Source organism: Typopeltis vanoorti, chromosome 4 (assembly GCF_054136105.1).
Source record: "Typopeltis vanoorti isolate ZY-2024b chromosome 4, IOZ_Tvanoo_1.0, whole genome shotgun sequence".
Classification (NCBI taxonomy): Eukaryota; Metazoa; Arthropoda; class Arachnida; order Uropygi; family Thelyphonidae; genus Typopeltis; species Typopeltis vanoorti.
Genome location: NC_143552.1, coordinates 67,153,954 through 67,226,042, shown reverse-complemented (window position 1 = coordinate 67,226,042; position 72,089 = coordinate 67,153,954). Strand labels below are relative to the sequence as shown.

Genomic DNA, 72,089 nt, shown 5'->3' with positions numbered 1-72,089 from the left:
ATTCAGGGATAACTGTTTAATATGTACAGAGAGAGAGAAAACATCACCTGGTTTTAAATAGAGTTTTCATCTTACTTGCTTTGTTAATCTGTGCATATCTGCTGTAAAATTAGTTTCGGATGTCTACGTAAAGAATTTGTATTCCTCTTTTGCTATAGCAGACAAGATCAAGTTAATAGAGCCTTCCCACTATTCATTTTTTTCTCTTTATGTACACTAGGCTACCAAAATTAAAGAAAAGTTAAAAATGTCATAAAATGTATATTTATCGTTGTGTATACACCATGAGTCAACAGATAATATTACGTGTTTTTATTATTTCATATAAAAGAGCTTTGTTTTAGTAATGGTTTTATAAATTGTAAATTTGCCATACCTCATTACTCCAGAGTACCCCTCCCCTCTCCGTTTATAAGTAAATATATTACTTTTATGTAGGTTTATTTCTTTATTGGATTGTGTGTGTGTGTGTGTGTGTGTGTGTGCGCGTGCGTGCGTGTTTTAATTCATCGTTCGGTGAGTTTGTAAATGAAGAATTGTTAGATCAAGTGAGGCTGATAAGTTCAATATAACTAAGTTCACAGAGTTGGTAACATTTACAATGGAAGGCGACTGATTAGCATACCACATACAAAGTTTCATTACTTCTATATTTGCATAAAACCTACTTATTATTAATACTTATATAAAATCTGTTTTATTATCTCGAAATAAGTTACGTGAAATTAAGTTCTACTTAAATCCAGATCGAATTTCAATGAATACTTCTACAAGAAATATCACCCCCTTTTAGAATCCAACCTTGGCCTACCATACAAATTGACTGATTCAGTTTGAATGGATCAGACAGTTGCGATTCATAATAATATCAGAGCTGAAGCCGGCATTAAATCCATAAGTATTTCTCAATTAGAACGCAATTAGCTTTTCATTTACATCTCAAACAAAAGTTATTTTTGTGACCTATCGCGCATCATGTGAATAGAAATGTTCACTGCCTCGATAATGAATTCAAAATGTGAAATTCTTGGAAATAGACACAATAAAACAACATAAAAAAGTAATAAGTTATTTGAATCTGTTTTGTGCCCTCTTAAAAACAAGTTTTTGAACAACTTTAAACATTTTTGTGACTACTTTTCCTTGTTTAAAAACAAACTTATGCACGTGAGCTATTCTTCAGTTTGCCATTTTTTATGAAGTGAAAATCCCAACGAATACAAAACAAGAAACACATTTCAAATATATTACTTCTTAACAACAAGAGCTACAACCTCAAAGTGCATGAAAAGACAGTGCATATTCTGCTTTTCCTACATATAACGGAGAAGCTAAGTAGAGCATCATCATCTGGCAGTCAGTCCGCAAATATTTTGATCGAGCATCCATTTTAAAACTATATTAAACGTTAAATAGTCTTCCAACTCAACAATAACATCTTCCTTTGTAATTTTAAGCCCTCAGTCTCAAATCTCAACCATGCTTCGTGTCATATTGCATGTTATGTTCTTTTTTTCCCGAAGTCGATATTTAAATTATTTTCCAGCCGATATAATGAGGGTCATGGTAATAAAAATGTAATTCGAAAACATTCAAACACGTGCATGTATTGTCACAGATTATTCCTTACGTTGAGATAGCCACATGAAGTGAAACAAATGCTCCGAGTTTTGCAGTTATCATCGCAATTATCCGAAATTGCTTTTGTTTTGGAAACTACAGGACGAGATCAAACTGGTTGTTAACCACACCCTATACGATACTTTATGGAAACTCGTACATTACATCAAATCACATTAATATCCCGTAGCGAAGCCACTAATGCGAAAAAAAGAGACCGCCTGCACTTTCATGTCACTATAAGTTCAAACTTTTATGGATTTGAGCGATAACTATTGACACATGTCAATTGTCAAACGATCGATAAAGTCTGGTTCTAAGACCACCCTTGGTGGGAAAGTCATTCATATATGGTCATAGGAATAGACGTTAAGAAAATAAAAATATTTCAATAAGAACAACATATTCCTATTGAATAAAGTGGGAAGAATATTTTAGCAGCAGAATTTGTAATATTTTATATATCAAATGAATCTAATTTTTACAATATACGCATGGATAACGGAAATATTATCCTTTGTTATAAATAAGTCTTTGTGTAATATCACTTAGTATAATACTGTTTTTTAATGTACTTGTAAATGATGCATTCACTAATGCTTGCTTTTTGAAGCGAATACATCTAGTTTTCCAAGAAAAGCAATTTGCCAATATCATTCAACACAGTGCTACATTGAATGGCTATTCCTAGCAGAATTCAACGAAAAACATAGAATCCTCTAAATCGTCACCATCAAGAATTGATTCTAATATAAACCATAGGCCAGTTATTGAAATGCATCATCTCTATTCTAATATGAATTCTGACTGCGAAACACACAGACACACATGGCGGCGTTATCACCTTCGTGGACAGTTAATGGATACGAACACCTTCTATAGCTGTCATTCATCAAACAGCTTCTGTCTTTTCAAACCGGGGCAATTAGTGTCCTGTAATTATTTCTTGCTTACTCGAGCATTAAGATGGAACAGTAATTAATGCTCGGCGATACTTCTATTCCCCTTTTATCTCTCCCTTCCCTTGTCTTATGTGCCGTCGGCATGAATTTTCTGACTCTAAAAGCGCAGATTACTCTATCCGTTGTACGCACAGAACATATCTGCACTGACACTTGTGGATAGATTTAATTGTAATAAATCGTTGCTTTGTTCCCCTTTTTCACTGTAAATTGCTGGCCGCTGACAACTGCCTTGTAGTCGTCATTTGTCTCGTTCTGCAAATGAGAGAACCGACTGCGTGTGAGCAGCTAGCCGTTACGGTCTAGCTTCAGAGATTTTACTAAGAGTAATAGATTCGGACGAAAAAAACCAGACTACAGTATTTTTTGGAAGATACGGTGATGGCTTGGTGCGCGCGTTCACTATTAACCTCTGTCGTAAAACTAATACGAGAAGATACCTTTGTTCCGAATGTACTGATAGCACTGCATCAGCAGAGAAAACTCATATGGACGAACTTCGCTAGCATCTGCACGGGCATTAGCTTCAGTCTAGTCCGAATTCATAATGACATATTGAAAATGAAGTCTACAGACCAGCTGTGCGGATGTAAGAAGTAATTACGCTGCATCTCTTCCTACGCCATTAAGATCATCATCATCATCATCATAAAACAAATGACACCAAAATGTTCGATTAGTCATAAATTAATATTTTTTTTTCTCATTTCTCTTGTTAACCAAATACCTTGTTAGTTGTCTTTGGAAAAAGCGTGAAATCTTATGAGAGAGAGAGAGAGAGAGAGAGAGAGAGTAAAACATAATGCAATCGTGGAGCATCAAGTAGGAAGTATACTGACTTATGTTTTATTTGTTATCATAGACATCCATAAGCTGGCCTGATGCGACCATGTTATGCTGACTCATAATACGATATACAGTATACTGCGTTATACTAGACTATTATTATATAGACAAATATTATATTATACTATTATAGTACTATAAAGATTTTATGGTATAGACTGTACTGTAATATAAGTTTTTCTATTGCGATGCCAATAACTGAATAAGACCTCCCATAATTTAACATTATGTCTTAAATTCACTAGGTCTGATAGATGTGTGTTAAATATTAGAAACGGAAGTAACCATAAGTGGAAATCCCTATGTAATCCCCTTTATAAAACGCTGCCCTGTATAGCATATCACTTATGCAGTGATGCTCAACTGCATCACAATAATGCTTTTCAAGAGCACTTCGTTTCGCCAAATATAACTATCTTAATCAAGAAGAATGCACATAGAGAAAGATGAAGAATAAAAAGTTTGAACCGAAAAAGAGCCAACGTTTCCATTTATAACTTAATGCATTTCAGGGCGAAATAATTATTTTGATCTGCAGCTGATAGCAAACACATAAAACTTTTTAATTTGCAATACAAATTATCGCAAGATGTTTTGAGTTTCCATCCTGTTTCGACAGTCAGTTTAATGAAACTTGAAACATCTGTACAGTCGTTTAATAGGCAGTGGAAGATGCTGAAACTATGACTGAATCAATAAAGCAATGAGGCTAGTGCGATATTATGTGTTTAAATTGGGCGGGTTGCTCTGCTGGGTTTACTTGTTTTGTAGGATGAAAATACTAATTCCAAGGGGAAAATACAGGCTGAGTTACGGAGGCGTCAAAGCTGAAGAAGTATGTTATGTCTGTCAACTGCATTTGGTGTTTTCGCCATACGCAACTGGGGGAGGAAAATACCCTAATTTCTGGGAGGAAAATTTTCCACCGTCGTACCAGACTGGATGGTTTACTTTTAGCTGAAAAACCGTTATGAAGATTTTTCAAATCTTCAATGAGATTCAAACCCATGTGGTCATTCCAACCGGTAGATGTCATGTCAAAATGATGGATAAATGTCACATAGCGTTCGAAAGCAAGCTGTGCAGATGCTAAATGAACGACAGTTATACTGTTTAACAAAGAGACAATGTATTTCAAGTGCATGCAATGCTGAGGCAACTTGCGCTAAAGAAACTTTATTTTTCTGTTTGCGAATAAAAGGGTTTCTTTATGACGATTTAGTTTGTCTTTCTCCGATAAGAAATATTGATTTTTGACTTCATAATGTCATTAAGAAGTCAGCGCACAGAAGTTATTGTTTTCGTATTAATTACATTAAATGGGATGTTACGGATCATCTGATGAGTTGTTCATCGAAAGGTTTGCCATCTGTAACTTCAGATATTATATTTCATTCATAATGATCAAATGAACGCATTCAGTTCATAGCATATAATATATGCGATATATGTTTTTTCTTTATGCTCTGCATGTTGGATAACTTCGTTTCCAAGTACAATAATGAAACCGCTCTTATTAAGGACACGTTTAGGCAAGCTATTGATAACATATAAAGGTTTTTGTTGATTTGTCTTACTGAGGACGACTCGCTTCGCCTATTTAATCCTCGTCTAAATATTTAATACCGGATTACAGGCTCTTGATGTTTGCCGACAGAAGTAGGAAAGATAAATTAATCGACTGTGTACTGCATATAAGTTAGTTGTTAGGGACAGAATAGATAAGCAACTCGATGGACGAGGGAGGGCGAGAGGAAGCCGAACAAAAGCTGTTCACTGTACCATAACAATGGAATTCATTATGTACTTAGGGAACGGCAGCAGGATGTCAGAGGTGACATGTGGTCTTTCATATCACACTGGCAGGTGGCGTTCCTAGAGGACTATTAGAGTATACCCTGGAGGTAAAGTTACTAAACTCCATAAGAGGATTTTAAACATATCGAAAGTATAAAGATGAAACCTATCGCCAAATCTGGGACATAAAAAGTTGCCCCGCTTACCCCAATCTCTCTCTCTCTTTTCCCCTTGTTGTTCGCTTATTTCTATTAAAATGTTTATTTGTTTGTAAAATATATCGGGACCATTTGTACTTTAATATACATTTCAATAATACAATTTAGTTAATGTTTTTTTTCTCATTTTCAAAATGATAATTGGCATTTATAATCAATTATCATTACAATTATAGTTCAGAGAAATATTTATTATATCGTATGTTCGTTAAAATGGTAAATAATAAAGTAGAACTGTAGAAGATTAGAGTAGGAAGTACATAAACAAAATAACAAAAGAAATCGATTGTCAGAGGAAACCTAAAAGTCAAAGTTGAATAGAAACACGAAGATTGCAATGAAAAATAATACAGAGAAGAAGAAATATGATTCCTATGGTAGACTCTGGAATACAATTTTAAAGGAAGCAGAATGAAATAACACCACACACACACACACACTGAGTTGACTCTCTCTCATGCTACCATTTTCTACTTGTCTTTGTGCAATGCATTGAATGATCTCCAAAGGAAGGATAAAGTTCATTATTATTAAACGTAAAGTAGAATTAACTGTGTGCTTGAACTAAACAGAAAATACCACAAACAGATCAAAATCAACCAACGTGCTATGAACGAAGTTAAGAATTTTACATTCTTGGGAGCCAATGTATATAATGACTGTGGAACTGACAGGAATGTAATGCAAAGGCTGACTAAAGCTAATGCGGCTTTCAGAAAATTAAAAAGAATAAATTAAATGGCAGAAAAGGAAAGAAGAGCTGAAGAGAAGCCGAACTGTTAGCTCAGGACTGAGGTATCTGGAAGAAACGGACTTCGGCCTTATGGTGCCATGAGGCCCGAAGGGGATAAATAAGTAAGTAAATTAGCTGTGATTAAAAAATGGTTTAACCCATAAAAACTCGTTTCTTTATTGTAAAGATTTTTGAATAAGTTTTAAAGTGTTGGGCAATTGTTGTTAGAAGAACGATCAGTTTGGTAGTTTTAAATCATCACCTAAGTGGTATGTTATGTCTATTTTTGGTATGTGTACATAAGCAATGTTTTTTTTTGTTGTTGTTATTTTGTGAGAGAAAAAGCCAAGATTTTCAAGATCTAATGACTTTGCTACTATGAAAACTCCTTATTTTTGATGAGATTCAAATCTTGTTTGGCGATAATGGCATCACTAATTTCTGAAGTCTGACATGAGCCCTTTACAGGTTCATGTCAGACTTCTATATTGTATTTCCAAGGAAATTCGCGATAAGGCATCCTAAAATACAGGAAGAGAGCTAACCAACAACTAGCTGGTTGCACGTAACGTATTAAGTGCATTTAATAACTATTGAATGCGCCTAACGTATTTCTCTAAAGAACATCTGAAAAACAAAAGAGGAAAATCTATTTGTTTTTTCCGAAAGAAAGATCTATTAGACGATGTGGGCTAGATGGATATTTCTTAAGCAGCAAAAGTATTTTATCTGCAGTAAAACATTAATGAATATTGATCTCGTAAATAAGAACGGAGATTTTAGAAGTAAAATATAAAAGTATTTTTTTTTTCTTGATTTGAAACAAAAGAGTGAAGGCCACTGTTAAAAAAAAAGAGTTTAACAGTGAAGTAAAAAGTGCATGTAAAATAGTTTTATATTCTTGAAAGATCCTTATTTGAATAATACTTCCCGTTGTTATTTTCAACAGTGGGTGTTATTAATTAAACTCTTTTCTTCTAAGTCGCATAACGTTTTTAGCAAATTAAAGTTACGTAGCACAATTGATCGTACTACGTAATACATTCAAGGTGATACTGTCTGAAAAATCAAACTTGACTGTATACATTGGCTATATCATTTCATAGACCACATGCAATCTTTTTACCCCCCCCCAAGCTTCATAGTGATATAAACTGAAATTAAGAATTAAAATTAATTAAGAAATCAATGCTACAATTTGGCACATTTTAAAAGTTTCAGCTACCAATTATGATTTTTGTCTCAGATGAAAGTTGGGATTGTCCGTACTTGTCAAATACAATAAGTTTTTGTACTGTCAAGAGTATTTTGTGTGTTCTTGGTGCCAGTATTATGTGTTTTCTCTAACGAAGGTGTACAGAGTAGTCTAGTTAGTTCATAAAACATCCCCCTCGCACTCACTCTCTCTCTCTCTCTCTCTCTCACACACACACACCAGCGTTCTGGACCACCTTCAGAAAAAGCTTCCATATACCAGGACATCGATTCCACAAGTATCCTTTCCAAGATGAGCATTCCATTCCACTACATATCAAAGCTGTTCAATGCGTCCGAGATCCAGTGCTTGAGAGGGAACTAATCCATTTCTGGATGATACGTGTCCTGTGGTATGGTGTGCTATCTAGTTAGAATTAGCGGGTCTCTAATAAGCTAACCTCTAACAAGATAACGCGCTATATCACAGGACAAGTATCGCCCAGAAATGAATTAGCAAACTGGTCAAAGAACAGTCGCACATATAGTGGCCGTGAAGCTTTAGTTGCTTCGGTCGTAATTCAAGACACTGAGTACAATGCACTATTAGTGTAGATCGTAAATGATCAACATGAATGGATGCATTTGGTCGGCAAGGATGTTCAACTAGACGGTAGCAATTAGCCTTGTTTTACTGATATAAAAGGGCGAATGAGTACCAAAAATATGTCCCTAACCATCAGGTCATTCTATCGTTTGCATTCGCGTGTCCTGATGCATTCATGGATTCGTGTTGCTGTTAATACTCTCGCATCATTCCTTTTCCAGGTCTTTCGTCCTTCTTATTAGTAGCTTCTAGGTTTTGCTGGAAATTCGTGTCTATCTCATAGTCATTGCTAGTTCTATCCCATCCAGACCAGCTGCGATATCCAACTGTAACTTTTTTTTTAACTTTTGCGATCCGGTCAATCTTCCATCTAGCTACGTGCCGACATTTCCCTGATGCTTTCTATTTTTCACACCATTCTTGATACACCTGGGACTGAACATGTTGATAATGTCATTCGATCATAACAACGGTTTTTGAGATGTCAAAAACCGTTGCTTCGACTTTTGCCGTTTGTCGCACATACTTGCACGCAGATGCGGTCTACAGAGACATTCAGCAGCCTATTTATGTCAGCGGTTGAGAGGAGTAGTTAGTCGCGTTTCATTAGTCGGATTTCATTTCTCATGGGGATGTCGTACATATTCTGTTCAACAAATATCGGCACAGAAAAATAAGCAAACTAAAATTAGAATATGAAATGGGGAAAAAAAAGGTGGAGTTCAATTCGGATCATGGCCATTATCGTACCATACGGGACCCCAAATGATTTACAAATCTAAAATTCTTCACTTCAATAATCAAAGTATTTGTACATAAAACTTTTAAAATGTAGCGAATTATACAATGGTACAACTTTTTTCGGGGGCGAGGAGGTAATTATCTTCTCTAAAAAAAGTATTCTTCTCCTCACTAACCCCAACTCATTGTCGAAAGCTATCCTGCACCACCAAGCAACCTTCTTTTATCTCACACATTATTACGTGCTTTTATACTTTGTGATTTTTATGTTTTAGGTTCTATGTTTTAAAACAAAAAACAGTTGCTATTTTCATACTCTTGCTCAATGCTTTTACTATGACAAAATCAGTTCTTTTGAAGCCCGTATTAAATGATATATAATACGGGCTTCAAAAGAACTAATTTTGTCATTTGTGTTTTCTCTAACGAATGAACACAGTAGTCTTGTTAGTTCATGAGACAAAATTAGTTCTTTTGAAGTGCAAGATTAAGAGTCTACAGAATAGAGCAGTGCATATTATATTAGTAGCTGTGGAATAAAGGTTAGATAATAAGAAACTTTTCTCTAGAGACCACACATGGAACTTTTTTAAACCACTTTAGGCTTCCAATAAGCAAAACTTGATAATCTCACATCGGGTAATAAATTCATCTATCACCTAATGACATTGATAAAACATCCACGTCGATACTGTGACCGTACGCTGTTGTTGGAGATAAAATACACTAACCATCTATTTATTACTTTCTGAAAACTCAACATTCAGTTCACTGCCAGTTAATCTTAAGATCTAATAAACCATTTGTAATGAATCTTATTTTTTTTTTGTTTTTCTTTCATCTTTTCATGTGAAGACCTGCTAAATTACGTTTACAAAATGCTTTTTGAAAGCATATGTGTCGGCAGTCAAATTTTAACAAACTATAAACCGAACACAGTAAGTACTCGTGCGTGGAAGTAAAGCAAATGCTTCTGCCTGAGACTCTTTAATATTCTTAAACAAACTTCTAGCATTTAACATTTCAAGATTTTTCTTTTAAACTTTACTTTCATAAGTTTCTGTTATACCAACTAACGTTATTAAATTAACATTACCAAACTCGAAACTGAAATCACTTCAGTTTAATTTTCGAAATTGTGTAATTATGTTAGTCTGCCTTCTTAATTCGTTTTAGTAGGCAATCTTTTAATACAAAGTTCCAGAAGTTTCTAAAAATTTAATGCCGGAACATTACTGCAATGCTGAATTAATATTACAAACTTATCTTCACGAAAATTTTAAAATCTTTTCATCCTACGTTACGCGATCATTATTTTTCTATTATTTTACTGCTTTGAATATTAGTTGCAGGCGAGTCTTACCGAGCAAAGGCGCACGACTTCATTTTAGTTAACGCCATAAATAAAATTCACTCTTTAAAACGAATGACTTCACCATCGTGGATTGGAAAAGAACTCTAAATAATCACTCTTCCATCTTCTTTGACAGTCGGGTTTTAGAATAATTTGTTTGATTAAGAGATCGTACAAAATATATCATTAAAGTCTATCGATTTAACTGCTGCGATAGCTGAATACGTAAGAAATGCAATGTCGTCTCCACGTTTACAGTTTACATAAAGGATTTATTTAAACATCGGGCTTTCTATCCGCCTGTCTGTTTACCTTCATCACGATGCAAGGAAGTGTAAGGAATCATGGCGAGAAAGTAATTAGATAACTCCAAAGTTTGTAATGGACTTTTAGTTGAAGGCTAATAGGTGAGGTAAAGGCTCGAACGTAGAAAGATTATCTGTCAAAATAACAAAAGAAGGGTCATCTTAAGCGAAGTAATAGAAATAAATCTCATTAGTGAACTTTGAATATTGTTTAGAAAAGTTGAAACAGATTTAGAATAGAATCTTTAATATGGAAACAATTTATCTTTATGTTAGAAGCCCGACCGATTCATTTGACGTGATGGATCAGTGAGTATTTTAAAGAAAAGATGTATTGGAAGATGGAGATTGTAAATGGGACTGCAGACAAAAGAGGTAATTTATGTAATTTTCAACAAGGAAATGACGATATTATGGATGGTGTTAACTAAAGTGGAATATTATCATTGATCTTGGAAGCTGACTTTTTATAGCACTAGCACTCAGTAGAGAGTCGTACTTACAAATCGCTTAGGAACAGCTTACGCGAACACAATAAAAATGTCCAAAAAGTTACAGAACGAATAATTAAGAAAGATAACTTGGAGAGTAATTAGCACTTTTAGAGGGTTATAGTCGGTTAGTTGATTTAGCGCTGAGAAACTAATTCCAAGATTTCTATGTTATAACTGTTAACTCAGTGGCTGAGTGTCTGGCTGGTTTTATTGGAGTAGAAACCGGTAGTCTTCGTTGGAACTTAGTAGAAAGCTCAGTGAGTTTCGTATGTTCCCGATAGGATTCGGGCTAATGTGACATCAGCCGAAGAAAAAATAATAATATGCATTTTTGAGATTGTATATTAACCACACTAATGTAACTTATGTTTTATTTATATCACAGTATTATTCACAAACACACGAGATAAGAATAAAAAAAAATTCCCGGGTTGTGGCGACAATTAAAATGAACAGGGTAATCCTTTCGCCTGACGTTCATAATACTATGACTTCTAAGCGGCATGTATACACTGAATGCGATAGAATACACACTTTTCACCTCCTGAAGAAAGATACAAATCTAGTCATAGATTCCAAAGGGCGTAGATTATCTGCCAAAACTGGAAAAAAGTTCCCAAAATTGTGTTCAAATCGATTTTGTTTGTGATGTTCTTTTAAGAATTCTCAAAATAAATTCTGATTAGATCTTCCTTGACATCAGGATCTGTTAATGTCGAAAGGTTTTCAAAAAAGTTTAGAAAAATCAACGTCTCTAATTTGAGACGTCGGTTTTTCTCGAAGTTAATCTTAAAATTTAACCGCTGTGTCTTCCGTATGCGATGATGATAGTTATTCGTATCTTGTAATTCTGGGATACTCTGAAACTTTGAATCACATAAAAATACAGTTTTTCGGCATAAACATTCTTCGGAAACTCTGTTTTAGTATTTCATAAAGTATTCGCATCTGTTAACACGTCAAAAAGTGTGCATGAAGGAACGAACACAAGTAGATAAAAGCAGTACCAAAACATAATCCCATCACTTGCTCATAAGAATCCTCACGCATCATTCTAATACAGGTGTATGTATGATTCTCTCTTAAAATATTTCTAAATATCTATCACCAAACTGAAAATGTTTATATCAGACTTTGTGTTCTGTAAGATTATCGTTATACTAGCATTTTTGGAAGCTGCACAAATGTAAGGGATTACTTCCAATGAATAGTTCTGAATTAAAATACAACTACAAGGGGGAGAACTGCATTCTGAATTAAGTGAACATTCTCGCGTACAATGCAAATGTCGGTATGGTACTAAGAGTCAGTATTGTCTGATTCTGACCCTTAGATACTTTTTATAACAATATTTCCTCCCCCCTTCCCATGAACGAGTACCACATAACTTTAGGATAATATACTAAATATTAGATTATCTTGGAACCCTGCTCTAAACATTACGAAATATGATGATGGAACATTTTTTCCGAGTCACTAATAAATGTAGTAAAAAAAATACTGAATATGCGAATAATTCGAATGATTATTGTTATTCGCACAAATACTAGTCTTAGGGATTTGCTTGTTATGAAGTTTCATTCCAGACCAACAATGCTTCCCCCGAAGCACAATCATGAGAACGACCCAACCAAATGATATCATTCGGTTGTTGGAGAAAGAAAAAAAAAAGTTCGGATCTCGTCTTGGAAGCGAAAAATTTTTCTAAATACATTTCAACTAAAGGTGGTGAATTAAATCGATCTCATATGGGTGTGTGTGGGTGTGTGGGTGTGTGTGAGGGGGATAAACCAGGAAAGTGCAGTTTAATGTGTGTGTTTTCTTCTGGTCGATTTTGCCTGTTTTTATCGGATTAAAAAAATCCGACGAAATTTCAAGAAGAAAACCATCCCACTTTATGTGACCGACTAATTCGGCTTATAAAGTTTCCTCGCGTCCTGTACAGGATTCGGACCGTCAAGGTAGGAAGACGACTCGTGTCGTCTTTCTGACTGTCAAGCAAATACTGCCTCGTTACTCTGCTTACGGAGACGCTCGAAGTTAACAGACATGACAACACACACACAGGTCACGAAACATTCCATGTTCTAGCGTTATTCCTGAACCAACAATAATGAATGATTTGGTACAAGACGAAGAAGTGTTTTCTTGTGAATGCATTTAAGATTACCTCAGTAGTTCCTAATCTGAAATTTGTGATTTATCGTTGAATTTAGTGATTTCTGTTTCATAGTCTGTTTTATTTGATAAGAATAATCTACTTTTGTTTCACTTTCGTGAATCAAAAGATCAGAAACAAAACAAATTAGACACGTACGAAATAAATATTAAAAGTCATTTCCAAAGACTTCAAATATGCTAGGATAGCTCAAATAAGCAAATATTTTAACTCACTCCTGGCATTTTCTATAGGACAGAAATGCTGGGTTCGGTTGGTTGATTGGACAGCAAAGGTCTTACTGCGCCAAACCAAAGGTTAAGTCAGCAGTCTCATGGTAGCGGATAGAAATGCCGATGTGTATAGAAACGAAAATGGAAACATTTAGGCAGAGAAATATCTCTTTTACAAGGCCCGATGAGCCCTCCAATTTAGGCAATATTATTATTTCCTCTTTCGTTTTAAAAGAATTATGCACTTAAAGGAATAATTTATCCATTTTAAGACAAATTTTATACATATTGTAATAACGCAATACACATGGACAGAATATGTTTTGGATTATGCTCGTAAATCAAGTCTTCTAGTTTTAAGTAAAAACAAGAAGACTACAACGGATGCAAAGATGCATCGTTGTAGGAACCAACCAAGCAGAGAAAGGGAAATCAAGAGCAGAAAAGATTCCTAAGAAAGCGTTTCGTAACAGGTCATATTCGGAACTATAATGTAATGGCCACAGAATCGTCCTGCGCAGTTCTTATGTTCACCCCCCACTGTCCCATGGGCCAGAATCTAGGTAAACTACTAGTCCGAGCCATATTCATGTTACTTTTCATTTATGGAATCTTGGCTGCAGTATCTTAAACCTTTTTCTACTGTCTTCTCATTTCTTTCTGTTCCGTTTTTTATCGTCATCGTGCAAACAATTTTTAGCATAAATTGATCTACAAGGCTGTCTTGATGCATAATATGCGTTGCTTTGTCTGCAGTTTTTTTTTTTTTTTGAGGGGGGGAATGATTATTAAATTGTGCCAAACAGTTTCGTCGTTATTTTTATCGGACAGTTTCTCAAACTGACAACACGCAGCTGTAATACTCGATCGTCTTAGCTTTATACAACTGAGGAGAGGACCACTTCCCCTTAAAGTTTTCGAGATTTCAGTTTTGATTAGGGCGAAGTATACCCGCTTGGTATATAAATTATGTGACAAAGTACGAATTACCATGAAACTGCTAGAATAATGAATTTCCTCATTTGGCAAAATCACACAATTTAAAATCATAATAATTACACTGACACATATGGGCATGCTGAAATGAAATCTCGTAACATACCGTCAAATGTCAACAACTCTATAACTAGCAGAATATGGACATGCGAGTGATCTTTTTGCCTATTTTAACAACTAAATAAAGTCAGCCATTTTGCCAATGGTGCGCAATCATTTTTCCATCAAATAGCTTGACTTCTACATGCTGTTGACTGTCTAAATTTGCAAGTCTCCTTTCATCATATAACTAACGTTAGTTTTAAGATTGGTAAAAATTACTCCTTGATGATCTTCCACACTCCTATAGAGATTGATGTAAGGAGTATACATCAATCTCTATAGGAGTGTGGAAGATCATCAAGGAGTAGTTTTTCAGTTGCACCCATAACGAATTGTCAGAGAGCGTCTGAACTTTGTGTTCAGGAATAATAATTTTAATTTCCTTTTTGATTTGCTGGAGGGACCAACTTCGCTAAGTTCCACTTTAGAAGGGATTGTTCAAGTATCATGCTTTTCAAAATTCTCACTATTAGTAGCATGCATCTGATGGCACAGATCGTCAGCGTGCACTTTTATTACAGATTCTTACTACCTTTTCCCCCACCTACAGCGCGACCTAACGTCAGATTAACTTACCATAGCAATGCTGGGCATTGTCTCAACATTGAAGTATCATTCATTTTCATCGCTAGTTGCTTTGGTACAAATCTTTAACTTCCATTGGCGCGGTTTTTTTGTCATTACAGGAAGCTTCTAAAGTGAATGAAAATATACTATTTGAAAATTTTATCTATTACCATTCCTTTCAAATATGCTCCTCCACTGGAATAACCACGTTAAGTAGGAATAAGCTTTTTCTCTTTTACCTTATTTTGACAGACCGAATGGCTTGTCGGTCTTATTAAAAGCCAATTATCTTGGTTTCTTAGAAACTTTTGACTAATACTCATGATAATTAGGTTGTTAATCCTGTCTATACTGTTTCGAAAATTGCAAATGTTTTGTAATTACGAAAACCCGTTCTTTTGAAGGTTTTTTCGAGAGAAAAAACCCTGCCAATTCAGTATAAGACCAGCTAACTCACCTTCCATTAAAATGTCCTAATAATTTTTGGTTCTTCGCGCACTAGACGGGATTCGAACCCAGGTCTTTCCAATCAAAGGGAATCGTTATTTCTTATAAAACACATAATCGAAATTAGAGAGATGTAGTTTTGAAAAAAAAAAAGATTAAGTCAAAAGAACATGACTTAGCAACTAAATGCTGTGCTCAAGGTATTTCTGAGACATGTTTCCAGAATTGCGTCAACATTACAATAAGTGTATCATTTCCAAAAGCGTAAAAAATAGATAAGATAACAAATAAATTTGTCACATGATATTATTTTTATTCATTCACTTATTTCTGGAAAAAAAATGTCTAATTTACATGTTGTGGCAGTACATACACGCAGCATTATGGTAAACAAATACGAGTACTACGAAAGTAATATTCGCATTTGTGAAAGATAGTACTCGGTTCCAATATGGATTTTTTTTACTCAAAGTTTTTTTAATAATACATAATTCAACTGATGCTCGCGTATGGCAACTGATCATCATGAAGGTCTCAGTAAAATATTAATAAATGTGGAAATTCAAAACTAATATGCACTATATTGTTTATTAATCAATATAGTTAATCAATCTCCAATAAGAATGGAGATTGATTAACCAAAATGTAAAATGGGAAATATATTTCAGATCCCTCAGACTATCGGACACCACAATCTGAAAATCAGAGAAAGGTGTTTTTTTACTTTTTTTTTGAAAGAACTACAAAAACGAAGACGCAACTTATAACCATTCGAAATAAATGACGTCGCGGTAGAGCTAAGCACACTGTCCATGAAAATTTCAAGTTTGATTGACAATGCCGCCACATAACATCCGGACTCAGCTCTGGACTTTCGTTTATTTGGTCTATTAAAAAAAGTCAGCTACGTGGACATCACTTTAACATCGATATGGAATGCAAACTCGTTTGAATCTACGAATCCTTTAGTTGTATTCAACATTGGAAAAAATGGATCCAGAATCACCGGTGGGTACGCAGAAAACTAAAGTCTCCTCTAATATCAATATTGAACATTTGATTAATTTGTCATACATATTTCTTTTTTTTTATTCTAAAAAAAAGCATGACTTTTCATTCCCCCCTTGTACTAAGATTAGCTTTTCAATCCCGAAGATGGATCGAGCGGTGAATGCTCCAGTTTTCGTGATTGTTCAACTAAATTTCAGTGATTTTTTTTTATCTGTCAGAATAGAAAGAGACAACTTTTTCATGTCTAAATATAATCTCTGCTGCAGCACTGAATCATAAGTTGGGGAAAGGGGGGGGGATAGAGAATAAATGCCTGTTAAAACAGAACTCCTCTGCAATCCATTCATAGCTTAGCTTTGCGAGCAATGAAGTTAGAGGTAATTACTTAGATTGCATTTAATATAAAAATCTGTAAACTGCTGACCATGGCTCGTATACTGGTGATTCATATAATTGTTGTTACTTGATGGGTTACGATGAGATAGATTATGTAAGAGAAAATTTATGTCATCAGTACACTGTTAGATGTAAAATAATAATCATACATTAATTTTCGTATCTGAAAGAGAACCTGCTTCTCGAATGAGACGTACTTTATGTTATGAGTTAGTTATAACAACGCAGTTGACTATTGGTAAGAGTGCTAAATAGTCCGAGAAATTTCTGCTGCAATATTCCTTCATTTTATTCATATCACTCAATGAGCGATCTATAATTCATCTCTCTAATTCTTAAATGACATACGTTATCATCGAGAAGCACGTCCTTGTTATGCAATAAAAGCAAAACACACACACACACAGCAAAGCTATGGAAGATAGAAATTAATAATACAGCCATTACTGAGCACACCTTTATTCTACCAACGGAAGCGAAAACTTACAAATGGCAAGCATGCAAGAATGAGTGAGCATACGTGAGAAACAGGGATGTCTATACATCAAGCCGTATACATAAATAGGAAGATATTTACATGGAACTTAGTCCTAAACTTCAGGCTTCACCTTCACAACAGTCCATGCTGATTCTCCCATACGCATGCACACACTAAACCGGAAGGAGTTTTAAATGTCTTATGAGCGAGCACGTGCATTCAGTTCTTGTTTTATTTCCACACCATCACAACTAGTTCCAGAGTACAAAGAACTCTACCTTCCTTTTGTAGGTGTCGCTGCTGCTGCTGTCGGACATCAGACTAGACTAGGAAGTGGCGCCCTTACCGACGAAGCCTGGCTGGGGTTGAACGAAGGATGATAGTAGAGGGATGGGTAAGAAGTCAGAGCAGCTTGGGAGGCTACAGCCAATGATGGGGAATCAGCCGTGTGCGAAGGGGCTCCCGAGCCGCTGTCATGGTACAAGATGGGGACTCGAACCATCCTTTGGGCTGCAGCTGCGTGTGCCATGTTCGCTGCTTCGAGTTCTGCCGCCAGCTGGCGCTTCCACTTGTTGCGCCTGTTTTGGAACCAGATCTTCACTTGGGTTTCGGTTAGGTGGAGGGATGCAGCGAGACCTGCGCGCTCAGAACTGGACAGGTAACGTTTCATGTCGAAAGTCGACTCCAGCTGAAACACTTGACTCCGGGTAAAGACTGTGCGGGTCTTCTTCTTCCGGCGATTCTTTTTGTTCTTATCGTCCCTGCCGGACCCTTCGCTGCCGCCTCCAACCTGATCACCGTCGTGTTCGTTGGACTCGTGTAACGAGACCGTCTGTTGTGTGAGAGGTGGAGACAGAGGAGACGAGGTTCGGCTGTCGGAAGTGATGATGGCCTCCTCCCTGTTGGGAACAGGTGACCGCGAGGATCGACATCCACCTGGTGGGGAAAACAAGATATTTTGTTACAAAGACTGACACTACCCCCTTTTTTTTAAAAAATAAAATCTAATTGAATAAAATGTACATGAAAGGTAATTAAACACAAATGGTTGAATATCCTCTTATTGAGTTGATCCGTTTTCCAGAATATGGATTCTCGTAGAGAACTCTTGCCTGCATTCCGAAAATATATTTCAAGGACTTGGGGATGGGAAGGAACCTGAATATAAGTTAAAGTTGTAAGGCAAGCGTGCGATACTCTTATTTTTCCGTGTGTTTTTCAGATACGGCATTCCGCTCCTTATTGCGTTTCTTCATTAGTTGATATAATCCCAGTAAAAGATCAGAACATCTTATTCAAGCTTTTTAAAAATAAAAAAATAACGCATTTGATAGTTGAATGAGTGAAATATTGTCTTCGTATGTATTCTGAAAGAAAAGGGAACTAATTGATATAAATTGGTATCAATTCCAAGACATCTTCATCATCAATTTTTCCTGCAAAGTAAAGCGAATATTTTTCAGACCTCACTTTTATCCGCGAACTGAAGAATTATGAAAAACGAACCAAAAGAGAAAAATAGTTAAATTGAGCTCATAAAAATTTCAAACTTGAAAGACTCTTCTTATTAACATCGTTCATCCATCTCCAATCTCACAGCCATAAATATTCATGTATGAAGAAGCCATCCGTTGCTTGTATGCGACCGGTTACTTCTTTCCTGAACTTTTGTGTTAATCAGCTGTAGTTATCTCAGAAGTTTATCATTGTCGGTTAAAACGATTTACGATATAATAGGGTAGTTAATTGTATCTTCATAGTTTGCTATTCCTCTGATGTTCTCTGTCTGGTTCGTCTTGCCTTTGCAGCGACCAAACTTACGTTTAAGAGAGGGACGAGAATCCCTTCATCAGATTGTTTCTAAAGATCGACTACCTTTCTTTGAGTTATAGGTGAGATTAGAAATTAGGTCTTCCCCACTAAAGGGTCTTTTAAAAAAGGGTTTAAAAGGGCTGCTACTTTTTGACAATATTTCATACTGTAAGAATAATATTTTCATGTGTCTCCCATTCTCAACAGACTTTAGTAAACGTATAGTACATTCATACCGCGGGTGGCTACATATTTTTTGCACTTTTTATTTAATTTTTTACGCAGTCCGGAAACTTTGCTCAAGAGACCAAACATGAACTTTTTTCCAAGCCACTTAAGGCCACCAGTAAGAGGGATAATGGTCTCACACCAGGCAATGAAATTCACCCCCCACCTAAAAACAATCCCAAATACCCATGCACAAGACAGGATTCGGACCCGCAGTCTATTGGCTGCAGAGCAGAAACGCTAATAATCGGACAACCAGACCAGCAATGCACAATTATTGCGTATTGTAAAGTTTTAATCTTTAGAGAACACAATTTAGTTCCAATTAAAATTCAATGGTGTTCATAATTCAAATTTCTGTAATTCATAGAGGATTAAATATGAAAAAACTAAATAATTATGTTAAACATTTCTGATATTTCATATTAAGTATAAAACTATAAATTATGGACAGATATAGGCTGTTCATAATTTAGTTAATCCAAAACGGTTGATCCAATTACCTTGTAATTGACATATTAAGAAAATGAGGCTTTAATCTTGAAGGGGAAAGGGGAAGAAGAGATTTCCTTCTTCAAACCAGATAAATCGGCCTGAGAACAAAGGCTCAATTAAACGACGTAATGTACTTATGCTTCGTGAACCCTTAGTACTTTTTGCTAATTCTAAAGAGGCTCATTCCAATCGTAGTTTTTTTTTTAATATGATACATTGAATATTTTATTTTTCCTGATTAATATTTCTTTTCCTTGAGTAATTTTCAACTTATAACTGGTTATCATATTTGATGATTACTTGTGATGTACTCCTTATGAAAAGATTCTCTCTCTCTCTCACTCACTCTTGCAATCTTCCGACTGCATTGGAATGAGTGAGAGCCGTGAGCCCGCTGAGACTTTATTCTTACAATCTCCTCATCTCTTCGCATGAAATATAGCATGTCAATAAGCCTAGTGTATTTTTAACGTTGGATATTTTTCTGTAAGGTTTTGACGCAATTGTCACCTTTTAAATTTGTCACTTTAAAGTGATAATTTCCTTAAGAAATCTGATACTTCAATAACGACATACGTTGCCTATCAGTGTGGCATTAAACCACTACGTTAAAACTCCCTAATCAATTCACTCTTAGCAGTTACGAAAACCTGTTATGTTACCCTCACAAGATGTTTTCCATTTGTGTGATGTCAATTGTGCATATGAGTTGTGTTCTTGTAATCAAGTCTCACAATGTTTGGTCTCTGGATAAATTTAAAGAAAGAAAGACAAGCCAGTACACAATTTTTTGTTCTCTTGATGGAATAGAGACGAAACGTATATTAACGAAAGCTTATGTGAATAGTTTTTAACGTGAACGGTTAATTGAGAGAAAATAGAAATGCGAGCTATAAAGAATATTTTGTTTGCCTTTCACGGCTGCTTACACGACAACAGAGAGAAATGTGCTCATCAAGTATGCAGACAGGCCAAGATTAAGAACAGAATAAAGTCTTTTCGTAAAAGTGAACCCACATGAGGACACCAATAATAAATAATTAATTTTGTGTATATAAACTACAGCCAGGATCAATTCAGGTGAAAACAAAAAAGATCAAACTCTCTATTTAACATGTAATCGAAGACCTCTTATGCCAGCCTACACGAGCAACAAAAGCTTCTCAGAGACTTCCTACAATTTCAAAGATGTGCACTACAGCAATAACGCACAAAGGATTCTTAAACTATTTGTGGATAATTGTGGACTTTAACTCCAGATAGTTGCTTTGACAACTTATCAGTGAACGACATCAATCATTCATTTTATAATTAGACCAATTCGTATGTAAATTTATGGAAAATTTACCCAAAAAATATTCTTCAAAAAACAAACTCGCATTTTCGCCTACTTCTACGCATTCATTATGATAAAAGCAGGTTGATGTTTCAGATTAAGTACACAACTAAAGTGTTCGCAGATTCAGAATGTTTACCTAGGACTTTTGGGATAATTTCTATGTATGCTTAGCAACTATTCCTGTACTTATTTCGTATAGTGCGAGGTGGTAGGTTTCCCTCTGGATGCTCTTTCCCTAGAGATAAATTCCAACACTCATAGCCAACGTTTACCTATTACCATGTTAAAATCCAACACTTGTGTTCCTCATCCTCTGCGAAGAATAGAGATAACAACTGTCGCCTTACGTACGCTATCATAGAATAACTTACAAGAAAGCAATGTAGTCATTAGACCATGGAAAATGACAATTATTATGGCAGAATGTTTTTCTCTTTGCGTGCTTGTCTTCTAGTAGATACGCCTCCATACAACTGCAACATTAAGATCAAAATTCATGATTCTGACCTCGTCAAAAAATTATAATAAATCAAGTTACGTAGTTTCCGATTCCGTACTCCGACAGGCCTTTAGCTTAAGACTATTATTCATCTCATATTAAATTTCTCTAGAATGAAAGACTTGATTTCCAATTCAGCAAACTGCGTGCCATTTTTTAATCGGACTGAAACATGGATTGGGCGGTTTATAGCAAAGTACTCGTTTTCTTCTCTTCGAAAACTAGCTGCAATAGATCCACGCCCGTCTAAGTGGTCCCTTAGGACTGTTGAGGGCTAGTCACGTAAATAAAAAGGGGACCGTATCATCTTAGCAAGACAGCTGCATTTGGCAAGAGATAACGTTGTCACGACATGACCAGAATTGCAGCGAACCGCACATGGTATAAAAATATAACCCTTAAAAATGCATGAGCTCGTATGACCAAAAGCCTTTCCACCTTTACCCTTATTGGAAACGATATACGAGTGATAGATATCTGCCTGCAAGTAATCACTCTAGCATCTTGGAATACTGGTATGAGTGGAAAAGGCAGTTAGGGCCAGATTGTCTCTACCTTTTATCAGAGCGTGTCAAGTGAAGATAGATGCTATCATCTACTAAGAGAAGTTCAAATATAAAATCCACTTTAAGTTTTCAGATAAGTTGAACGTATCACGGCTTGTTGTAAGTTAGGAAATGAGTTTGGGCCAACTTTTGTCTGTCATTTTTAAATATTTGTAATTGTTTCCATTTGTGTTTGAAATATATTTATGATATGACGAGATAATAAAAGTTTCTGGATGAAATGATTAGCTACGAAAGAGTGTTCAGATGTGAATTACAGACACAGAATGCTCGAAGTGTTTAGTTTCAAAAGATATGATCAAAGTCATCAGTCATTGTTTCACAGTGAGGTGGAGTTGACATTTTCGAAGTCGACAATTGCAGAATGCAAAACATACTCATAGCGATTATTTTTGTCAAGTTAAAATAAAAGTTTTCTCTTTTTAGCGCTGTTTTGAGAGCATAATCCCAATGCTATTTAGTTGTTCGTATTCGAGCACAAAGATTTTGAAATTCAATGATGCAGAAGACTCGTCATGCTGTTGTTTAAGTAACTGCTAGATTTTCTCAAATAAAAGTCTGTTTAGTTTTTCTATGAGCTAGCGTTCCGAGGTGAAGAACCAAAACGAAGGTGATTTCGAGAGAAATTATACGATGTAATACACCGTTACACTTTTTGTTTATTCTGCATTTAGCGGTATATTTACAAAGATTTCGTAAACATCAGTGGCATACTTTAGAGGGAGTTTCTTGATCAATGACTTCAACGAACGAGACCTTACACATGTAGCTGATGTTGCTGTGTGAGAAAGAAATAAAACGAAATATTTTCTTTTAAAATGAGTTTTCTTTCTGGATGAAAAAAGAGATATTCGTTTACGATTATGCCATTAGGCCATGAGGTAAGTATAATGTCTATTACTTGCATAAAACTCCACGTTTGAAGAGAAAAATCACAAAACCAACCACGTAAGGTATTCACTAACTAACATGTATGTTTGTCAATCATCATCATTCACTTTCCATTTCATACGGATGAAGAAAATTAAGAACTCTACTGATCATTCTGACTTTATGTTACTCTCCTTGGATTTTTCAGGTGTGTATCACCATTTTTACAGTTTGGAGTAATTTATCTTCTGAAATTTCGCACACGTTCTTTTTCTCAATAATTTGTTAATAATAATCATTTTCAGGTATTTCAATGATGGGTTTTATTTATATTATGGGTCGGATTGGTTGAGCAGACATCATCTCCGCTTTACAGTTAACAGGCTCAAGTTTAACATCTCGCTATTTCTTGAATGTTTGCGTATGCGTTTGGGTGTTTGTTTGCTGTTGTTGAGGTGTTTTGGATTTACGGAGTAAGAAACTAACGCTGTGCCTGTAAAATTGAGTTTTCTATGGAAGCTTTCCCGTTATGCGGGAAGAAAACCTTTGCACATCTCAGTCTGAGACCGACTAACTCATCTTCAATTGAAAATCTCTGATAAAGGTTCATAGTATTCTAGATGGGATTCGCAGCCAGGTCTTTCCAACCAGAGGGCGTTGATACTGCCTGATTACGTTGATACGAAACTAATCCACCGTCTAAACGGAGCTATGAAGGCTCCGTTTAGACGGTGGATTAGTTTCGTCGTACGGTACGAGATGAGATCAGTATCTTGTTTACTGCAGTCTTGAAAAACTTCCGCATTTGATCTTTAGAGTAAAGTTCCTAGATTATCTTCTGGTCAATCCATTCACGGTACTAATGTGCTATGGTTCGCAAAGTTGCGTGGGTTTGGCTGTCATAAAAAATACGGTGCATATTTAACATCGCTTCACTAAATGTGTTATCATTCATCGTTCTATTAATTTTTTTTTCAGTTTGCGCTTAAATCATTATAATCTTGATTTATACAGGTATTGTTATTTAAACAAAACTTTTTATTTCATATAAGCATGACATCGTTTTCCAATTGTGAATATATTGCGCATTTGTTTTATTTTTCTTATTTGTTTTCGAAATTTTTGTAAGTTGCGCATCACTTTAATTCTACAAACTTGCCGATGCTCATAACATGAAAGACTGTACCTTCTTAATATCTGCCTATGATTTATTAACAGTAGGATGCAAAAGAAAAAAATGGGAATATGACTAGTGAGTTTAGTCACATGTGTACCATGGTATCGTCTGGCATGTGATCTAGAAAAAACTATTAAATGAACAGCAGTTAGCTGAAAATTTCTGATCTAAAAATAACATGTATGCGTTTTAAGGTGCGCCGGTGTTTGAATATAAAATACACAATAAGAAAGAAAATATCTAAAGCCACAGTACTTTTTTAAATCTAAACTTGAATTGACAGGAGTTTCACCAATTTATGAATGAGGAATAAATAACACACACACACACACACACACACACACACACACACACACACACACACACACACACACACATAGTTATTTGAAAAAAATGATACTCTGAGAATTTTAAAATTTAAAATAATCCATTTTGACGTGGCTTAGAACTTTTAATATTAAAAACAACACGAATACGTTGTGCCTGGTTTCCAAGTAATGCGATGACGAGAAATGATGTTGGCCAAATTGGCCAATAGTATGCATTATTCTCTGTAATGCACGGCGGTTTCAACTCAGAGATGTGTTGTAATGGTGATAAATCCCTACTCTTTTGGATTACGAAGTGCATTCTATCACAATAGAATAATGTCAATGAATAACTAACTGCTTTCTGGTCAGATTCCCACTTGAAGAATGGCCATATATATATATATATATATATATATATATATATATATATATATATATATATATATATATATATATATATATATATATATATATATACATCGCATTATCAGTGTATATATATATATATACACTGATAATTCGATTCAGTTTCTTTAAAATTAACGCTCTGTATAGTAGTGTATAAACCTCAACCATTATGTTGACTTAGTCGAACAACCAATTCAAGTTACAAACCATTTTCAAGATCGTAGTTGGCGGTAGGATTTTCCTCCAAAAACCGCTGCATTTCCTCATCAAATTAGTAAATGCTGCTCGAAACGCATAACTGACCAAGGCATATTCCTGTGTGGCATTAGCTTCCTTCCCTCCAAGCGCAAGTTCGATGAACCAGGAACCTCATGGATGCATTGCATTTTGCTCCATCAATCAATGCTTCCGTAGCGCAGTAGAAAGAAATGCAACATTTGCGTATTGCTTGCAAAGACCTGGGTTCGAATTCCCGTCTAGGACATGAAGTACGTTTAGAAGGATTTTTCAACTGAAATAGAGTTGTTTGGTCTTACACGAAGGTTCCAAGGTTATTCCCAAGCAAAAACTTCGATTTGCAATCCCAAAAAACAGGCAAATGAGTCAGAAAGCACACTCATCTGGTAGACATAATGGACAGGCCTCCTAATTAAGCTGTTTTGGCCGTAACTGCAACAACTAAATTCTGCCGACCTGCAGCTATAAGTAGAAGAAACTGAAGCATGGTCTCTCTCCCCCCCCCCTCATCTTCCTTTTGTTGGTTATGCATTTGGTTTGGACTAGGACATTGCCTTCTTTCTCCCCCCCCCCCGAAATGTGTCCTCATTCACCACAAAGCTTTTGGCCTCTTGTAATAACAGATGATATTACAGATTGATTTTATACCGCATAATCATATAAGCCAAAGGGGATCCAAAATTTGCTAATAAATAAATGGATAAGTCGTCCTGGAGTCGATCTCTCTACTGGTGTTACTAAAATAACACTGCCGCTTAAGAGATGAGCAGTAAGGTTTTGCAATCAGAAATAACAATCATCCCGAATATTACAATTCATCATTATAAAGAAGACCAAGGGATAATTTTAAGTAATAAAGATATTTTATATGACGAATTAGGATAACAAAGTTCTGCAAAATATCAGGATAATTAATTTGACTATTTTCATAGTTTTTATCTAATTTTTAAAGCGTCTGATTTTTTCGTTATCATGTAACTATTCTAAATAAAGTATATGCTTAATAAAGCAAAATTTATCCAGTTCAGCATTATCGTTGCAGATTTTAACAATATAGCGACATGATAGAACACAGGTCTGAATGCCAAATTGTTTTTAATCAGCTGAATGTATTTATTTTTGTGATTATTTCCAAATTTGTAAACATATATATTTATTGCTTGAACAAATTTCTACAGCCTTAGCAAAAGTCGGTCCCTGAGAATGTAACTTCTCTGCATAACACCGAAGTCGTACAAAGCTGCATCGCTTGTTATAAAAATGTATAAAAATATTGGTGCAACAGTCGACACTCCATTTCAACATAGATTTACTATGTACTTAAAACTACCGTATTCGTAGCTAAAAACTGTTTCTAGGATGTTCTTCACTTTTTTGTTGTTTGTTTTCCACGAATAAGCTTGTAAGAACTGGTTTGCCTGCCCATCTCTGTGTCTTTACGTAAGTTTTTTGGGAAATTATCACTGAAAAGTTGTGCTAATTTCGAATTTCTTAGAACCTCTGACGCCTTTATATATATCCTAAAAGAAAAAGAACAAATTATTACAGTTTGATGAAACATGGGGGTTAAAGGGTTTTAAGATTCTTTCTCGTGGTTATATCAGTTGCTTTAATATCATTTTTGTCACGTGGTTTATCAGAACTTTTCAGTCTCCCCCCCCCCATCGTATGCATTCGATCACATAGAAAAATTTGGTATTTTGTATTCTACAAAAAAGTTGTAGATTATAGTCCGATCATTCCACTTTTTATATCAATAACCATTTGCAAATTTCAAAAACCACCTTCAGGGACGGAAAGGAAAGGGAAAAACATATCGAAATTACATATCGCTAAAAACTATCGCTATCGAAAAAAATTTCAATTGTGATTTCACCAGGACCATTTTTGTGGCAAAATTAAGGAATCAAATTGTTTATTTGGAGTATATAAGGCCGAAAGGATCGATGTATCATAAATACTTTTGACACTGTCGGCGGAATTTTATATGAGTACCACATTCCATACAGTTCAACATCAGAAACTTGTCACCAACAAAATGATAGTCCTCGCAAAACTAATGGAAGAAAATCGAAAATTCAACTTTGATGAAGATAATTGTCTATATACATACTACATTATCCTAGTACGTTCTATTTGCCTGGTCGGCCCAATAGAACGTACTTTCAGTTCGACCAATAGGCTGTCTGTTCGAATCTCACCATGGAGGCAGGCCACGGATGTCTGTGAATGTGTTCAGTTGGTAGCTGAATTTCATCGCCAGGTGTGAGGTTACTAGTCTGCTTACTGCAGGAGTGAACTGGTTTGAAAAAAAAAGTTATGTGTGCTCTCTCGCTAGAGCAGATTTTCTAGATTACCTCTACCTTAGCCCATCCACTGTACTACTACAATAACGGTTTTTCCCTAATCGAAAGCATTTGTAACTTTGGAAAAATCAGCAGATTAATTTATATTTATCTCCAATTATAACTTAAAGTTTGACAGGATGCTGAAAACGAATGAAGATTTTAATATTTTTATGAAGACTCGAATATTATCTTGAGTTAGTCTAGCATTACGCTTCATCCCAGGATATCTGGATATTCTGACTGACAGAATCGTGACAACTTTGACAATGTGAAGAACGCAAATGGGATATTTGCTTCGCATTCTTAGTTATCAGGATTCATTCAGTAAGTAATCACTTTAGTATTACCATGGAAATGTGCAACAACTTCAATATAATCACATTATGCATTATACACCGAGTTTGTTCATCACTACCATCTTCCTAAAAGCATTTAGAATCCTCAAACTTTTAAAATTATTGTAACATTTCTAAAAATGCATTTTGAAATACACATTTTTGAACAACAAAATATTAGTGGATTAATGCAATCAGAAAATTTTACCTCAGCGTACTCCAATTTCTTATTTTTTATATATACATAAATCACGCTTTAAAGCCACCATAGACTTTTCTACTGAATCTTCTATTTTATGGATACTTCCAAGTGATACTATTAAAAACCTTTCAACAAATATGAAGCCTCGGCATATTTATTTTTTGAACACTAATCCACCTACTTCCTCTGCTAATATTCTGCTTACTTTCAGAAAATCTGCACAGATATTTTTTTTTCTTGTGTAAAATTAATGATAGAAGAATAGGAGGAAGTATTACTTACGCTTAGTTCTGTGGATGTCCCTTTTAGCGTTCTTTGGTAGTCTAAGATCCATTGTAACTGAGGAAGTTCCAAAGAAATTCTGGATTTAAATGGTGAAATTTCAAGGTGAAATTCAAGTGAGGGAGAGAACTGTTTTAAAGCCCTGATTTTACTGGATCTTCATAATCGTTGTTATGATAAAACGCAGTTCACAGGATGAAACATAGTCGAGGCGATACATAGGCCGTTTGAAAAATGAAAATGTTTGCTTTTCGCGGGGAATATCTATTTTACTTGTGTAGAAACCATATTGTTTTACAGCAGACCTGGCTATCGGGATATTCGCTTTTAGATTAATGCACAACGGATGTTCTAAAACTAATGCCATTAATAATAGAGGCGTACTAATAATTTTTATTAAACGAGAGGGGGATAAATTGTGGTGTATTTAGTTACTTTATGTAAGAAAATAATGTACGGTGTGAGAATTTTTTTCTAATTAAATACATGCCTATTGTGTTTTCTATTGTATTGTATTTCATAGAAAGCTTACTATGAAAATTTATTTCTAATTAATTTCTAATTAATGGAATAGATTATTATTATAATAATAATCTATTCAATTAATTAGAAATTAATGGAATAGATTATTATTATAATCTATTATAATAATAATAGATTATAATAGGCTGATAGTTCCTCACTGTTAAATTAATTGTTTATTTCATCTTTCTTTCTGCATATTTTAAGGGAGGATACTATCAAGGGGATTTTCGTTTTAAATGCATTTGCGTTTTTCTGATATCCATAAATCTGATAATAATTCTCAGATTTGTCTTTAGAATATTTGGGCCCCTTTTCCTTACATAAACATTCTTTGTAAGGATACTTGTGAGAACGGTGAAAATGATGTCATCTCTCTCTCTCTTCATAACATAGAACTTTTCAAAATGTTAATATTTTAAAAGCAACGTGGAGCACTGAAGAGATGATCAGTTACTTGTTCGATTCCTCATAACGTGGACAGATGAGAATTATGCAATTTCACCAGCCTTTCCAAAACGGGTGAATGTTCTCATTTTGTTCTCTGTGAGTTGCAATCAAATTAGCAGATGAACCACATGAAGCTCAACTTCTTTTTGCGGTTCTCAAACTATAGTGGATCTGTACATATCATTCTATATGAATTCCCGTGAAAATAGATTCATTGATATTAAAATATAGAGCCAAAGGCTTCATTCTGGTAATAGTAAATAAACTATGTGAAACACATTATATAGAATTTTGATTTCTCAGCGAGATTAAAATTTCCGGGACACTTACGAGAATATAACCTTCGGCATGGGAGTTGCCTTTGGTCTGCACTACTTAAAAGACATGAACTCATCCACGAACCCACATATTCACCTTTTATTAGTGCGTTTAGGTTTTACTAGCCTGACAGCTGTTTCGAACTGCTTGGTTCTTATCAAAGACCAAACAGAAACTAAACAGGGCACAAACCCTTCGGTCTAACCATAGGAATCATCTCATGTCAGAAAGTTATATTTTTCATAACTGAACTCTCTATAGGTTCATGTATAAATTATGTTTCTGTTCGTCTATGATGAGAACCAAACATTTCGAAACAGCTGTCAGGACAGAAATCTAAACGCAGTAATAAAAAGCGAATATACGGGCGCATAGGCAAATGCAAACCCATTGGACGTAACTCTTCTATTGAATTAGTCTTGGAATACTGTAACATGACAACGCATGCAGTTACTGTAGTTATTGTCTATAAATAATTGAGGCAGGTTTAATATTTATTTAACGCTACGTAAAACTTCATTTGGTCTACCAACTAGTGTACTTATATCTGTTTTCTTTTATTAATTCAAAGGTCATGCTGATTAATCCAATTATACAATGAGCAGATTGATACTTAAAATACGTAAAATATGAATTTTTCACTTCTTTTTTGTCCCACATGTAACTTCTTTGCATTGATTTATTCCACTATTGCAAACAGAAAGGAAGATGTTTTAACTCGAATTTTTATTTTTACTCATTCCTTCCTCAGCCTCGTTTTGAATTTTGCAATAGAAGCAATAAGAGATTTCCAAGAAATCATTGCTTACAGAAAAGAAATGAATCAGAATCAATTCAAGAAAGAATTTTCATCCTTTTTTTTAAAGTGAAGCTGTGTTAGCTGGTAATACAAATATCTCAAATATCCCAAATATTTCATTCTCTTTCTCTTTCTAGCGATTTTATACTATTATAATTGCATGACATTCCCATAAAGTCCAAAGGAGACTACTCTACACTACACAACATGATCAGTTGTAATCCGCACAATCCATACTCTTCGCTGTATTCTTTACCATCCCGCTACATAATATTATTTGTGTTTGTACTGTTAGTGGATTTTTTTATCTATGACTGGATTTGGTGGCTTTTAGTGCGCGCGTTTTAATTTGGTATTTTTTATTGATTTTTCTAACCGAATGAAGTAGGTAGTAATCTAGAGAAACTCACCTAGTTGTTTATTCTTATTCAGTCATCTAATTCCAATATCATGTGATTTAAGACAGTGCAGATTTATGGATCGATCTAAATCTAAAAGGAATTCTGGTACGAATATTTAATTATTTATGATACTTGTTGTATCCTTACAATATTTGCCTTTCGTAGCAAATATGACAGCCATTTACAGCGGCAACGTTCACTCTCTTAGTTCATTGTCGTTATTCGTTTACACATAAACTTTTTATTACCAATCAATAAAAACATGTTTGCCTGGACTAGGCTTTGCAACAATGAAAATGCAGGAAAATCTGTTAGTTTGAATTTTCTGATCCCTTGAACTATTGTAGTTCTACCGCATCGCGAGCAACAGTGATAAGAAATCTGACTTCAACTAACTTCTCTTCATGCTACCTCCGCCTATGAATATCTCGAAGCACAGCAGTCAGTTTTGGGAATTTAGGATTAAAAATACACAAACTGCACTGACGGAATTATTCGATCAGCTTCAGCGATCATTAAGTAAAAATCTTCTTGGTAGGTTCACACTAACAAAATGTTGTAAGAGAGAAATGTGAACTTCTCAGAGATTTATTCTCTGTGAGATTCCCAGTCAAGAAAGCGAAAGCATTAGTTGCATATACAGTGAGCGAATTATCCAATCGATACAATTAGAAATTACAAAAAATACTGCAATCAGATCTGCCTATTGAAATACAACATTTCTTAAAATACCTATGCATCAGCTAAATAACTCTCCCTCGGGACTTAGGATAACGTAAGAGATGTATTGTAGAGCAAGTAATATCATCATAAAGAATAAAACTAAAACTTAAATCAGATCTGCAGCACACTAGTTGCAGCGCATTACCAATGCCTGTGTCGAGATAGAAGAAAAATTATTTATTCATGCAAGGATGCTCAGTGAGGCGATAAATTAGAAGTGTTGTGAAACTCTGCACGCAGAAGAAATGCACAAGAAAAGAAGAAGGGAGGGAAGTTCCGATAGGTTGATCTGAGAGATGGGAATTTGCCAGTCATAAAATTTTCTTATCCCCATATAGAAATCAATGGATGAACTTTGATTCATTCACAGCTGTAAGTATTAACCGTTAGTCAAAATGGTCTGCTTTTTTTCGTAGCTCCTAAGTTATGCAATCATTAAGAAACGATTCAATGAATAAAATATTTCTAACATCTCTAGAAAAACATGTTTTATAAAATAAGATAAACAAAAGGAATCAGCTTCAAGGATTACGCATTAAACATAATTATTCCCAAGGAGGACATCTTACGGAAGAAGAAATTAAAACTTCCAGATGAAAAAAAGAAACACACTGAGAACAACAAAACATTGGTGATACCCATTGATGTTAGTATTTAAACAGTTTGGTAAATTCAAAAAGAATAGCAATATTCATTTTACTGTGGAAATTACGCCTTTGTTAGTGGATGGTTTTACAATTAGTCACTTGTTAAAGTTTCAGTCTATGTTAGGAAGAATTTGGATACTTTCAATAAAGAAAAAATGGAAAGTCTGAGTTAGGTTTCACATGGAGATAGAAGGGTTTCTTCACTCTTGTATCTCCGGAGTGTGACCAGGAAAATCTGCAAATCTGCAATGAGTGCGTTTTCATTTCTCAAAAAAGAATCAGACTTGCCTGAGAAGACCACGTGGTTGAGAGATTGATTGAATTAATTAGAATTACGAATGAATCAACTTAGGCGATTAGGTCGATGTATATATATTATAGGTGTGTGTGTGTGTGTGTGTGTGTGTGTGTGTGTGTGTGTGTGTGTGTGTGTGTGTGTGTGTGTGTGTGTGTGTGTGTGTGTGTGTGTGTTCTCCGGCTGGTTTGAATGCTTTGGGTAGGATGAAAAATCCGAGTTTCCTGGGAAAGAACCTTCCAACCTATGAACGAGACCGGCTAACTCATCTTCCGTTAAAAACCTATATACAGACCAATAAAAAACAATACACAGGTCAGCATCCGAGACGGGATTCGAACCAGTTCTTTACAGCCGACGGGCAAATATCACGAAATCTTCGAGATTGTGAATTGATGTAGCTGGGGTGAAGCCAACAAGTTCGAATATCCTACTATGGCGTATTGTTGGGAAAAAAGAGTATTTTTATCAAATTGTACTTATCATTACAATATGATATTTATATTCTTGAGTATATTTTGTAATAAGGCATCACTTGTAATCCTCGATAAGTGTAATGACTGGAATATACTCTATAACACACGCACGCACGCACGCAAGTACGCAATTGATGCTGACTAACCAGCCTTTCTCAATATTTGTGATCTTCAATTTTCTCTCCAATCAAAGCCATCGTATCTTGTTATTCAATGGCAGGTAGACAAATCAAGAATCGGGGAAGTCCGTTCCTATGATTAGAAAATAAGTTAATTTCATTTTTGTTTTTAAAAAAAAAGCAGCATTTACATGTATTAGACGGACTAAGAGTTACACAGTATTGAGAATATTGCTCTAGACACCAAACATAATACTTTTCTAAACCATTTCAAGACTCCAGTAAGGAGGATAGTTGTATCACATTAGGTAACGAAAATCATCTACCACTTAAACACATACCCTCCCTTCCCTCTGACTACCATTCGAAACTTTAGTCAGTTCTGAGTATATCGGTTTTTCTAATTAGTTACTATTTATCACCACCGGCACGCACGCACACACACTATTTTGATAAGAATATTCCAAAATCAGTTTCAGCTTTTCTGTCTTTAAGTACGGCAATGAAATAACTAAATTGAGTTAATTTGTCCAGAAAATCATAATGTTTGTAGTTCTGAGTGCTGTGATTTTTTTCGTGGTTACCCTGAATGTAGACAGGCGTAAGCCTGTCTACATTCAGGGAAGGCCGTTCCTATGATTAGAAAATAAGTAAATTTCATTTTTGTTTTAAAAAAAAGCAGCATTTACATGTATTAGACGGACTAAGAGTTACACAGTAGTGAGAATATTGCTCTATTCTCACTACTGTGTAACTACCAAACATAATACTTTTCTAAACCATTTCAAGATTCCAGTAAGGAGGATGGTTGTGTCATGGCATCAGAGGTGAGGAAACTTTCATTAGCTTTATTATCCCTTGTCTTGCAAATGAAAGAACTATTTAATTATTTGTTCTGGTGATGCTTTTCAACACACCTGTTGTATACACTGTATATCGCTACAGTCAATTCAGATGTAACACCTAACACAAATGAGAACTGTGGTAACGATTCTAGACTATGTAGGAGATTTGCATTATGAAGTGACGATTGTAATCTACGAATAAGAAAGTTCAAAATGTTCGCTTGGGGAGTATTTCTAAACAGTCCGCATTGGAAGGGAGGATGATTTCATTATTTTCTAAATGATATCTAATGATGTAACAACACATTCACATGCTAATAATATTAGGCAGTAAATGTTAATTAAACAAGATTTAAAAAGATGTAAATTAATAGTCATAATTAAACTGAAGCTTAACTTTGGGAACTTAACGCTTTCTTTATGAAAAAGAGGCGTCCGATGACAGTTTTTTCTGAGCAGTGGTTATTCACTTGCCCTCGTGATCGGAAGTATTTTTACAGCCAGTTATTTCTTTAATTCAGAAGTTTTCTTTCTTGTAGTGTATTTCTTCACTGGGTAAAATATTATTGTGATTCTGAAGACACGTTCGTCTTCATTATGTATTAATTTAACAACCTATTTCTAAATATGCGTATTTTGTAAAAATTCTTCAACCCGATACCAATGAATTTGAATGTGTTGCAGTCGCAATATCTCAATCTGAAATCCAATTTTAATTCTCATTTCATTTTTTCCTAATGGTGCCTTTCTTGTGTGTGTGTGTGTTTTTCTTTCGTCCTATTGCATCAATTCATGCTACATGCAATGTACGAGTATGTGGAAGAAAAGACTGAACATCCGAATTGGGAGAGAAAGACAAACATGCCATAGCCGGATGTTTCATGAAATACTCCATAAAGTATCTTGACATGTTTAATTACATTGTTTGTACAGTTAAACACACATGAACGAATATTTGTTGGATAATATCAACGATTCATTTAGATTTACTACACATAAGAATGAAGTTATGAAACTCACTAAGTTAAATATAGTAGTTTTTAATGTCTCCGATTATAGTCTGTATAATAATGGAAATAGCGACCTCATAAAGGCACTAATTATGCTATAAATTCTACTAAATTACAGAATATTAGACTTCGTATGAAATAGAAGGAGGGATATATCAAAGATAATACCGTAATCTTCCTAAGAATTGTATTATTGCCACAAAAGATAGAAGAACGATGTCATCAATAAACAAAGCTTTGCAATCTTTGTTTACTGATGACAGCTGAGCAATATATTTCACACGATAATAACTCTTTTCCCCTCTGTCTTTATTTGAGAGTATCTGCCTACAAATCAAATACAATATAGAAAAGGTAAGGAATAATGACTCTTGCATTTCTGGATGTTCCAGTCATAATACTCTTTTAGGCATTCTACAAGAAACCTTGGATTTACAGTAATGTGTTGTTACTGAAAAAATCTTTAGAAAATAATGGTTCTAATAAGAAAACAATCGGAAATATTACCAACAACTTTCTTAGAAATGTCCAGTTTCATTCTAAGTACAACGCCATCATCACTTTACCTTATGCAACTTTTGAAAAAACAATGACTGAAACTATAATTGCGTCTGTTGGGCTTATACAGTCACAACCTTGGAAGTATCCTGAATTTTCGTGATAAAATTCAATGAACTGAGCTTTACTCAAATACCACAAATAGGTACAGCGATTATAGTAACTTGCAGGTGTATAGAATTTGGTAATCTGTCTACGTACGCAGTAAGCTCCATTTATGTATTTTAGAGATACGCTCATTTTGCAGTCAGAATTTGGCTCCTGAGGACGTTGTTGAGATGGCTTACAGAGATATTTGAGGGAAAAAAGCTAAAGTCAGGTTGTCGTTTAAGTTGAGGAGAGCGTTTACATTAATTCATCATTCGTATTTAAGGATTTTTAAGGCTTACCACCGCCTAAATATTCTTGACTTTCATACCCTTAATTAATTCTTATAAGATGGTTAACCTTAATAACTACTGAGAATTGTGTGTAAACTGAGTGTGTTCTATACGCGGTTTGTAAGGTTAAAAAAAAAAAACTGTTCCGCTTCTGTAACCAGCTTACTTTCAGTTGAAAACCCTTTATGAAGCTTTTCCATCCTAGACGGAATTCGAACGGAGGTCTTTACAACGAAAGGACACAATCGATACCGAATGGGTTACGGAAGATTTTACTGCTTAAATAATCTTCTGAAATCATGTTAAACGTCCGTAATTTAAACCTCGTCGATGTTGGTAATTTTACAGGCTATTGTTAAGGCACGTATGGCACCCATGTTCACAGTTGTTGGTATATTGGTTCATATCTCACTTGCCGTGAATTATGGTGGTGTGTGCTTTTGTTTTGTATCTAATATGTCGATCATGTGCTGGTGAACCGTTGATACAAATCTAATTTAATTATTTTTATAACTATGAATCTAAAAAAAAATTCTAGTATGTTAAATGAACGGAGAACTTGTAGAGCAGGTTTTTATAGCAATGGTGGAAACAGCCAAGTTTATTGGGTGATGGAGCTCCCTTCTCCTCTTACAAACCAATGACAAATTTACACATAATATAAAATTTAGATTATCTTAAGAATAGTTAAAAGAATATACTTGGTAGCGCAATTTCGGAAAGTAGGAATGACCAGATATGCGAAGCTGAACGTGCTGAGTCTAAATGTACGATATTGAAAATGTGTTGAGAACGAAGCTCAGTTATGTGAAATTTAGGTTATTTATTTTTTTAATTTATCCGATTTTCATCCATGAAAGACTAACTTGGAGTATATTACTACCGTGGGTTTTGTGTAAAGGATATTTTATAATTATTTTTTTAATTATGATATATGTATATTTTACTTAATCCGGAAACAACTTCGCTTTAGAAACAAAAGGGGAACGTTTTTTCACGCCACTTCAAACAAGTCATTTTCAAGAAAGGAGTTTCGAGTCATTTCATAAATAGGGGATGGTGGCAGTCTCACGCCAGGCTTCTGCAGCCTACTAAGCTAGCCACTCGGCTATTCTAGCCGACAGTTGTATGAATCATGTTTTCTATTTTCAATCAGGATCGCCATCTTTCGAAGACATATTTTTCGTCTCAATACATACAACCAGGGTTCAGCATATTATATAAACCGTACTCGCCAAGCCAAAAAAAAAAAAAAAAAAGTAATCGCCCACGTCTTCCCACTTTTATATTGGTATGTTTTAATAACCCAATAAGAGATCCACAGAATAATTAGTGGCACTTAATGCAAGCGCATTTGTTGAGCCCTATATTTAACTGTATCTCTAACGTTTATTTTTATTACCACTTGAGTTCACAAAATGATCCCCGCTATTGTTTTTATAGCATTGTAATCTCAGTAAAATGAATGCCAGTCTTGTCTCACCCGTCGCAACATAGAATACCAGCTATACTTTGTTATGAAGATAGATACCTATTTGCCAAATAAGCTACAAGTAAACTCACTTCGCCTCCGTAGCTCAGTCGGTATAGACGAAGCTTTTTGGCCGGAAAGAAGACCTGCATTCGATTCCTGTCTAAGACGTGAGGAACCTTTATCTGGTCCCTTTCGAAAGGTGAGTTAGCCGGTCTCATACGGAGGTAGGGAGGAAGGGGGAGTTTCACCCGGAAACTCAGTTTTTTCGTTTCCCAGAACAGGCAAACCGGCCCCGTGAAACACACACATCTACAGACATGGGAGGCATAGGGCTAACCACCTTATCCTCGAGGCGGTCGCGGTTTCAAATCGTAATAGGCCATGCCTAATACGAACGTAAGAGGAGGGAGGAGGAGGAAACTCACTTCGAATAAAAAGACTTGAAACGCTTTCAGATAAATATCCTGAAATTTCCAAAAGAGTAGAATTCAAGTCGAGTCTCAATACTAAAATCGGTTTCGACGAAACCATATGGTGAGAAAGATATGAATTCGAATCCTGTCTAGGACGTAAAGAACTTATATTAGAGGTTTTAAAATGGAAGTGAGTTAGCCAGTCTTCTCCTACAGAACTTGCAAAGTTTCTCCCCGGGACAACTCGGGTTTTTCTTAGATGATATCTGAGTGAACCCACGTAATTACCGAAATACATGCAATTTACATACAAGAATAAATAGCAATCTTAAAATTATGATTACAAACGCTCATCACGATAAGTCGTGGGCCTTAAAGGAGCCTGTTAGCCTCGGATTATTATAATTATTATAATTCAAGCATGCTCATTCATGTTTTCATTTATTTGCAACAGTGAGTGACGTTTTAACTAGCTTGGATTTCTTTAGAATGGCGGGAAGAAGGAATAATATCAAACTATGTTTACGATACAGTTTAGTTTATATAAAATTACCGTACTTTTTAATCACACCCTTGAAAGTAATGCCCTAAATTTAAAATATTTAGTAATGACATCCACAAAAGATTGTAAATTGGCAGTACACTAGTGCTATAAGTTCCAACAAATGGAGCAAGGATGGAGACAGAAGGGAAAATTGAAATATGTAGTCTGTAATTTCAGAGAAATACTAATTTGAAAGCTAATTAAAGTAAACATAACTGCTGTTTAGAATAAATAAACGATAAATGATACAAGGTTTCAATATGCAGTACAGCTGCAAAAAATTATGTTTGTTTGTTTGTTTATTAAATTCAAGTATTGCTAAGAATGAGATTACTGTAGCTTAGAACTTCAAGTTTGAATACTTAAAGTTTATCACAGCCTTTTAGTTTTACGGTTGATTTAACTTTTGAAATAATTTTATTTAATTGTCTTCCTGCTAGAACAACATTACTTATTCGATTATCTATCGCCACGTGCAATTTGCCCTCTACAATAAAATCTGTACTTAAAAATGCGTACATTAGTTTCGAGAATGCAGTTCATATTTTGTTTCCTTTATTTATTTTCATATGTTTGGTCTTTTTATTGCTGATTTTATACTCAGTCTGTCACAACAATTATTTAATTTAACTAATGACTTGTGACGACTTGCAGAAGATTTATTTAAGAAAAACATCATCTACATCGAATAATATTTTCACATCAAAACATCTTTCTGTATCGCCTTCCGTTCTAACTGCTAGAGTGTAATTTAATTTCATTACACTCTAGCCTTATGACAATATAATAGTACCATTTTTAATTGCTAAATCTGGAAAACTGGTCCTGCATACCGACATCAAAGTTATTAAAAGGTAATTAAAGGCTTATCAGTACTAAATTACTTGTGATAAAAAGTGAATAAAATATATTTGACTTTTTAATCAGAGAAAATAAGTATTAACGAAAATTTGTCAAGCGCTTTAGTTTAAAACGAACGTTATGTCCATTAGTATAAGGTGGATCGGAAAGTAATAAAATTTTTGAACTACATTTTTAATATAAATTTTATTAAAGAACAAATTAACGTTATTCAATTCTATAATCGCCATCGTTAATTATAACCTTATTCCAACGATCTACTAAGTTTAGAATTCCTTTTTTGAAAAAAGCCTTTTCTTTGGACGCAAAAATGATATCAAACTCCTTTGGACATCATCTTGCGAACGGAAGGTTTTATTTCTTATGCTGTGTTCTAAGGATCTGAATAAGTGGTAGTCACTAGGGGCAATATCCGGCGAATATGGAGGATGTGGTAGAAGTTCCCATCCTAACTGCCTAATTTTTTCTTGAGTCATTCTTGCAGAATGTGGTTTTGCATTATCTTGCTGCAAAATTACCCCTTTTCGATTGACAAGCGCAGGATGTTTGATTAGCAATGCTTCATGTAGTCGCTCTAATTGTGCACAGTAGATGGCTGCTGTAATAGTCTTACCTTGTTCCATGAGTTCGTAATGAATAATTCCATGAATATCCCACCAAACGCACAACAGAACCTTTTGTGGATGAAGTCCATCTTTAGGTGTTGGAATTGGAGTTTGATTTGAAGAAAGCCACTGTTTTTTGCGTTTATTATTCTTATACAGCACTCATTTTTCGTCACCAGTTACGACTCGTTCCAAACCGGGATCATTTTGTTGTCTGGTCAACAATGAATTGCAAAACGCCCGTCTTTGTGCTTTGTTTTCTGACAGTTCATGCGGTACCCATACCTGTTTAAGAACCTTGCACTCTTATGTAAGTGCTCCTGGACAGTTGACCATGATGAATTAAGTTTCTCTGCTAATTCTTGTATGGTTTGTTTTGGATCTGATTCAACGAGAGTCTTAAGAGCATCGTCATTTTAGAGTAAGAGGTGTTCCAGATCAAGGATGATCAGAGAGATCAAAGTTTTTTTCTGCAAATCTCCTAAACCATCGCTGACATTTGTTAACCTTCAATACGTCTCCATAAGTTGAGCAAATGATTTTGGTAGCCTCGGTAGCATTCTTTCCTTGGTGAAACAAAAACAGCATACAATGACGTAAATGGTACTCTTCAACTTTAAAGTCCGCCATATTAAAAAAAAATAATAATCTAAAATTAAAAAAAAAAAGATTTTTTAAATAGAAAAGTAATGCTAATATTTAAATAAAAATCAAATTTAATAATTTATGTGTTATTTAAGAAAAAACAATCGGCTAAAAATAATTGATTACTTAGTAATAATATTTTTGGTTTACAGATCAAGTGTTGATCAAATTTATTAACTTAACCAACTAGTTTCGGCAAACTTTAACTGTTGGCGTCTTCAGGGCACTTATATATATATAGGCTGAAACAATCTCACAATTATGTGTAACTATAAAACTGACAAGAATAACTTTTTTTTTTGTAATTATTCTAGTCAGTTTTTTACAGTTATTCTTGTCAGTTTTATAGTTACATATAATTGTGAGATTGTTTCAGCCTATATGTAAGTGCCCTGAAGACGCCAACAGTTAAAGTTTGCCGAAACTAGTTGGTTAAGTTAATAAAATTGATCAACACTTGATCTGTAAACCAAAAATATTATTACTAATTATCAGGATGAAGAAAATAAACCTTCATTATAATTGATTACTTTCCGGTCCCCCTTATACAACCGTTAGTATCGGCTCCATTAACATAATAAGAATATCGCTGCATAACCTGTAACTTGTTCATTATCATTCGATTAATATACACTGCTCTCATTTTGGTAATCTTCATCTGGTTGAAGTTTGGTCGCTTTACAGTTGCCTTCCGAAAAAAAGTAATTTTAAATACTCCGAAAAAAGTATTTAAAAAAGTCAGATAAGTTATTGTAACTCCTTGTGCAAATCTTAAAACGTATTTATAAATTATTATTAAACGCATTTATACATTATGTTGAAATAAATGTTGGAATTATATTATATTTTAGACAAAAGAATAAATTACATCGATGGCTTTCTCTTGGACCGGATTCAGATTATCCCCCCCCCTCCAACTTACTTCTGGGAATTCCCTACATCACTTTGTAATATGAGTCAGATGTTTTGTAATATTCTTCCTTCAACATGACTACCGTAAATGTTCTGCTTTGGGTAGAATGCTCAGGCTAGTACATGACGCTCCAATTCTCGCGAAGATTTTCCGTTGAGTTGAGATTGGGATTCTGAGTAAGACCGAAATTTTCCCATACAATTTTCATCTAACTGTGTAGCAAAAGCGTCTGTAGTATAGCATAACACATTGCGTTGTAAGTGAGATAGATGTGTTCCTAAAAACTGCCACAATGTAACAGACATTTCATTGTGCAGAAGCGTCACATATCCATCTATGTTAATCTTTCCAGGCATTACGGTCGAAGGTCACATTCCAGGACAGACAGTTCCAAACCACACCACACCACAGTCACCAAATCTCGCAGTGAGGATGATGCACTCGGGAATAAGGCATTCTCCAGAAATTCGCTGAAACTTTACACATATGCATCAGATCGGAAAAGGATCGGATGTAATATTGTTTGCCGTTCCATATCACGGACTTCCAACACCCTATCGTGAATCACGATGTTTTTTACACCAGTGTGGTTTGTGCTTTTGAATGTCATTGCCTCTATACTTATTGTTCTACTAATCTGAACTCCCCCCCCCCCCACTTTGTCCCTTGGACAAAGCGGGGGGGGGAGGAATGGTACGGAATTGTATCTTCTTTGGATGGAACTGTATCTTCTTTGAATTTTTCTGTGCATTTCTTGGCCGAAGTAGTACCCTCATATTTCCACGATGCTTCCTACAGTTAGTTCAGGGTTATTCTGTCTGTGTCACAAGACAAGGGAATACGCAGCTGATAACTTAATTTGAAAACCGTGTCTTCGTGTTTTTTTTCTTTTCTTTCGTTCCAACGACAGTATACTGATGTATTCTCCATTATATACAGGTACGGGACACGTGTAACGACAGAAATATACGAAACATGCCACATTCTAAAGAAAATAATTATATGACCTTTTGAAAATATCTTACTTATGTTATGTTTCAAAGGAATCGTCTTTTACTTATAATCAATTTAAAAATTAATATTGATACATCGTAAATATAAGAAATCCCCCTGTAGCGCAGCCAGTAGAGATGATTTTTCTGATAAGAAAGATCCTAATTCATATCCTTGTAGGAGAGAAAGAGATATTCAAGTTCTTTTTTTTTTTTCCCTCAGTTGGAGAACAGCTAACTAACCACACATAAAGTGATAGAATAGGATTTTTTCCTTCTAGATTCACACGGAGGAGGCAGGGGTTTCTCCCTAGCTAAACGAGAGTGTTTCAATCCATAAAACAAGCTAGAAGAACATATGAAATATACTAGCATAATAAAAGCTACTTCGTCCGTAATTTAAAAACAACTCGACCCAAGTCAGCCATAATTCCAAAACAATGATGACAATACAACAACCTGGAATCGTATTTTTCCACCGTATTCTGCGAAATGGACAAACCGGCCAAAGAACATGCGCAAGGACAGAGAAGAGACTGCGAAGATAGGATCAACCCCTTTATCACTGCATAAATTAGATTTATGAAAGCATCTTAGGATAATGCTGCCCGAAAGACGTTGAATATATAAACTCGAAAGAAAATGGCAAAGAATTAGCTAAGAAATGATTTCCATGCTGATATTCTGGCTAATGGCAACTGTTTCAGCTAGAAAATTCCAGACAACTTAAATTAACTTTTTCACGAACCATGGTGTGAATCAATACAAGTACACGACATTCAATGCGGTTATAGTCGGGGACGCAGTTGGGACGATAATTACAGTAAGGTTAGACATGCATACCCTGAATCTAGAACAGTGGCATCATTGAAATTATGACATAAATTTTGTTAAATAATAAATGAACTATTTTCTCCAGTCACCGTAATTCTGTCACAGGCGAGTGGTAGAATTAGGATGACTGGAGTACTGATTGTAATAGTGACCGTCATCCCATTCACTATTTCCACCAGCAGAGAGAGAAGATCGTCTCCTCATAGGTTGCTTGTGCAATTAATAATGATCACACCTGCAGCGATAAAGCATATATTACGAATCGTGTATATGCATCTAAGAAACATGATGCAATTAATTCGCTTAATTTTCCTAGTCAACTTGGATTTGTAATAAGAGTATAAAGTTTCCATTTTTGAATATAAAAGGCAAAAGACTTAAGTTTTTAACCGGTAGTGAAGTTCCTCCCATTCAGAGCTCACTCCTGAATGAAATGTAAAATTTACTGCTTATAATAGACAGATGAACTGAATGAGCGCTCTTTTCTTGTGAGAATGGAAATCGTTTTGATGAAATTTTACAAATGCTTATTTTCCAAACAGATTTTTACTGTATTACTCCATCATCATCATTGGCTCGACAGCCCTGTGTGGATCCTGCCCTTTTTATCCTGGATCACCCCCATTTTTTAATTTCGCTCCTTAATATTCTGGGTCACTCCAATCTTCTCATCTCAATTTAGATCTTCCAATTTTCCTTTTTCCTTCTGGCCTATTTTGAATATCATCTTAATTACTCTGCTATTAGCCATGGGTATAATATGCCATTCCCAACTTAATCTATTAGTTTTAATGTACTTATTAATGTTTGGCTCATTAAATAATCCATAAAATTCATAATTGTATCTTTTTCTCCAAATCCCATTTTCTTGTACTGCTCCAAAAATATGTCTGAACGCCCTTCTTTCAAATGGACCTAACAATTTTTCATCTGTCATTGATAACAACCAGTTTTCAAAGGAATAAGTTAACATTGGTCTTATAAAAACTTGTGCATAGTTATTGTTGATTTTTCTTGAGATCAGATGTGACTTTAAATGTTTTCTAAGTCCATAGAGGCATCTATTTGCGTAAAAATATGTTTCTGATCTCAATACTGATATCATTTTTATAATTAACTTCTGGTCCCAGGTATATAAAGCTACGTACGGTTTCAAATTTATAAGAACCAACTTCGATTTGAGAAGGATCATCATCATCATCATCACAAATTCTTCAAGTAACTGACATATCTTTTGTTTCTTCTTGGTTAATCTGTAGATGTATCTTCTTTGCTGCCTTTTCTCAATGATAAAAGTTTCTTTCATTGCTTTTTTTTGTGTGTCCTTCCTCTAACGTCGATATCATCTGCATATGCCAGAACTTGTACTGACTTGCAGAAGGTAGTTCCTCTTGTATTAATACCAGTATCTCTGAAAACCTTTCCAAGTACTATATTAAACAATAAGCAAGCTAAGTCAGTCCCCCTTATCCAACACCATTTTATATGTATTGAATTAGACAACATGTCTTAAATTTTAATCTGACAGGTGTATTACTCCATGTTTATATATTCTGTGTTATAATTATTTCCTTGAACGCTTTTAGAAGTATTAGAGTTATTCGAACAAGTGTCTTACAATACAGAATATGATTATTTCACGCTTTCTATAATTGGCATCTGGCAATCAAGATAAGCACTGTATAAGAAGTAATGCTGCCAATTCTCCTTCATATTTACAAATGCTTGGTGATAAACTCGACAAGACTATAACAGATTTATTATGATTATAAATGAATGATTTGAATCTTTGCTACTCACATTTGTGTTAAGGAATACATTTAAGGTAACTAAAAATAAGCATTGAAACATTTGTACTTAAGATATGGTTGCTTAGAATTGAAAGTCCCCAATAAAATACGGCTGATTACCCCATAAAACTCGGAAAAAGCGAAATTCTGCTTATCAGAAGCCCTTTTAAAACCATAAAATTTTTACCTCCTCCTCCTCCTCTTTCTTGAAGTATTTTTGTAAAGGTTTACATTTATGCTTTAAATATGTAAGAAAACGTTTTAGTGCAGTTTTATCCCATGCTTATAATTTTTCAGTTTTTATTCATTAAAAAAAAAACTGATTTTTAAATTTTAAATTTTATTTCCAGAATATAACACAGATTTATATCTGCCATGGAATTGCACACTTCGTTAGTCTATCAATATTTGTTTCTCATATTTACATTTCAGCCCATAACGCCACATTTTTATCATATTTTGGATAAATAATATTTGAATTATACATTATATATTGTACATTATACATTCTGGAAAAATATGGGAAACAAATTTTGGAAAAACTGAAATTTGGAAACAAAACTGCTTAATTATTTACATGCTTTTCTCAATTCCAATTACGTGTATGAGAAGACTCACTTATAAACTAAACATAAAATCAACAGAATATTTAACTTCCAATTCCTTTTAACTTTTATTAATTTTCCAATAGGAATTTTAAGATAAAAATTAAAATTTCTATTGATTAAGTTAAACAGTCCACATGAGATTGTTCTCCTAGAAGAGAAGTTAATAAAATTTTATTCATTGGAAAAACGCAAATACTTGAAAACCTAAAGAAATAAATAAACAAAATCGAAACATCTAGAGCAAATCAATTCAAAATGGAATTTAGAACTGCGTTCCATGGAGAGGTCTTTTGCATCAAAGGCTAGGATTTAGGAAATGTGCTCAATTCCCAAGGAGATTCTGGAACGGCCTTTAATCTATGATATATATATATATATATATATATATATATATATATATATATATATATATAGAGAGAGAGAGAGAGAGAGAGAGAGAGAGAGAGTACACTAGTTCCTGTTCTTCCTAAACGCAGGGGAGCGTGGAAAAGAGTATTGTGGTTTCATATTTTCCAAAACAAGCCATTTTCTCTGTAATGTATTCACTTGATATAACAGACAAGAACCTAAATTTTATCTTTTTATACTACGTTAAAAATTCTGTCTCCTTGATGCGATAACATCTGCATGATTGTGTTATTATATAGATAGATAGATAGATAGATAGATAGATAGATAGATAGAGAGAGAGAGAGAGAGAGAGAGAGAGAGAGAGAGAGAGTACTAAAATAGTATTAATGTTAATATTATCTGATACTTTTGTTGACAATAGCTAGATATAGTAAAAATAATCAAATACTCATATGAATGCTGCCGATGGCATGGATGTATGCGATTATCTTTATGTGGAAGATGAATTTCATTTCCCGGTATGAGACCAACATCCCACTTATTGGAAGAGACTGAAATGGCTTGAAATAGTTTCATGTTTGATCTCTAGAGCAGGGTTTTTGGACCAGGTAAAATTGAATAAAATATGCAAAAATTATGAAAATTAATAAAAAGAAAAAAAAAACTTAGTCCACTTACAACACTAATACGTTATAGGCTTAATAAGCAAATTCGACTTGTATTGTGCAATACCAAATAAAACTATAATATATAGGTTTGACTACTGCTGTCAAATTATCAATTACATGATGAGCACTCCTAGACTTTCCAACTTTTTTTTTTTGCTGAGGAAAGGAGGCTCGCTTAGAGGGGGAAAAGGGTATTGTGGGAGCATATTTCCCAAGAGATAATACTTCCTTTTCCAGACCGACTAATTCATTCTCAAAAAATAGATATTATAAGACACGTTGCCTGCCTGTTTCTTTCATTCCATCTACAAAGGATTTAGAAATCCTCTTTGGTGAAATATAGATTCTAGACTTACCTTCCAGTAATGAAGCCTATTTCATGAGCAGGTAATAGGAGATGTAAAACGTATATAAATAGAGCAAGATCCTATTCATTCAAGCAATGGAGTGGGTCGTATTTTGCTGTAAAATATTTTCATGCGCAGAATAACGGATTACTTTCGTACAGTATTCAAAGTGGCGTTCCTTTTAGAAGTAATCCACGAATCGGAATGATTCCTTTTGCATATTACAAAATGAAACCCATCTTAAGTGAATTTTTTTCATAAAGCCAAAAACCAAATTCCACGAGCGTTTCGTCCTTGGACATCCAGTATTATCATAGACTAGCAAAATGAAACAAAACACGTTATCAATGAGAAAAAAAGTTTTTTTTAAAATCTCAAATATTGATCTGTTTGTATGAAACGAAGAGAAATAAACACTTATTTTGAAATCGCATTTTTAAAATCAATATTTTACTTAAATTCTGAATTTCTATTGGTCTTGACACTTTGTTCCTGCTGTACTGGAAATAAACCAATCTTGGATTTTCAAATAGCCCATGGAGTGAATTTTAATTCTAGTAAATATTAAAGCAATTGTCGTTTTTATTTGGTTAGCTAAAAACACCTAAAATCACGCGATCATTTGTGTTCTTATTATACCTATCTTTACGCAGTGTAACTCATTGTGATAACAAATATGAGATTTCTTGCAACAAAATACTAAATTTATGCTAAAATTGGAAGCTTACTGAGTACTGCTCAAAGACATAAATAACATAAATACTTTACATTTTTTTCTAACTCCTATAGGCGAGGTTTATAAGTGATGTAATGCTTCAAAAGGCGGAAAGAAAAGGCTCGGCTATGGTATTAATATGGGGTGTTTTCAACTCGTACAATTAAAGAAATGTGAAACTTGGGAAACCACTGTATGCATCAGAGCAGCCATTAACTATCATAATTATTATATATATTAATATATTATATGTCTATATTAACTATCTCACACACACTTTTTACCTTCTCAGGATGTGTGCCACTAGGTAGCATTTTTTGGCCGATGATCAATGCCAACAGCATCGCCAACTTAACGCATGTAGTATACTAAACATTCCCCCCCGCACACACACACAAAGCAATTCCGTTCATTGTGTGTCAATTATATAATTTGCCTAGTTTGCGGAGTTCATATTTAATTCTAGTAACCAGTTGTAAAAATTTTACAACTACTTCATGTTTATAACTTCTAAGAAAAGGCGCACGATGTCAGACCGCACGTTATTACACTGCACAGTTACACATTATTAATAATAACCTTGTTAATCATTATCAATAATAACCTTGTACAAACAACATAAAATTACTGTACAATACGACTAAAAACAGAGTGGTATCGTACAGTAATTGTTGCCTTCAGAATTGTTACTGACCCACGTATGGTAGAAGGAAACGAAGCTAGCTTAGTATAGCTACTCTTCAACTAACAAGCTGGTTTTGGTTCGAATCCCATCGTGGGTATCGCTGTCTGAATATTATTAGGTTGCAGATATATTTTAATTTCATCATTCGGGTTAACACCACCACTATCCTATTATTCGAATTCCTGAAGTCACTTGAATGTGGATTGAGTACTATGTTTCGTCTCTAGAAGGAAATGGGATTACCTATAACCCCTTACTCATACCAAATGTCTTGCAGGATTTTAACTTTCGGGGGAAATTCACATTTCCCCCCCTCACTCACTATCACTATTTCCTCCATTCTTTAGTACTTCATTCTTTTTAATTATGATTTTCATACGAAGACAACAAAAGCATACGAAAGAAAATCATAATTAAAAAGAATGAAGTACTAAAGAATGGAGGAAATAGTGATAGTGAGTGAGGGGGGGGAAATGTGACCACACGCCAACCTAGTCGAGCTGTGTAAGTTTCTGTGACGAGGAAAAGGGGATATGTGGTTTGGTTTTTGCCAAGCCTACAGTGGTGATAGAATGCGACTGTACTGTTTGATTCTCTTTCTTTCTCTCTTTTAATTTCCGGCGGTGAGTTAGCACTTGAGTTTGGGTTTGGATTTGTGTCTTTCTTCGGGTGTTCCAATTTTTTCTTCAAAAAAAAAAAGTAGCCTGAAACGTATTTTATAGTAAAATTATTTCGTATAATTAATGTCTCTGACATCCCAACAGGACTTATTCTCCTGAAGAAGAGCTAATACTAACCATAACAAATTCATGTTTCATCTCCTTTGATATATTCAATGTGCACCATTCTGAAACGGTCTACTATACATGCATCTCCAAGTAGACGAGTGGGGATCAACGTTCTAAGTTCCATAATTTCTTATCTGTTTTAGCATGAAATTAGCATGCTAAAACATGCGTTCATATATGTGAAATGTCTTGATCTAATAAAAATTAATTTATATGAATACGAATACAAAAATTTTAAGACTATCTTCAAATTTAGCATCAAAAATATGTCTATTATCCTACGCTTTGGTATTAGCAAAATACATACAAATGTACTTGAAAGAATAGCATTAGAAGTGCTATTCTTTCAAGTAGAATGTAAAGCGAAAAATTAAGAATTTTAACAAAAAACACATGACTGTAATATTTTAAAAAAATTATATAAAATTATTGTACATTTGTGCGGACTATGTAAAAATAATTTAAAATACAAAAAAAAATAATAATAAGATAATAAAAAAATAGAAAACTCCTTAGCGCGGTACGAACATACTATAGATTTACGAAAGTCTTTCTTGGTTGGTGCCATATAAAAAAAAATTCGGTTTATTGACTTCTGTTGTTTGGGAGTCTAAAAAAAAGCCAAGAACTAGAGTAGTGTACCGATGGTAAGAATATGCATTCGAATGATGGAGATTGCAAAACTACTAACCGACTTTAGGCAATTAACCCATAAACGGACAAAAACTGACTGCTTAAAACCACCAAAGCAATCCAAGGATAAAAGTCAGTAAGCTTCTGATTTTCCATTAGTAGCTGCCTTCGCATCTGCAGTCAGCAATACATACAATAGAAAAGACCAGGGATATGATACTATAGAAACTACACATGCTGCCTATTTGCCATAGTTTATAAGTAAATTAGTATATCATATTTCCATAGGCAAAGATATGCACAGCACATTCTCTTCTACTGCAGTCTAAAATAACTGAATAATGATTTGACTACTGGCTCTAGTAGCATCTGGACTGGACATAAAAGGTTTCTAACAGATGGAGTCGGAGTAAGCGAAATGAATTCGAACATTCTGCATGATATGTATAAGCCCAAGAAGATCTGGCACGAGCATTTACATTCAAATACTATTTGAATTCTTGTAACCGAGCATATGATAACTTGCAAACAGAAGACACTGAACACGACGCACCTGTTTAAGTTAAAGGAACTGCCGAATGCTGTCAAATGAATATGTGTGTGGGGAGGGGGGGGGATAAACGGTGATATTAGGAAAAGTCGAATAATTCCAGTTCCTTTGCATTCATTGTCAGCTAGTGCATCACATTAGATTTCACTAGATCATCGATGGAAGGTCAAGTAATAATTGTACCTCCATAGTTTTCAGGAAATTTTCCAAAACGAATTGGTTATCTTGGATATATTAGAAAATATACAAATACAGTAAAACTTTATTTTGGTTAATTAACCACAGCACATCGAGATTAGATACCTTTATGATTAAAATCCACTACAGTGGTCTAATTTTTGAGTTTCGGTGTATATCCAACATATAGAACAAGCATTTTCGGTTATTAGCAAAAGAAATGTTTCAAATATAAATTACACGCTTGTATGCAAAAATATAAATAGATTTTTTTTTTCACAAATGAAGCAAAGTGTAATACTGTTCTTTCTTGCATGTTTCTATGTTCGCAGTGACTAATGTTATCCTAATTTTGCTTATATTTACTGCTTTTTTTTCTTCTTTGAAGTAGTCTCAAAGCAATTGCAATATATAACGGAATTCTATTCTATTCCCTCAGTCATATGGCTGGTGGAGTAGCTATACTTTATGCTAACATACTATGGAGATGATTATGAGCAAAGTGGTTTCCCGTTGCCTTCCTTGCTGTAGTATATTTTGACTGTAGCCTTGCGCGTGTGTGTGTTCACGGGTCCACTTTGCCTGCTCGCGGGATGAAAAACCCGAGATAAACTGGTGAAAAAAACCCTGTTGTCCACGCCCAAGACCAGCTAACTTGGCTATGGCTGAGGAAGATCCTTAAGCTCCTTACGACGGGAATCGAACCTAGGACACTCCTACCCCAGGCATATGGTTGCGAAGCGCATAGCCAATAGGCTAACCGCGCGGAAATATAACAGAATAGCTTTACAAAATGAACAACAAAATTTCAGTTTTGACATCTGTGAAAAACCACGCAATTTGAGCATAATCAACAGAGATTCACGTGTTAATATATGTACCGTAAATATATTGTCTCATATTGTATACGCATATAGCAGAGAGAGAGAGAGAGAGAGAGAGAGAGAGAGAGAGAGAGACAGACAGACAGACAGACAGAGAGCGAGAAAGAGAGAGAGACGAGAGTGAATTTAATTGTTATTGAAGGCGATAATGATAAGTTTTATCCTACTAAGCTTTTCTCATTTCATTTAAATTTAACTATTTAAGCCAAATGACAAGATAAATTTTGACTTCATTTCAATTGTGTGCATGCTTTGGCAGTTTGTGTATTTTACTTGGAGAGAGGACCAAAGTTTGGGAGAAAGATATGTGAGAGGGTTTCCTCCTGTCACGTTCGCTAATTCATCCAGTGTTCTGATTATAACAGTATCTTGCAATATAAGAGGGACGAATACAAATCGTATAGTACAAGAAGGAGTTAATTTAAAAGAATTAAATTCTCGGTATATTATGATCATACAGAAAGTATTAAGCAGTATCATAAAATTTGAAGTTATTTCAATATTTAAGTACTTAAATTGTTATGTGAGTTTCTATTCAAAAAACGGCAACAGAGCCTTTAATACAATCAATCAATAACTACAGAAAAAGAACCTAACACTGAAGGCTATCCAAGAGGATGTGGTACAAACATTAGCAGAGGATATTCACATCCCGTGTGCAATGGCAGAAAATTGAGCAAAGGAATTCCACCTTGGCTTGCTTGATGATGATCCTACCTCCCTTCGTTCATCAAATGAAGAATATAATGGTAAAAATAGCAGACAGATCCACGATTTAAGAATTTTAGATACACACAACATCTCTGGATACATGCTAATGTTATATCACTAGCTAATATCAACAAGAAATAATAATAATAATAATAAAAGAGTTCATCAGAACAAAGCGCCATCTTACAAGTTAACGTTGGTGATAGCTGCTGGTTTGTGCGATTGTGGCTGTCAAGTTATCAAATGTTTAAGCTGTTTACCTTAATTCGCTCCCCGCCCCCTTGAGGTCACCATTTAAAACAAATACTAACAGCTAATTTTGGCACTTGGATAATCTCGTTTTTGTTGCTGCTACTGCTGTTTTGGAATTACTAACAAAACAACTGAGGTTGAGGCCAATGTATTACGCTTCGAACCCGTTTTGCGGAGTGAAGAACTTGACATTCTGGTAGGGAAAACTTTTATGTCTTTGTATGAGGCCAGATAACTCACCTTCAACTGAAAAGCAATAATGATGTCATCGTTGCTGTGGAAGACTTTATTGACATCCAAAATGATGTCAGATTTTGTTTGCCGATAGAATTAGAAAATCTGTAGCATTGTAAAAGAAGCATATATGTCGACTAAAAAGAGATTGCTGACGAGAAACAGCAGGCATAATCAGTTTCATGAATACCTCCATGCATACTTAGACAATGATTTACTTTGAAGAAATATGGGTAAGCGCATTGAGTAATTCAATGAATATTACCTGATAATGCATTTATTATTTCTTGACAGATTTAAAAAAAAATAGGCTAATTAACCGTTCGCTCTACGAAAGCAGGTTTTTTAAAAAAGTAGTATTCAAAGAAAAATAAGGAACGAAACAAATGAATGAAAAGAAAATTAATATTACATTTTTTTTTGTTTTGTTTTACTTAGTTTTAGTTGTTATCTGTCATTCTTCGGATGGGTGTGCTTATATCCATACATACTTCAGCTGAATTTTTTTTTTTTTTTTTAAATAACCTAACATTCTGGAAGTATCGCATGATTTGTACAATAGCAGGATTTATTTATTTGGAAACAATGAAAACTTTCTCTGGCATCTTCAAAAAATCAACATAAGAAAAGTGTCCATCTTGGTGATTCATGGTGCGGATGAGATGTCAGCAACGGCTTCTGTAAGGGAAAACTAGGTAATCGACACGGTAATACCACGTGCCAAGGGTGGGAGTAACTGATTGATTGGCAATGTTTCCCTTAAGTCAAAATGGAGCAAGGTTACATTTATCTACGTCAGTGTAAAGAAGTCGGGATCGATAACTTTGGCGTGTATGGCACGAACTTGCCGTCACCACACACACACACACACACACACACATTGAGGTTTCACTCGCTCCTGCTCCTTGTACTTAAGACGAAACTAGTGTAAAAATGATAAATTGAGTGCGGTAGTCAAACGCTACGGGTTATTTGTCACAGTTCAGTGACAGAAACAGACGTAATTTAATTGGCGAGGTGTCGGCGGCAGTTTGCCACTATTTACTTTAGAATGCGTTCGGAAAACTGAAGTGAAGCAAGAAAAACATGAAATCATATCACAGCCACATACAGATTAATGGACGATATTTTTCACTTGCTTTATACATTTTACACCTTTCTTTCTTTATTGTTTCTTTTCCAGCCAAGCATGCAGATCTCAACGGCCCTCAGATCAACAGAAGGAAGCGGTTATACTTCTGGAACTATTGAGAACAGTGAATATTAACATGTAATATTATATACAGTATACTATATTATATCCTTCATTCTAAAAGGAATGAAAAATATTTCTTCCGAATTATCATTTCGAATTAAATATTTTTTACAGCTATACAAAGACAGTAGAAATCTTGGGAAAAAAAATTGCAGTCATACTTGCCGTTAAAGTAATGTTAAGGTTTCGTTTTAATAATTAAGGACACGGAGCAGATAAAGATGAGCAGGTCTGGCTAGCGATAGCAGACACATATTCTTTTCTGAGTGATAAAACATCTTCATTTCAGGTGGCAATTATTCTCTCAATGTTTGAAAGCAAATTAAAAATAAAAACACTAACTCGAAATTAGTTTGCCATTTCTTATAAAAACATTGTGGGGGGGGGGCGATGCACGCGACGTAAATCACCAGTGCTTTCATCCCTGGCAGTAGTAAGATGGTTTGCATTGATCTTATTGCACAGGGACATTTGAAACGGTGACAGGTGTCGAGTTTGGGTATACAGAATGGCTATTTGGCAAAAAAGAATGAGTAGTTTGTTTCCACGACCAAAAACGAATCGGGAGATTGAAACGCAAAACACGATTACTCAGTCATTCAGCATTATCTGCAACCTCAACTGCTCTTATCGAACATTCTGCCCATTTTATTATCATGACGGTATGCGGAATCCTTCAACGACTCTAAAAGAGAAAGAATGCGAGTACTCTGTAGTATGGAAAAAAATCTCGATTCGAATTCAGTCTGAGATATGAGGAATTTATAAGAGCTTTTCAACTGAAGACAAATAGCCGGGCTCATATAGAGGGGCAGAACTGTTTCCTTCTGTAAAACGAACAAACTGGCCACAGAACATGCAGTTTACAGACATAATACTCTCACTTCATAGTCTTAAGGGCATTTTCTTTAACTCTGAATAACCAATCGTCAATCGACTTCTGAAATGATTAAATCAGGAAGTAATGGAGAATTCGTCTTTTTCTTCTAACACGGGTTTGTATGACTTCGATCGGTCTCCAACAAGAAGTAATAAAAAATAAAAAAACATTTTATTAAAATAAAATAAAATAAAAATAATAAATAATAAAAAAAATTTAATAAATAAAAAAACAAAATAAATAATTTTGTTTATAATAAAAAAAAAACATTTTGGGCCAAAGGGGGATATAAGTGTCGATATCTTGTGGACTTTCATAGACAATGTTCTGCAGATGAGATTTTTCCGGTTGCTGTTGTGTAGAAAAAAATCATTGAAATATCCTGGAATAATATTGAAAGCACATGTAAGTTGTAAATACTGATAAAGAATGCCATCTTTTTGGCTCGTTCTCATCAAATCTCATGTATTATCAGTAAAAGCCGAATGTGTGTATATTTAATTAAAACTGTGGATCTCTGAGAGACATTTCCTAATTTGTAATACAATCTTATATCCTTTATATTGCACAACGCCAACGACCAGCATGGTTTTTAGTATTGGGCCTAGAAGTCTTGATATGGCTAAACTGACTGCTTTTCGAATTACAATTTTGAGAGGATCAGGTAATAAGCTCTACGGTCTTAGTATGCTATATCTGCTGAATTTATGTGTTTAGTCTGTTCTACTGGAAGAAACTTGGTTTTTTTGGGAGAAGAAGAGAGAAATCCAGTCACTACTAACTGACAGATCTATAGTTATTCTTTAGAAATACAGATAATAGTAGTAAAGGAATACAAGATCATTTCTGTATGCATTAATCAATAATATATTTAAGAAAAAGCAAAAATTATTCCCGGTCATCTGGAAATGTGTCCATTTGGGACTCCAGAAACCGGAATGAATTACAATAATTAGCCTTTTCTTTCTTTCTTTTTTGCAATTTTGGAATATAAGAATACGCTAATGATTTTCCAAATTTACAAGTAAACAAAAATGCTAGATCCCCATTTTATTATTATGCTTTTTTAATGTGAACCCCACCCATTATAGGATCCTGCCAATAGAGACAACACGAAAGTTTTTTCCACTTCAGGCATTCAATAAGCAGGCTGGTGGGCTCACTCCGGTCAATGAAAATCAAAAGACATTTACAAACACACCCATGATTGCAGTGAGATTCGAACTCGCAATCTGTGGGCTGGAAAATGAATACAATACACTGTCCATCCGACAAAGCAGGCCGGCAAATTGCTCACCATCAAAATTATGTGAGAAATCACTTTAAAGGAATTGAGTAAATGCATTCCAGGAGAGGACAGCCACATCAAAGTTCTTCTAAAGGATGGATTTAATACCATTTCTGACCTCAGTAAATCTTTGATTATTCTTTACTTATAACTAATATCCAGTCTCCGTAGTCCTGATTTCGTTGAAGCTTTTTGGTTGGAAAGACCAAAGTGGAATTATTTTTATTCTGCTTATTCTTCTTAACGACCGACAAAGTTCCGTTATTTAATATTAAAACTGTGCAACTTAATATAGAAACTGCTATCTCTCTATTCCCTTCGTGTCTAAGATGCGAACCTTTACAACACTATTCAACCAAAGGTGAGTTAGTCGGTCTCATAAGGAGGCTATGAGTTTTTCTCCTGGAAATTCAGGTTTTTCGTCCGTCAAAACAGGCAAACCGGCTCCGTGAATATGCACGCTTATAGGCATTGAATACTATTGGACAAGGTAGGCAACGGTAGACCACCTTATTCTATAATAATTCCCTATAATATGTCTCCCCCCTGCACCAACCAGTAGGTCCAGGGAGCGACACAGAACTAATATATTCCAATATACAGCTAACTAAATTAGTTGTGATTTTAATGATAACAGTGAATAAAAATGCATTTCTAGTGATCTTCACAAACTCTTTTTGCTGCTAAATTTTCAGCTTCCTCACTGAGAATCTTCCACATATTAAAATAAATTACATTTCAACTGTCTTACACAAACCATTCGACAAAGCCATTAGGCAGCCACTTTCTTCAACAAAATCTTGGTTTGAATGGTTATCCTAGGCGTCTACTGATAAATCATCAGAAACTGATGCAGTAGAAGGTTGCAATTTTAATGCGAAAATGAAGCTAGGATGCTGAGCTTAAAAATATATACCAAACATAAATATATATACATTGTAATGTAACTCTTTGTTTTAACTGAAGATTAGCGGTGTAGCACATGGCAGTGCTATCTGAAAGAAATATACCGTTGACAGTAAAGCCTTTCAAGTGAAATCTTCACATACACACTCCAATGTAAAAATGACAGGAAATAAAACTGCAAAACTAAATTCTAAGTGGATGGATGCAATTACTTCTACATGAGTTGAAAGACAATGTGGTGAATGCGAATTAAGAAATATAATTTTGATAGATAGGAGGGATATGATAAAAAAAATAAATGTCATAAGAATATAAGCAATGATATTTCTGAACCGCGCGCGCGCGCACACATACACACACACACACACATACACACATGGCGGCATCTACGAAAGATTTTTGTAAATGTGTAGCACATTCGTACCATGGGTTCATCAAGGATTTTTTCTGTTTTTATTGATTTTATACATTCTTTGTATATTTATTTATATTTTATATAGTCTGGAAACCTGCTCTAGAGAGACCAAACATGGAACTTTATCAAGCTAAAGGCCTTCAATAAGCGTGGAAGTAGTCGCACATCTGGCGATGAAGTTCATCTCCCATCAAAAACATCCGTGCCCATGGCAGGATTTGAACGCGCAGCCTGTTGGTTGGAAATACTAAAATTTTACATTTTTTCAGGCAACTCTCTCTCTCTCTCTCTCTCTCTCTCTCACACACACACACACAACACACGTGTGTTATTTCCAGCTATCTTATCTAAAAAAAAAAAATTTTTTTTAAATAATTACCCTAAATTAACTGACGAATAATTTTCCTCTCTGTGGTTGGAAAGGTTTGAGACACTGAATTATTTAATGGAGCCAATGCTACTAGATCACAAAAACATTAATAAACTATCAGCATTTAAATTAACGAACGAAATAATTAATTCTCCCATTAAATAAAAATGATTACCAAAGTTTTCCATTAGGAAGAGCACAGCGCTAAAAAATAAAATAAATGAAATGAAATAAAAACTGCTTCTGTTCGCCTTTCCTTCCTAAGAATGTGGAATGAGTCCTATTTGTAACTTGAGCCAGTGCTGGCGCATTTAATCATCTTTACCTTAAGGCTAATCCACGACTCATCTAAGAGAAAATCCGCTGATAATTTCATAGTAGTTTAATTACTTTTATAGTCCTCGACCTCACGATGAACATCCTATTAAGTTTTTCATTTGTACTTCTTTGACTTTACTGTTGATCGTCATTATTTTATAGTCGAGGCATTGGCTAAACACACACACAGAAATAACTCGCAAACGAATGCAAACAAATATTGATATTGGCAATCATTAAAGAAATCAAAGAGCCAAGGATTATGTTACTGCATGGTAACATTCTTACGGTTATCAACGGTTGCAGCTAACTCTTCGGACATGGTAAGCCATCCTATTATCTGGATCTAACTCTTAGTAGGAAGACATTCTTCTGTTACTGTAGTCGTACTTCATAAAAGCAATTCTCTACCCCCCCCCCACTCCAAATCTTCTGGATTACACGATGCCATAAATCTTTTATAGCTTCTTCAGTACGTGTGTATGATGCGATAAGTGGTCATATATCGATTGGACAATTGTAAGGTAAGAAACATTTCATCCAGCATTTGGTATATGTGTATTTAGTATGTAATTTGTGCTATTTTATATAAACAAAGTCTTTAAGGAGAGTTTGGCCACTGGAACCGTGTAGGTAATGATGTCCTTAGTGAGTTAATACGTCTATCATTGAGCAACTAAGAAAACGTTTGTGCCATTAGAACACTTTTTTCAAAACCTTTAAGTATTTGTATGGGTTAAGGATGCAGTTGAAAACAACAGATTGGTCTGCAATTACAAGGGTTGGAACATATCAGGTGACTGCATTTTACAAATACGGTTAAAAAAACTTGGTCTGTATAATTATGTCTATTAATTGCACGTGATCTCCGCTGGTGTGTGTGTGTGTGTGTGTGTGTGTGTGTGTGTGTGTGTGTGTGTGTGTGTGTGTGTGTGTGTGTGTGTGTGTGTGAGAAAGATACTTCTGTCGCCATATGATATGTTTTCCTAACGCATCTTCTAAGTCTTCCTCTCTTCTTAAGACGAGATTCGAACACATTTCTTTCTATCCAAAATGCCTTGCGCTAGCTGTATGTTTTGGATGGAAGCAAGAGTTCGTTGGATTGTGTAACATAGCATCACTGAGGGAACTTTTGTGATGATGAACATTGATGGGCAGTAATTTCCTTAATGAAAAAAAAATGAGTACGTCTATAATGAATTTTTTTTTTTTTTCAGTTATTCTGCTCAGAGTCACATAAAGTAGCATTTTGCATAAAATAACATTGAATGAAACTATTGAAAATAATCTGGTATATTAGTACCGTGGAAGGACCTCGGTTAAATATACATACTGAAAGCTGTACTTTGAATGCTAGAAATGATTTTTACCGCCTCAGGACTACAACAGATGTTGAAAATCATCCACAGTTTCCAATCATGAAAACCAAACCCATTTCTCTTGGGCATGGAAAACATCTGCTTTTTCTTGAGTAATTCTACGATTTAATCCTAAATGATTATCTACTTCAGTTGGATTTGTCCTCTTTAAAGGAATAAATTAATTTACCACTTTAAAAACTTTAGCGATCGACCTTCAGGCTACAGTTTCTTATCCGTTATGTAAGAAACAAATGAGCGTATGGCAGACTGTATGCGGCTTCGCATGGGAGGACAAGAGTAAGCACTATCAGCTTCACTATACAGGAGCGTAGTATCCAGAGAATAACAAATAAAACCTCAGTCTCACTTGCACATTTAGAATAGCTGCGATCTCTTCGGCAACGTTCTTATCTTAAATTTCAGAGAAGGTGCTGACAAATAGAAAGAAGGAACTTGGTCCATATTTTTAAATAATTTCTTACATCTGTGTGATGTGATCACTTTTACCCTAAAAATGCGTTATGCCATTAAAACCAAATAGAAAATTGAATCATTCAAGTCAAATTTCAATTTATCAGCGATACTCATAGTGTTTCCCATAAAACTTTATTCTGGTATTGGAATCTTTTACTAAGCAACATTTTGACCAGGAAGACTTCTAAAACCATGAATGGACAGTAACAGATTAATCATTTGTAAGCTGTCACAGCCATGAAATTAATTGTCGACATTCATCTTATGAAGTATTTATGACGGTATAATATTCATGAGTGGGTGGGGACGCAAAGAATTGGCTGTTAAACTCTATTAAATTGTTAGACTGTGAGAAGTTAAAAACAGAAGCATAGAGCTGGAAATGAATTTAAAAAAAGCATTCTAATTACCTGTAAAGCTTTTAGATAAATGAAAGATTAAACAGAGAAGAGCAGAGAAAGGAGGGAGAGAGAGAGAGAGAGAGAGAGAGAGAGAGAGAGAGAGAGAGAGAGACTCAACTTCTTTTCTACACTGAGGAAACAGTTTTGGTCGGCTTTTTACCCTAAAAATGTATCACTAGCAATTGGAAACATCAGAATTTCTTATGAATCAACTGGAATATAAAACACACACATAGAATGATTCGTTTATATATATATATAACTTTTCAACAGCAGTTCAAGATTTCCTTAACAAAGAGATCATTCATTGTCTATTAGTTTTAAACCAAGTAGCCACCTTGTGGTCGTTACGTTACACTGATAGGGTATCTTACCTGATCCCTCCTGGTGGGACACCTGCGCGTCTGTCACTTGAGCCCACGGAAACCACGGCGTTGGTTTACGGGAAAAAGAACCTGCAACAGGAGCCACTGGGAGAAAAGCAGGTGGGCGGATTACTGGGAAGTGAGTATCAAAATACAGTCGTGTGACAGTCGCTTCGTTCCCGCACACGTCCCCTCCTCGAACAGGGGACCGTCTCTTGGGATCACTCCTGCTGAGGATGCTGAGAATAGAGAAAGGGTTCTTTGAGGGACACGGGGGAGGTTTGGGAGATTGTTCTGAAGTCTGGGACGATGGAGAACTGTCAGAGTCTGGGTTAGGAGAGGGCGACTTCACGTTCTCTCCGCCGTGGTCGGACGCCATGGCGGACCTGCGGAAGCACTTAGCGTTACTTCTGCAGCGGGTTCACTGGGGCATTCGGAATCCGAATGGTAGAAGCGATTAAAACGTCCAGATGTCGCCACTTGAGTTCTTTCTGTGCAACGGAGGTTACAGAATATCCGGAAAGGTGAATCAGAAAGGCACGGCAGGCAGAAACAGAGTTTTCAAAACTGTTGGCAGAGCAAATGGTCCTTATCTCGGATGTCACGTGGTTTGTATATGCACCCGGTGTCGGTTTCGCTGCGACTAGCCAACTAGGTGGTCATGTCTTGAGCGCGATTCACGTGGATGGACGAATCCTTTCCAAAATGACTGGCACTCGATGGGGGTGGGTGGGGGGAACCGTCAAGCACGTGATCAGATCGACATTCTGCTAACGATGCATCGCCACCGTCAAAGGTCTGTTTTCTGTTCAGTTCGCCGAAGCCACCATCCGTCTCGACTGGCGGTTCGATTCAGTGCATTCTCCCTACCTGTCGCTTAGCGCACCTCGAGTCACGCGCGCACATACTGAGCCTTTCCTGGGAAAATGTCCGATTGGTTCGCGGCAGGAGCGGCACGCGACAGTTGAGTGGAAGAATCGGCAGCGAGACACGCCCCTCTAATCAATGGGCGTTCGTAGGGAGCGAAGACTGGCTCGTGCCTGGAGACGGAGGGGATTAATTTCTTAACGCCGTTACCTGATGAGGTAGGTGAAAGCGAAGTGTTTCGACGGCAATTTGTTAGCACAGTTGGTTTATTGGGGCGGTAACGTCAAACTAACCCAGCTGGTGTTTGGGCAGGGCTCGCTTGCGATGAACTACAGCACTTTATTGGCCGTGCTGACATTTGGTTCCGCCGTCATCGTCTCCCCAGTGCCGCTGTTTAACGCGTTTCACTCCCTGTAACACTTCGGGTGGCCGTGAATAAAACTTGGGGAATTATTAATTAGCGGAGAAACGGCGGGCGCTGCCTTAAAAAAAAAAACTGTTCGGAAGTTCGATGGAAAGCGGCGTTAAAAGTTCTGGCGATGCTGCATTTAAATGTAGAACCACGTGTGCATGTCTCGTTACCATGGTTACCGCTGACCGTCATCGATGTACTAATTTTTTTATTTTGTTTCACACCATCGAAACCCTTAACGAAATCATAAACGAAACACTTCTTAAATTTCATCCTTTCGAACAATTTCCACAAGTACCGCTTTCTTTCAGAAGTCGTTGGTTTTAAGATTTCTTTACCCCCTACACCAGTAAGGGTGACTTTCAGGATCAATTAAAGAAAGATTTTGGTTTTTCATTAAAATGTTTCAAGTGAAAACCTTAGCGACGTCAACTCATCGAGTTAGGTTTTGTTGGAACAATTTCAAAACTGCAGTTTTTTTTTGCTCCCTTTCATTAGGAAACGGAGTTCACCTTTTGAGTTAATCATTATATCGCGTGTCGCCAAAGTTATTGGTAAAGAAAGAAGTGGGTTGCTTCAGCCTCTCTTTGGACATCCAAGAACCAAAAAAATCATTTCATTCTTTTAATATTTTTTCTTCATCTTCCGGATGGATACACTGCTTTCTGAATTCGCTTTATAAATGATTAATAGTAAAGCTGTTTAATTTTTAAATAAAGTAAATTATTTTAAAATCGAATGAAAGTAATTATCACAAGGTGATGGTAATTATTATTATTATTATTATTTTATGTTGAGCCCAAACACGAGAAGTTGGTTGATATCAACCTATAACACATTAGTACCGTATATGAGTAACTTTGGTCTATGAGAATAAGAAAAGAAAGTGATCGATAAGCTGACCCCAAAATACTCCGAGAGAGAGAGAGAGAGAGAGGTATCTGGGAATTGACCTCTGATCAATTTAATATTTTAATGTATTTTAATGCATCAGATCTAATGAAGTAGTTCAGAACTCTGGACTGTTTTATCTCCAGCAGTTTCTGTGGTGGGGCAATCACTGTTTAGAGAAGCTCTGCTCTTATTCGTTCAAAATAAACAAAAAATTGGCTTCTTGTAATTGATTACGGAGAGAGGAGACATCGATTACTACCTTACAAGGCGGTAATTGATTACTACCGTGAAAGGTTGGTTTTTTTTTTTTTTTTTTTTTTTTTTTTGAATGCCGTCTTGGATGCAAAGAATTTTTATCAGGGCTTTTCAACTGAAGATGAATTAAACCGGTCTCATACAGAGTTGATGGGTTTTTTTTCTTTCTTTCTTTCGAAAACTCTGATTTTTCGTTCCACAACTGGACACATCGTCTAGAAGAACATATGCAATTTACAGGCATAGGCTTCTGCGGGGAAAAGGATTAATCACCCTATTCTGTTGGATCTGGTTTCGAAAGCCTGCATGGTCTACGCATAAGAGTAAAACAGGAAAGGAAGGAATGGAAACGGAGTCTCCGAGGCTCAGTCAATATCCACGATGTCCTTCGGCTGGAATGACCGAATTCTATCTATTGTGCGAAGGAGCTCTGTAAGGTGACCTTCAAATGAAGGTGACTGGTTTCAAACGGAAACGACGGGGTTTTCCTACCTGTAAACTTTATTTTTTAATACTCCAAAACACACAGTTAACACACACAGTTAAAACATATAATGAACTGGCCTGTATCGTTGCACTTTGGAGAGTGTCCCCTCTTCTTTCTCAAAATATATGAAAAGTTGCATACAGTTCCTGTGATGGAATGCAGAAAACTTTTCAAGATATTTCCATCCTTTCATATATTGAAGCGCTTGTTAAATAAAGCGGCAACTGCTTCTCTGCAGGTTTATGATTAGGCAACAGTGAAACTTCTTGTAGTACATTTGCTTTCTATAGTTCTATAGGCAACGTAAACAACAGTTTGTTGTGTTTCCATTCTGGGTTGGGTTGGGTTGAATTGCGACCGAAGAATGAAACCAGTGTAATTATGCCTGCTAAGTGCATGTGTTCTGGCCAGTTTGTCTGTCGGGGAAGAAAAATCCGAGGAAGGAAATCCTACCACCTCGATATGAGACCAGCTGACTCACCTTCAGCTGAAAAGTAAGCCTCGATGTAATTCTGTATATTACACGAGGAGATATACACAATTCTAGCCCATATATCTTACTTCTCAACTGAAAAACATCGTAAACACCGACTAGATTACGGAAGCTCCCTTTCCGGATAAGAAAATAAAAGTGTGTGTGCGCGCACAAATGACTACTGATAGTCACTTACCGTCTTAATTTGTAGCAGATGCTTTTCCTGTGCTAACCAACTGTTCCACTTTGATAAACAACCATCTGTAGAACAGGATTAGTTGCTATATGGAGTCATTTGTGACAATATGGACCGTCTTGTTTGCACAACTCTCTTTAGAGGTTTTGAAATATGAAAATCGTAAGGGAAGAAGTCACGACTGTATTATGAATGTTCCCCTTATTTCTAGTTGAAGTGTATGAAAGTATATATACTTGAAGTATATGAAGTGTATGAAATATCCATTATACACTTCATACTAACAATCTTAAACATCAATCTTGTTTAAGATTATTAATACTGATTTACATAACCTTGGTGCAACGAACTTCGGTCCTTACTAATCAATTATGACAGTCAAACATCAGCATAACTTTTTCTGCGTACAACACTCAAACTGAATTCTTAGAAGATGGGATGAACAAATGATCGTATTGCAGTGATGGCACACATGAAGCCATGCACTCCTATACCCATCCGCAGAATATCCATCAGTTAAATTCCTCAATTCCCGTTAGTGGCTGATGTTTTTCCTTTTGCCACAAATAAAGTATGTTAGAGCTAACATCAAGATGTGATGTTAGAGCTAACATCAAGTTTCCATGAAAGAAACGTTGTCATTCAGTATGAGATCGACTAACTCACTTTCAACGATAAAAGTTCATCGTATTCATCACGAGATTCGATCAACAGGTATTTTTCAACTGAAGGATAAATGTCGCAATGTTTTTACAAATGCGCTAAAGAGAACCTCAGAAATAGAACTGTAATAGAACACCATTATGTTAATGGTCTTCTATTACAGTAAATGCAAATTCCAGTTATTAAGTTCATTTTGTATGGAGATGATTAAGATTATGATTTCCAGGCAAAGGATAAATGTGAAAAATGTCAATAATAAATACGGAAAATGTGCGATCAAATTGTCAAGTGGTTCTTACTCTTTCTGCATGCATCTTGATAGATCCAACATGAAGCTAAAACAAACACATTTCCAACGTAAAACTTCTCTTGCAATCACTGTTACTAATGGGACAGTATATCACCTTTCATAGGAGCAATTAAAAACACATTCTGAAACTTGAAACAAATCCGAATACATCATGAGACTGTTTTCGTTCGCTTAGATTTGTTTAACAGATAAAAATATGGAAGTCAATTTATATATGGCGAGATCATTGAAACTCGACGAAATATAAACTCAAAAACAAAGACAAAGGAAAATGTAAAAACAAAATCTAAACAAGTGCATGCAGGTGAGTTAATAGAATTTTTTAAGCTGCAAAGAGTGTTTTTTTTTTCTCTTTTTAAAATTACTTTCAGAATTGATCGAAGAATTGAAAACTCAAGTCCTATACATGAAGGAGAATTTGAATATAATTGCTTAAATGTTGCAAATGAAAAAAAAAAAAAAATCTAAAATATTGGCTTCAAATGACATTTAATTTTGAAGAAAAATAAGCACTTAAATTCGTTTGCGTGAATTTTATGTACTTCTGCACAAGAACATTATTACAATCGCCTGTTTAGTGTAGGTCCGCAGAGAAATGCTGCTCTTACTTCAGAGCATTAGGGAGTTGGTTTCCGACTCCTTTTCTCACGAGGTTAGAGACTCGCAACGGAATTAAAGAACTTGCTTTGAACATTCGCTGAATATTTTCATATTCATTATTCCTACTTAATTTATCCCTATAGGATCTAGTTTTTGTAAATGATCTTTCGGAGTCAAGTGAAACTTACTAATTCCCCCGTATTGCTTTTTATTCTGATAAAAGAAGAGTAGAACTTATTTTATTTTGGCTAGAAACGGCTATAAATGCGTTAAATAATCAGCTAATATTTAATAATTTTTTGCAAACCATTTTATTATTATTATTATTATTTATATCGTGGAGTTAAAAGTTTCACGCATGTAGTCACTGACGAAGGTCAATGTTAGTTCAAAAAGAAAAATGAATAATTATTTGTTGATTTTGGATGTTATCGTTGGCTAAGAAAGTGGAGGTAGATTTTTTTTTTGAAAGAAAAGGGAAAAAAAAAAAAGTGTCCTAATTTACATTTAAATTGATTAGATTATCTGATTTGCATTGATGGATGGATCCCATATGGGTTGAATTGATTTTCTGCATGGTTTGAACTATTTATTCGAGATTATATTCTGTTTTTTTCCTCTCCCTCGTCATTGATTTTCAGTTTTAAATTTATTATTTAAAAGATTGCCCACATAAATCACACTGATAAAGCAAACTGTTGCTGTTGAATCATGCTTCATGTGCTAGTGGCATTTTCATTTCTCCTCTCTCTCTCTCTCTCTCTCTCTCTCTCCCCTTTATAACCTCACCCAGTTGTGCAGAAATTATTAGCTGACTCAAACAATGCAAGAAAACAACAGTATTACAAGTTTAGTGGATAGGATTCGATGATGTGACCTAGAGAGGTATTTGAGGAAGACACGCCACCCATAAACTTCTTCTTCATTTTAGACCAATTAGGATGAGTTTCTCAGGGAACCAACAGCAGAGAAAGAAACCGCTGTATTCCAAATCGGATAGAAATCGGTTGAATAGTGTGACCTCTAGAGAAGTCTGCGGACGAGAGAAGAAGGAGACGGAGGAACAATCGCGTATGTTGACCCTTTTAGGTATTTTCAAAGTGTTCCTGGTCTTTAATTGACTGAATTTAGCGCTCAAATTCGACACGCCGTGTGCGGTTAACACTTCATCTCGGTTGAAATTTAAAAGTGGGGACTGATATTATTCCACTAATAACCCAGAACTAGGTCAAATTTTTGGTCAAAACGATTCTTGTAATAAGAAAAATTTAGAAACTCGCTACAGTACGCAGCATAGATTCAAACGTGTGTTTTGACAATCACATTTCAATAATTTATCTTCTCCTTAACGTGTTAGGGTCCATTGCCTGTTGTGGCCCAGTAATTTGGATTCATACAATTAGTGCTAAAATAGGGCTATTTGATCTATATTAGTCTATTATGTCTGTCCAAGTATGTATTCTGTGGGCAATTTGTCCGTTTTGCAGATGAAAATTACATGTATTGGCTAAATTACTTGCATATTTGTGTATGAAACAGTAGAAAACTCTTATATAGATTTCCGCGTCTTACATGGGATTCAAACCCATACTGCTACAAACCTAAGGGTGTCACCAATACCGACTGAGCTACGGAGAATTCCAGCCCCCCCCCCCCTCCAACCCATCTTTTAATAAGAAAATTAAATGAAAAATTATTGCCGAGAGAGAGAGAGAGAGAGAGAGATCTTAAGGATATCTCTACAATTCAAATTCATACGACATATCCTTTATTTCCGACTAAAACAGTTCTGGGCAGGGTTTCAACCTAGGGGGTACCTACTCCAAGGGCATCATCGATACCAAATGAGCTACAGATGCTTAGCTTTTAAATCAGATTAAAAATAACTTTTTAACTTAAGGAATGATGGCAAAAATAATTTTCTGAATAATATCACATACTAGTAATTCCATACTTCTCCATCTTACCGAAAGTTATTTTGCATCCTTACATAATAAACAAATAAATAAAGTAAATAAAGATTAGGCACAATCGATTTATATAATGATTTTCTGTATTTAAATAGATAGTGAGTCGATTGTACAGAACTGGTTGTTCAAAAGGATTACATCTCTGTTTTCCAACCAAAACGCGTTGAGTTCAAATCCCAAGTGTGGCATGAATGATTGCCAATATATTTAGGTGATTTCCTCAGTTTGATGTGACACTACTCACGTGGTTTCTATAGTAGCGTTTCCGGATTATTTAGTTCAGGTGGACTAAAGACTATTAGGTGACTACTTTCCGTGAGTGAAATTGCCAAATAAAAATATCCAAATCAAGGAATTATTCTTGTTATTATTCTTATTAGGAATACAGAAAAGGTGATTTAAAATAAAACATATCAGTAGCTATTTAGCTGGGAAATAGCACATTCTTTAACATTGATCAGTAATGAAATGGATTCATAATACTGACAATGGTGATTGCAGGAATGGCTTACTGCTCTATCTAGCAATATCATTTCACTGAGGTCGTTGCAAATTAATTGACCAATCTACTTATGTATATCATATCCCAAATGGAAACTTAGGTCGGTGCAATACAACCGCTGTCTAAATATAAATGTTTGTCCGCAGAACTGACACTAAAATGCACCGCTAACTGAAATTAATCCAAATAATATCTTTAAAAGTCTTGAATTTTTAAGAACGAATCTTTTCAACAGATTACAGATTGTATGCGTCAGTAATCACAGGTAATAACCACTTGATCAATCTGAGATCGCCAACCGTCTCAGCGGCAAAGTCAACAGTCTGTTAAAGTTCTAATCTCGGCATCATTGAAGAGCGCTATTAGCTGCTACTTAGCTCCACACTAAAGCAAACTATTCGGTCCAACAACTCGCTTTTCACAGTCGCACTCAGCAATACAGACAGCCATAGAGAGCACTTCTAAAAGGCTCCATCTTTGTTCCCGACTGTTGTAAGCTTGTGAAAAGGGCCTGAGGCCGGAATGATGGGGCTCATTGTGCCAGCCTATAGACGATGGCCTTACGTTCTCTCTCTCTCTCTGAATATAGAGCGCTTTCAGCAAAGGAGTCCTTTCTCAGAGCCACGCGGCCGCCGACAACACGAATAGGAAGCACACAATGAATAGCGACCGGACTATCTTCATTTGCCGCAGCAGGCCCGCCTATAAATGTTATGTTATTCTCCCCTCGAGCGCTGTTTTTCCGGTAATTTGCGATGAGCTGGTATTAAACTGGCGTTCCTTGGTAAGCCGTGGAGAACAGGGAGCAGGACTCATCTACGAACGTGGAGTTTGTTGTCGCAGGCGAATTTAAGTTTCGTATGGGGAGGGAAGAGGGTAGGGGGATTTACGGTCATCATCTGCCGTCTCAACGAACTGTTTTCTGAAGACAGATGTTTGGTTGCATGTCGCTCGTTAGAGCCCAGCTTGACCTCTTAAATTTGCTTTTACTTTCACTAAGTTACAAGACAAATGCTGGCTCTTTCATCACACACACACACACACACACACACACACACACACACACACACACACACACACACACACACACACACACACACACACACACACACACACACACACACACACACACACACAGAGAGAGAGAGAGAGAGAGAGAGAGAGAAAGAGAGAGAGTGGCGCAAAATAAAAAGGAACAAAATACAAAATAAACAATCACTAAGAAGTTATTTTATTTTATTTTTGTTTATATGACGCAAACAAGTGATTTTAAATATTCAAATTTAATAAGATTGCAACGTACAGAAATTAATTTAGCATATTCCCCAAGTTCGTTATAGTCAACTTGGTTTCTACACCGAGGAAGGTGACAACACAATTGTGGTATCATCTCATTTTCACTAAAAGTTCTTTGCTGCAAGAACTAACTTCTTGTGCTCTTTTTTTTTTTTTTTGTCATGAGCTGTTCCAGTCTGGTACAGAATTCACATCTGTTAGATATTTTTAATATGTTATCCTGTCAACGTGCTCTTCCTCTAAGTCGTTTTCCATTAGGTTTCAAACTGAAGACCTGTTTAGCCACTGTCTCCTCATCTGTGTTTTTTTCCATATATATCCGGGCCATCTTCATTCCTGCAAGCTCTGGTTTCATCAGTTAGTAGTGTGATATATGGAATTCGTATATTTCTTGATTATGTTATCTTCTCCAATCTCATGTTGTGATATCTCTTGCAGGTCCGAAGACTATTTCTAAAGATTTTATTTTCAAATATCCGCAGAAGCTTTTGCATTGATTTGTTATGCTCCTGGTTTCTGCTCCAAATAAAACAATAGATCTAGTGATTGTCTTGTATATTTCCATTTTAACTATGCTTGAGATAATTTTCGAAGATATAATGCAGTGGATGATAAAATCTATTGGAAGCATGTATTCTAGCTTTTATTTCTGAACTAATTTTATTATCTCAAATCAATAATTCCGAGATATCTGAAGGAAGTGGCATTTTTAAATTTCAGGTTATCGATGGTAAACTGATCATCCCCCCCCCCACCCTTCGTTGCTGTTTCTACATAATTTTAAATAGTGAGTTTTATCCTGGGTTGATTTGGAATCCTAATTTTTCAGCAGAAGTTTTCAGTTTTCTGATTGTTATTCTGTCTTCAGCGTTTTCTCATACTACGCAGATATTCTCTACACATCCTAATATTACCGTTCCATATTTTACATTTTCTCTAATGCGAATACATTTTTTGAAGGAACATTAAACTGGATAAATGAAAAGGCATCTCTTTGCTTTAATCCTGTCTCAACAACAAAAAAAAAAAAAAAGTTCAGATCTAATTCCATTAGCCAATACCATGCTTCGGTTGTCAGAGGTGCAAATCTTGATTAAATGTATTATCGTTGGAAGTATTCCAAACTCATTTAATGCTATTAAATCCATAAATAAATACAGACATTCTGATTAAATTTCTATTTTTAAACGTAAATTGTTTCTGGATTTCTTCAATCTGTTCGCGTAAAAATTTTATTTTCGGTTGTATGGTTATTTTATTGCTTCTTACCTCTGCCTCAACAGCATGAATATTAGATGGTTTATCACGCCAATTATTTGTATCTCTGTTTTCTTTATTGTCAGTCCATATTCTTCATCAAACCATTTTAGCTACATTTTTAATTCCAATTCACTTCGTTGCGACTTTTGTGCTATCTTTGATATGGTTCCAGATAATTTCAATATTTTCATTCTGTTTCAGTTTTCAAGTTTTGTTTTAACTCAGTCTCGTTTCTTCTCTCCTCTGTTTTCTCTAGTTTGTTGAAGTACGGCTGTAACTGGTTAAATGCGCTAATATGCTAATAGAGAACCGACTTCTAAAACACCCGAAAAGTGACGAAGCCATGTTCAGATAACCTTCAAAGAGTATATGTTTCAACGCTTCATTGAAATTCCTCTTTGACACGTGAAATTTTTGGATACTAATTTGAAATTTTATCTGTAATAATAAGAAGACGAAGAAGAGGCAAACACGCAGCTGACAAGAATTCCAGTGCCATCTATAGGACAAGTGATGAAGCACTCGCCTCGTAATTCATCTTTCAATTCATACTCGCTGTATGAATTGAAAGATGTAAATCGCTCCCTAGAAAAACAGTAATAACATCATATATTAATAAGTCCGCGCGGTTAGCCTAGTGGCTTTGCGCTTCGCAACTATATGACTGGGGAAGGAGTGTCCCCGGTTCGATTCCCGTCGGAGACGTGAGGAATTTGAGGATCTGCTATAGCCAAGTTAGATCAGCTCCCTCCTCTCTCTCTGCCTGGAGTTTACAAAGTACCCTGTTCCTGTAAGCTGGCGTACTTCGGACAGACAGGCAGATCAGCATCCATCCGCTTAGAGGAACACAAGTCTTACATCTGTAAACACAACTATGGTCATTCAGGCTTGGCTGACCATGTCTTGGACGCCACCCACAGAGTATGGAAGAAAACCACCATGCTCCATCACAGCAAATTCAAGAAAGAGAGACTATTCTTAGAAGCAGCAGCAGCAGCTCTTAGAAATCAACCAAATCTTAATAAATACGGTTGCATTAAGCTTCCGAAAATTTGGGAAACACTCATCACCAGAGATCCTACTTTATATTCCAGGCCACTTACAACCGCCCTTAGAGGGCGCTCCACCTAGATAGGACTTTAGTGTCACCCACGTGGTTGGGCTTAGTATTGTATGATATTTGTGTTATGTTACATTAGTTATTTTTGTAATCCCCGTAGATGTCCTAGTGACTAGGACGAAATATAGGAAGTATTAAATTCTTTTTAATCCTTTCTGAGTGTT

General features: G+C 35.4%; 1 protein-coding gene across 1 annotated transcript; it reads right to left on the bottom strand.

Annotated features, from left to right (window-relative positions):
- Positions 1–17,575: 17,575 nt before the first annotated feature.
- Positions 17,576–60,997, bottom strand: LOC150107374 (homeobox protein HMX3-like). The gene is made up of 2 exons (XM_090391818.1): positions 60,628–60,997; positions 17,576–18,195 (listed from the first exon to the last, which is right to left on the bottom strand). The coding sequence occupies exons 1-2, from the start codon at positions 60,995–60,997 to the stop codon at positions 17,576–17,578; spliced, it is 990 nt and encodes a 329-aa protein (XP_090247944.1).
- Between the last annotated feature and the right edge of the window lie 11,092 nt (positions 60,998–72,089).

What these genes read in the sequence shown, in the direction of transcription:
- LOC150107374 (XM_090391818.1), bottom strand. Translation starts at nt 60,997, where the DNA reads ATGGCGTCCGACCACGGCGGAGAGAACGTGAAGTCGCCCTCTCCTAAC. An exon ending in GTCCCACCAGGAGGGATCAG is followed by an intron (nt 18,196 to 60,627) that starts GTAAGATACCCT and finishes TTTCCCCACCAG; the next exon opens with GTGGATGTCGATCCTCGCGG.